Source organism: Triticum aestivum, chromosome 1A (assembly GCF_018294505.1).
Source record: "Triticum aestivum cultivar Chinese Spring chromosome 1A, IWGSC CS RefSeq v2.1, whole genome shotgun sequence".
Classification (NCBI taxonomy): domain Eukaryota; kingdom Viridiplantae; phylum Streptophyta; class Magnoliopsida; order Poales; family Poaceae; genus Triticum; species Triticum aestivum.
In genome coordinates this window covers 580,774,030-580,843,559 of record NC_057794.1, presented here as the reverse complement: position 1 = coordinate 580,843,559, position 69,530 = coordinate 580,774,030, and the positions used below count along the sequence as shown (strand labels likewise).

Here is a 69,530-nt window from a genome sequence, read left to right as displayed (position 1 = left end):
ATAGTGAAATCATTAACTCTTAGTGCGACTACACAAAATAAACGCATGTGAGCAATAATCATTAAGATCAGAAATAGTTAATGTTAAGAACTTTCAATGGCATACCTCCAAAATCTGTAGCCCGTGAACAAAAAATATGTTGTAAAATCACTAAATAACCGTCCTCATAGGTGAGTCGATATATTCTATTATTTTGACCATAAGCCTAGTATAATGATATCTTAGAGATAGGTGCTCTCTGCCATCTTAGTACAACGCACGCAGAAGGGTGCTTTCATGGATTGTACCCAGATGCCAATTAGGGTAGATATTACAATTAGCTCGCTTAAGAAGTCCATCCTGTGAATTCTCATCCACTTCTTTATACCACTTATAATATTCCTCAACAAACATTACCCATTTCTCTAGTTCTATAAAAAACAGATGTATTTTTAGAACCTGCGGGATGATTAATCAATCATGTTCAGTTTCACCCGGGGGTTGATGCACTTTATCAATAAATTCTAAAAAAATATGGAGGAATCATTACATTTTCAATGTACCTATAGGAGATACAACTTGTGATATGAAGGAGATACAAATATTGGATATCAATTGTTGTTATCTCCATCGATACTTTGACAATGGTGACAAAGCACCCGTCCTCAGACACAAATTAATCATTCTTGAGAAAAGAAATAGCCCAACTAAGATTCAGGCCATGTGCCTCAAATATCTCGCTCATAAACCATAGACAATTAAATTACCCCATTTCGTATTCTTGCATTGGGATATCACCACCTTCATTGTCATGGAATACAAAAAGGATGTTGAATTGTTTGTACCTTGAAACATACGACAAGGGTATAAAATCTATATGCATGGTTAGCGTAGTCTCTACCACCGCTCCTGCTCTTGCCCCTACTCCTCCTGTGACCACTTATGTTGTTGTTGCCATTGCTGTTGGGCCTATTGGCACTGCCCAAACTATTGATGCCACTGAGGTAGCCACTCTTGAAACTATAGCTATAGCTACCAAGGCTCTTGCCCCTGCTTCAACTGCCACGACTACTGCCACTACCACCACTTCCACTCCCCTTGTCATTTCCATTGTTGGCATTGCTGCTTCCACTACTCCTGCGACCACTGCCACGGTTGCTGATGTTGTTGCCCCTAATACTCCTATTGCCACTCCTCACACTGTTGCTACCATTGCAAATGCCGGTGCTCCTACTACTACTACTACGACAATTACAACTATTGCGACTACAACCACAACTCCTGGCATTTCCTCTACCACTACAACCACTTGTGCTACCACTCATGCTACTCCGACCATGACTCTTGACATTCATGTTTCCCCTGCAGCTGCCACTTCTGCAACTCCTGCAATGACAACAGCTCCTCTTATTACCCTGATGTTGCAACTCATGCGGATCCTACCCCTCATGTCGCCCCTATCGTTTCCTCTCCATGGTGGTCATATTAGGGATCAGCGATGGAACTAGGGGAAAATCACATTACCAAAAACTTGTGAGATGTGTAATTTCTATATTGCCCTAGAATCTATATGCATGGCATTGTTATTAAAAATATGCTCACTGTTATATCATTCAGTTAGTTAACATACATTTACACAATTAGTTATAGATCCAGTACAATTATCTATGTATGAAATCAGATTTGTACTATCATGCAAAATTTATCATGGATCCACTACAACTAATAAGTCATTTGGGGCCATCCCCATCCACATAAGAAGAAATCATGTACAAACGCTATCAATTTCTCACAAAATGTTGTCTTGATGGCTTGACAGCAAGGTCACCGCGGGCTTGGGAGGAGCTTCTCGTCGCGGGAAAGATGCAGATCACCGACAGAGCTCCTAGACGGGGTAGTTCATGAGATCGAAATTGACTAGATCATAAGGAGCTACTGGTCCTGGACCAAGTTTCTAGGTGAGTAGATCGTCAGAGGCGGAGGTGGGCAGGAGCCATCGACTGGCAGGATTCCAGGTAGCGGGCGGCTTTATGCGGTCGACGGCGGGTGATTCTTGGTGGACGGGCCAGCGCGGGGGGGGGGGGGGAGGCAGTGCTCATGGAGGAGGGGGAAACGGGGGCAGGGAACTAGGGGCTGACGGTAAGGTGTGGTGAAACTGGCCTGTGACAGCAGCAAAGTAACCATAGGAAAAATGGCAAGAGGAGCATATGGGGGTCGGGTTGGGGTAGGAAGATCTACAAATGACTATATATTTATGTAGAAATCTAGCCTTGAGTATATAACGTCTGTGTTGAGTTAATTTTTTGCTCTGTGGTGGCCCACACACCATTAGGATGTGAACAAGCAAAGAGATATAGATATATAGTCACAACAAATCATGTACTAGTAAGTAAAATTAAGGCACTCAATATTATCTAGGCAAGGAGTTTTGGTAGTAAATTCAAAATAAATAGAAATGAAATTTAAAAAATCTAAAAATGTGTGTACTTGTTTTTGTTACTATGGTGTGCACTCCTGCCATATATGTTTACCCAATAAAAAGGACAAAGTTCAGTGCTTAAAACAAGCAAAAATTTTGGCGACCAACTCATCTTTTTAACATAGAACACAATACTTGAGTTTTCACCATACCGGTAAGTGTGTACGTGCAACATCTGTCTGACTAGAGACCTAAAGAATTATAACCGAAATAGCACAAATTTCTTGATTTTATTTTTAAAAATCACAAGAACAATTTTTGGTCAAATTTAAACTTGCACACTTGTTTTGAATTTCAAAAAGTCCAAAATAGATTTTTGCCATTTTCCTCTCCATATTGCATCAGAGGCCAATAATTATTGGTCAAATATTATTTCAAATAAGAACAGAATCACAAGTTATCAATACATGCATGATACGCCAAAATTATCTCACCTCCCTGACTGCCATTGACGCCGTCGATGTTGTCCGTCCTCTTGCCTCCCTGATCTGTCCGACTCGGCCGCAACGAACGGTAAGGTGAGGAGTCGCCTCTGCCCTCTTCTGCCTGCTTGCTGCTGCTGTTCGTTGCTGGCTTGCTTTGCTGCTTGCTGTTGTTGCCGCTGCTGGCTCTCCATTTTCCTCTCCATATTGGATTAGAGGCCAATAATTATTGGTCAAATATTATTTCAAATGAGAATGGAATCACAAGTTACCAACACATGCATGATATGCCAAAATTATCTATGAAAATGGTTTGCGTAGCAATAAGCAACTGAAACCAATCTTTATGCTAACTCGTGTACAAGAAATGGTTCCTGACAAGCCAATCTCAACCAAACTTTGCAAATGTCGTCTAACTTCTTCTATAGCCTCCTCGAAGTCTAGCATCATTAAATTTCACAAATTGAAGTACATGTCTTGAAATAATTGTTTTAATAATTTTTACATGATGAAACACCATGTCTTCGTAAATAAAACATCTCACTATGGGGCACTCAAATGGTAGGGTGATCTCTAGCCTTCTTCGAATGATACATGCATCATTTATAAATCTTTGTCAATTCTGACGGAAAAAAAAATCCCATAGGGCATAGGCTGGCTACATATATCAATAGGAGAATAGAGATGTACCCTGTAAAGAAGCATCATCATAGTGGATGGTGCGTGCGGTATGGCCCCATCTCTTTGGGGTAGTCGGGGAGCGGGGGGGGCGATGGGCAACCCCCGTCTCCAGTAATTTGGCTCTTCGACTCGACTCTAACCAAGGGGATATCGAGACAACGATGCACATATGCACATGAGATCAAACTTCACACTGTTATTAGTTGCATGGGGTGATCTTTGAGAGGGTTCGCCGCACCCACACCTCTTGGGAACATTTCACCTCCTACATGTATTGCATGTGTGATTCTATTTCAAACTTCGGCCCAACATGACAGATTGATATTTCTAGTACAAAGTTAGGTTTGTGCAGAGCAAAGAAGGTACCCCCCCCCACACACACAACCATGGCGCATGGGGAGCGCAACACCCTCACACACATACATAACCAGGGTCGTGGGGAGCCCCTCCCCCCCCCCCACGCACACACATACACAACCAGGCCACACTTGGCCATGTGGAATATTGATACTTACTTGCACCGGGTTGGGTCTTTTTTTCTTACAAGAATCTTCAAAAATAAAGATGACTAATGGAGTGTGCTATAGAGCTTTTTTATAATATCACGGCCATGCATATTTGAGGGCGAGGGAAAATTTTCATGGATCAGTTAGAAATGCATGCACATTTGAGGGCCAACGCAAAATGTTTGAGGCTGAACAGTAGGGCTTCCTATTACATAGTTTTTGTAATCACATAATAAATTCATTTACAAGAAGAAAATTTCAGGGTCAGGTACTAGAAGACAACTTCAATAGCAAAATTAATTTATTTAGGCTGAAAAGTAGGCATCCCTACTGCATATTTTTGTAATTTCATTATAAGTTTTTGTACAAGAGGAAAATATCAGGCTAGGTTAATTTTATGAGGCTGGACAGTAGGCCTCCCTACAACATTTTGTTTGTAAACTTTTGTACAACAAGAAGATTTCAAGGTCATGTTAATGTTTTCGAGTCCGAGGTACTACAAATTTCTTTTTTATTTCATTATAAACTTTGCAAGGTCGGTTTTTTAAGGTTGAATAGATATGTACTTGCTTTTTTAGTTCGTAATAAATTTTTGTACAAATAGAAAATTTGAGTGCTCGTTAATTTTTTTAGGCTGAACAGTAGGCCTTGCTATTGCATTTTTTGCAACTCCATTAAAAACATTTGTACAAGAAGAAATTTTCAAGCTAGGTATCTTTTTAGACAAACAATAGGCCTTCCGGTTGCATATTATTGGTTTCTTTCATTATAAAAAATATATGAATAAAATTCAAGGCCAGGGTATTTTTTAGTGCTAAACAGTAGGCATCCCCATTGCTTACCTTTTTCTGTAATTTTGTAACAAAATTTTGTGCAAGAAGATCATTTTAGGGCCATGTAGTTTTTTAGGCTTAACAGTAGGCCTCCCTATTGCATATAAATTTCATACAAGAAGAAAATATTAGGGCCATGCATATTTGAGGGCAAGGAGAATTTATGTGGATCAGTTAGCCTTGCATGCACATTTGAGGGTCAGTGTAATTTTTTTGAGGCTGGACAGTTTGCCTTCCTACTACATATTTTTTCTAATTTCATAATAAATTTTTGTACAAGAAGGCGAAATCAGGATCAAGTTATTTTTTTAGTCTAAATAATAGGCTTCACTAATGAATATATATTGTAAAGTCATAATAAAAGTTAAAGAAGAAGAAAGTTGCAGGGCCAAATTAATTTATTTATTACAAGTATTTGTAATTTCATTACAAGTTTCTGTACAAGATAAAATTCCAACACAAGTTAACTTTGTCATGCTAGACACAAGGCCTCCCTACAGCATTTTGTTTGTAAATTCCTGATAAAATTTTGCACAAGAAATGTTTTTCAAGGCCATGTAAATTTTCTTAGTACACCCTACTGCAAATTTATTTTATTATTTATTATAAAAATTGTAAGGTTAATTTTGTAAGGCTGAACAAATACGTACTTGCATATTCATATTTTCATAATAAAATTTTGTACAAAGAGGAAATTTGAGGGCCACCTAATTTTTTAAGGCTAAACAGTATGTCTTCCTAGTGCATAGTTTTTTGCAACTCCATTATAAATTTGTACAAGAAGAAGATTTTCGGGCTAGGATAACCTTTTTGGCTGAACAATAGGCCATCCTATTGCATATTATTTGGTAATTTCATTTTAAAATTTTGTATATGACCACAATTTCAAGGCCAAATTAATTATTATTCTTATGCTGAAGAGTATGCCTCCATACTGCATACCTTTTCGTAATTTCGTAATAGTATGTTGTGCAAGAAGAAGTTTTAGGGCGATGTTATTTTTTTAGGCTGAATATATAGACCTCCCTATTGCATATAAAATTTTGTACAAGAAGAAAATTTCAGGGCTACGTTAATCTTTTCTAGGCAGAACATTAGGGCTCCCAAATGCATGTGTTTTATAATTTCATTATAAATTTTGTACAAGAACAAAATTGCAGGGCCAGATTAATTTTTGTAATTTGACATAACTTTTTAACAAGAAAACAATTGTTGGTTATTTAATCTAGTAGCTGATGTTTTTTCTAAAATGCTTCATAAAGCTACTAGTAGTGGTTTAATTGGTGGGTTGCTACCCCATGTCTTTCCAGGTGGGGTAGTCAGCCTGCAATATGCTGATGATACCATATTGTTCCTGGATAACTCTTTAGAGTATGCCAAGAACTTGGAGTGGATTTTATCCTGCTTTGAAAATTTATCTGGTTTGAAAATTAATTTCCATAAAAGTGATCTTCATGCTATTAATATTTCTGATCAATTGTCTAAGGATTTTGCCTAGGTTTTCTGTTGCCAACTTGGGGATTTCCCCTTTAAGTATCTTGGGGTTCCCCTTCACTTTAAAAAACTTAGAAGGGAGGACCTCCAACCCATTATTGATAGAATTATCAAAAATATCTCTGGATGGTTGGGGAGATTGCTCTCTTATAGAGGGAAACTGATTTTACTTACCACTTGCATTGCCAGCATTCCTGCTTACCTAATGTCTATTATGAAATTTCCCAGATGGGCTATTGACATGATTACATCTCAAATGTCACACTTCTTTTGGGGGAATATGGGTGATAATCATAAATACCACCTTGCAAATTGGGGGTTGATTTCCAGAAGGAAAGAGTTTGGGGGTATGGGGGTTCCAAATCTTAGAGAATTCAACATGGCCCTTCTGGCCTCTTGGGGAAAAAGATTCTATGATGACAGGGATAGTGACTGGAAGAAGATGTTAAACTACAAGTATAACACTTCCAGCCCTAATCTCTTTAATACTAGGGTGACCCTGGGGTCCCCTTTTATGAAAAGTTTATCCTGGGCTCTTGCAGCCTCTAAAAATTTCTATAGATGTATTCCTAGAGATGGTAAGAGTATTGCCTTCTGGCATGACACCTGGGTTGGGAACTGTTCTCTTAAAACTTCATTTTGGGACTTATTTACTATCTGTCAACAACAAAATTCTACTCTTGCACAGGTTTGGGTGAATGGGGAACTGCACTTAACTTTTAGAAGGTGTGTGATGGAAAACACTTTAAAAAGATGGGAGGAGCTCATCAAAGTGATTGAGCCAATATGTCTGTTTGATTCCCCAGACCAGCCAGTTTGGTTGCTAGAACCATCTAACAATTATTCTGTCAAATCATTCTATAAAATGATTAACTTTGGTGGGATAGTTTCTACTATCAAGGATGATATTTGGAAAATTAGAGTTCCACCCAATATTCATGTTTTTCTCTGGTTGATCTACTATAATAAGAGCTTAACTAGAGATAATCTGGCCAAGCGTAGGCATGTGAATGACATGTCGTGTGTCTTCTGTAGTGAACCTGAAACCATCCAGCATTAATTTTTTTATTGCATTGTTGCCAGACATGTTTGGGAGGTGGTTGCTGATAGCTTTAATATTTCTGCACCTGAATCTTTTGAACTGCTGTCTTCTTTCTGGAAGAGGAGAAAATACTGTGAAGCTTTAAATATTGTTACTGCTGCTACCTTGTGGAGCTTATGGTGATTTCGGAATGATTTTGTTTTCCAGGGGAGAAGATGGCGAAGTATACGCTGTGTCCTAGACATGTTGGGGGCAACGATCAGGCGGTGGAAAATCTTATGCTCAGAGGCTCAGGGTGCGCTTCTTCTCCAGTGTTTAAGACTTTTGGATCATCGAAGGAAGGAATTGCTTAGGATCGCGTGGCGGTGATGCTGCTACCAGGGGCACCGCTGGGTGATGTACTCTAACCTATCTTAGCCTTCTCTCAGCTCGCATGTTCTATCACCTGGTTATGTACCCTCCTAGTTGGACCCTCTTGAAATTTGTAATAGGGTAGTTTCAGATCTTTGCTTTTCTCTGTCTGTGGCAGCTACTCTCTGGTTGCCGCCAAGCGTTGTTAACAGTATTATGTTGGTTGCCGTTTGCCTTGGCTTAATAAAGTTGGGGCGGGGGGAAACCCCTTTCTTTTCAAAAAAGGAAAACAATTGTTGGCCGGCTAATGCATATTTTTTTAATTTCATTAGAATGTTTTTACTTGAAACAAGTAAATGTTTTTGAGCCTGGACAATAAACTTTTTGTATAAAACTTTACACAAGAAGAAAATTTCAGGGCCAGTTTTATTCTTTGCTGAAATTTCGTACAGGAAGGAAATTTCTGTGCGAGGCTAATTAGAAGATCCAGCACTTCAATCTGCAGCCCTGAATTCTCCAAAGTTTTTCATCACCGCCGAGCCATGAACCTAAACTGAAACTCTGAAAGTGCGTAGACAGAGGCACTTACAACGACTAGTATTACTGCATACACACGGTTACACGTGTTGAACTAAATACCAGCATGGAGTGATGTTCGTCCAGTAGAAACCGGAATGGCACGCACGTTCTTCCAGTAGCCGGCGCCTAGCCGTGGACCTATAATGGAGACAACATCAACCGAGCAAATCAGGGGGACAAAAAGCAAATCTCTGGGTTTTCTCTATGATATGTGCAGCTGCCCGAGAAGATGAAAAGAAAGGTCTCCCAAAAGCAGATGCAAAGGTTGGGGATTAGATGGACGAAGCATCACGTTGATCGAGCTTCCGTTTATACCACCCTTCTCCTTTCCCAGTGATCAACTAGTTCAGTGGGCACAGTTAAAAGAAGACGAGATTCTGAACTTTACCACCAACTCGAGTACCCGATGATGATCGGACCAGTTAAAGAACAACTGCGTGCAATCAAAGGAACAGCGTGTGGTTTCTTTGACAAGGATTGTGTGTCATCTCTGATGAACAGAAGAGAACCGGTGAGCTGAGAATGGTAACAGAGCAGTGGTGCAGACGCTCACAACACAACACGTACGTCGATCAATCATCGACGGTACATATTCTCCCGGCAGTGCGTCTAACTGTAGGTAGCATCTTTGTCACAAAGAGAAAGGAAATACTTCACCAGACGAATAAGAATTGTGCGCCTAACTGCACGAGACGAAAAACAATCCATTTTCCTATCACAAAATCTCATCATGGGCAAGGCTAATTATAAGCCATCATGAAGGCGCCCCACACGAAGAATTCCTCGAGCTCCTTTGCATCTCTCACCTCCCTACTCACCCTGCCTTTCCTCTCACTTTTGCCGCCACCTTTGGCTTAATCTATTGCTCCTTGTCTCGTTTCCCTGACCCTGCATTGCAAAGCTCCAACGCTGGTTTCCCCGATGGTGCTTATCGGCGGATGCAGATGCTTTGCACTGACTGAACTGTACTTGAGCTACTGAGGCAGCAGCAGAGCAGCTAAGCTAGCTCACTCCACACTTGATAAGCTGCTTTTTTCTCTCTGTCTCCAAGTGGTGTGGCTGTGCAAGGTTGTGCCGGCGGCATGGGTATTGGGCCAGTTCATCATTGCTTGGCCTCTCTTCTTGTCCTGCTTCCTCTCCTCTGCTGCCACGGTGAGCTTCTCAGCTCGACTACTCTCTCAAGTCTCCATTTATACATGCGTTCGTCTGTCAGTTGGTTATGTTTGGTTGTTGGAGCTCACCAAGAGTGCCAGTAGTTGGAGCTGACGAACAAACCACCAGAGTGTCGGGTCATAGCAACAGACAAACGGATGCTTTCTGTCGAGAAATCTAGTTGAACTCTCAGAACAAAACTCTGCTTTTGCTCGCTTAATGATGTAATAATGATGATCGGACCAAGAATTTCGTGCGGCTGCTCGTGCTGATTTCAGTTTGTTTGATTGGTTCGTGCAGCGGTGAGAGGCGTCGAGCAGAGAGCGCACACCGGCGCCGCGTCGCGCCCCCAGGCCGCCACGGTGAGGCTGGAGCGCGCGCGTGACATGCCGGAGCTGGACGTGACGACGCCGCTGGCGACGGTCCCGCTGGCGAACCCGACGCCGATGCCGGAGGCGACCGCCGCGCCGACGCTGGCGCACCCAACGGCCGCGGCTGGCGCGGGGAGCTGGTGCGTGGCGAGCCCGAGCGCGGGCGCGGCGGCGCTGCAGGTGGCGCTGGACTACGCGTGCGGGCAGGGCGCGGACTGCTCGCCAATCCAGCCCGGCGGGAGCTGCGCCGACCCGGACACCGTCCGCGACCACGCCTCCTACGCCTTCAACTCCTACTACCAGAAGAACCCCGTCCAGACCAGCTGCGACTTCGCCGGCGCCGCCATCCTCACCAGCACCGATCCCAGCACCACCTCTTGCAAGTACCCATCCACTAGGTTGGTAACCATCAATTCCTAACTAAGCATGGTGCATGCAAACCCATAATTTCTTCCGTTTTCTTCGGCTGATCGATGCAACGAACGGCGTGCAGCACCGGTGCTTCCGTCCTGAACACGACGTCTCCGGTGACCCCGGTGAACCCGACGTACGGATCCCCTCCCGGCGGCTCCTACAACTCTCCTCCTGGTCCTGGCGGCTACTACAACTCCCCTCCTATCTACGGGTCCATGTCGCCTCCGGACTACGGCGGCAGCATCAGCGCCGCCACGGCGGTGATGCCCGGCAGCAAGAGCACGACGGCCGCCACGTCGCTGACGTGCCTCCTCGTCGTCGCAACGGTGTCTCTCAACCTGTGCAAGTAAGAAGCGAAGTACGCAGGCTTGTAATTCGCGCGCAAATGCACTTGGAGGCTGAAGTGGGCCGAAGAGGATTCAGATGAACAGGCACCAAATGCATCTAGAAAACAGAGGAGGCGCCATGACAGAAGCAGAGTAGCAATGGGCACCGGGCAGGCTGGCCCCTAGTCAGTCAGTGTTGCAAATGTTTGTAGTTGCAGTCAGTGTCAGCGAGTTTTGGCGTGTGCTTGAGGTGGGATGTTTGTACTTGCATGCCATATTTCTCCGTTGTGGTCTGGAGGAGAAAATATAATACCATCTTGTACAAGGGCATCTTCATGCTGACCTCAAAATGCAGAAACCGGTCATCCAATGCTCCCCACATACATTTCAAATAAGGTTTAAATAAAAAGACGTAATTCATACACACCCAATGGATTTTCATGTAAACCAAAACACATTCATTACCATTCGGACATTTTATTATGAAAAGGAGCAGCCGGACCTAAACCTATCCTACGACGGCACCCGTAGTCCACTTTCTTGGTATTCTGCATCAGTAACCACGTCATGCATCTATTGTCTTCATGAGTGCCGGATGGGGTTAAGACCCGTGAAGTGAAGGTACAGTTTCCGGCAAGGAAGAATAGGACGTGAGAGACAGACCAGCCCACTTGGCACACAAGGCCCTGCCACCTCCCATGCCCTACTCATCCTCAAAGGAGTCAGCGACAGGTCCGTCGTTGGTGTCATTGGATGTAAGGTCGACGATGAACGTGGACGGTCCGTCACCGTCTACCTGCCACATGCACCCCCAAAAGTTGGACAGCGACACGTAGGACGCGCAACTTCTGGCATTCTCGTCCTTGACTGCCTGTACCGCCAGCGTGTGTGCTGCCACATCCATGTCCGGCTTTGCCGCCTTTGCGCTGCGAGCGGCGTGTTGAGCATGCGCGACCTCGTAGAACGTCCGCTCAATTTGGGTTCGCCGCGATCATGGCGGCCACGGCCTCCTTGCTTGCGCGATCGCCTTAAATTTGGTCCTCCGCCAATCGGTGCTGCTTGAGAAGGAATATGTTGTACCATTGCTCCTCTTGTGCCTTCTGAAACGCCGACACAGGAGCCGGCAGGCTGCTCGTCCTCTGCCATGGCGGCGAAGAAGTACAGACACCAAGGACACAGCGAGAGCTGCGCTCTCGGCCGGCGCGTCGCTTCAATGCCGGCACCAGTAAGATGTCGCGTCCGCTCTAGGTCAACGTCAATGCGGCATCGGGCGGGAATGCGTGCAAGGGAGATGGATATTTGGTGGATCAGGTGGGTCAGGAGCGAGCATGGCAGCGGTTCAGATGACGGCAAAGCCCTCCTCCAACATCAGGGCCGCCACGGCGATGCTGCTGGGCAGCAAGAGCACGACGGCCGCCACATGACTGACGTGCGTCCTCGTCGTCGCAACGGTGTCTCCTAGCATGTGCAAGTAGGAAGCCAAGTTTGCAGGGATGTAATTCGCGCGCAAGTACATTCGGGGTCTCAAGTGACTGAAAATGATTCAGATAAACAAGCACCAAATGCATCTAGAAATCAGAGGAGGCGCCTTGGCAAAAGCAGAGTGGCAATGGCCACCGGGCAGGCTGTGGCTGGTACTGTCAGTCAGTGTTGCAAATATTTATAGTCGTATAGTCGGTGTCAGCGAGTGTTGGTGTATGTTTCAGGTGGAATATTTGCACTGGCATGAAATATTTCTCCATTCTGGAGGAGAAAAATGTATCTAGTATAAACCCTTTTTTGCATGGACATGTCTCATTTATTTATATAATAAAGATCATAGTACAAGTCACGTAGGCATGGACATGGCAAAAGTGAAAAAGAACATTAGCCTTCGCATAAAGGAACACCAGATAAGCATGAGAAATGCAATCAAGAGTGAAAAATCCCCTGAGCTTGGCACGAACTCTCACCACCTGCATCCGGCACCACCATAGCAGTCATCAAAGGAAAAAAACGGATCACCTCCTCACCTGAGCTCGACGCCGCTCCATCGCTGATTTGCAACTTTGCGGGCCTTCAAGGTGGCTCACGAAAGGCGAAGCCATTACCGTTGAACAAATCAGACCGGAGCAACAAACTAGACAGACCATCGAACTCTAAATCTGACACCCCACACAATTAAGACATCGAAAGAGGGAACCATACAATGCATGCCATGAACCCAACACACAATCCACCATGTTCCAGATGTCACCGATGCATACCATAATCTGCATCTGCTCCTGGGCTACCTTCCAAGCTTTGCGTCGGCGCTGGAGAAAATGTCGTCGCAACGACAGAACCCAAGGACAAAGTCCACCAAGAGGATGTTGTCGCCGCCACACCATCCTTACTTGAACATATTATTTTCAAATTCAACCCCAACACGTATCGAAAGGATATGAAGATTCTTTATTCAATGCAACCGTCGCCATCACTGAAGCCAAGACGATGAACAACCCAAAAACCTAAACTACTAGTAATTCTTAAAACGATCCACACGCATGAATCCAGAGACCCCTTTCACGACCCACGACCAAGGTCGTCAACGGAGGGGAGCCGCCAGAGAATAGCGGCTGGAGGCGAGACCGCCTTTCTTTCTTCCGGAAAGAAAACGATGCTTGGTTGGCAGCCTGTATAAACCCAATTCTTTGGGCGTCTCGTGTTAGAGAAACTCTAACACAATCGCCATATCCGAAGCGTCCAACCCGAGTATGGAGTGCACTTAAGGTGACGCGCAAATCCGTTGTCATTATAGCACAATCTCCATATTTATTTCTCATTTTTCATTTTTTTTGGCTTTTGTCCGGAATTTCTAATTCTAAATGGAGGCAATCAAACAAGGACTAAAACTTAATCAAGAGCAAAGAACGTATTAATACTTAAATCATCTTAAAATAGGACCAATAGTAGCCTCATTTACATATAATTGTGACTTAAAATGTTAGTAAGCGACATTTCCAAGTTATAAAAAAAGCAGGTGATGTTGCTATTCGACGTTGCCAGCTATCTAGTAGTCGAGGTCGTCTATTCCTCGTCCTCGTCGAGGCCATCAAGGTCGCCGTTGGAGTCGAGCGGCTTGCGAGCGGTTGAGCTCACGTTGCTGCTTCTCCTCCAGCTTGTCGTCGGGGAGGGAGGAGGTGAAGCCCTGGCAGCGGGCGAAGAGCTCCAATATGAACCAAATTGGGTCCTCAGGCTCGGCATAAATGGGGACAGGGAGGATAGAGTGAGTGGGAGGGTGAAGGCATCCTCTTCATTAGAGGGGGAGTGCCAACACTCGCGTCGGAAATGTGGGCGGCATGGTGACGGGAAAGATGGCGCAAGATCTGTTGTGGGCAGAGCCATAGGAGGAGGACACGTCCGTGGCTATGGCTAGTAAAGCGCGGGAAGAGGTAGCCCCCAAGGCATCTGGGGTTGCACATTTTCATCCGCGAGTCGATTCCGCCAGCAAGCTATAGGCCGGTGCAACAACATTTCGATCACAGAGTGGAGATGGGGCGGGCAATGGGTAGGAAAGGCGGCGGTGATAGGGTTAGGGTTGAAAGGGGACACATTGTCATCAGACTTTTATACGCACAAACGGAGAATGGAATCCAAACATGGATGGGGAAGCAACCTCAATGGACAAGGGAAACAAAATATTCTAGATACGAAGAAAAATTAAATTCCACTCCGTTCACCAGACTTGGAAACATTTCTTATATGGAAGTGAACTGCATGGCCCGTAATTAGATGTATCACTAACATTATAATAATCAAGATTATAGGAAATAAATTATCACATGATTGTTTTCTAAAATACAGTGTTTTCGTTGAAAAAATATAATGTTTTTTGGTAATAAATAATATCTCATCGATAAAAAGTCCATATCGTAGCAACGGTCTCATCAGAAGAAAAAACTGAAAGCATTTGAAAGAAAACCTTTTTTAAGGCAGAAAATTATATGTCCTACAATATCAATTTTCTAGAATTATTAGTCTCCTTATCACCAAAAATTAGTTTCCTAAATATACAAAAATAGTTGATTTGATTTTCTAAATATTTATAGAAATATTAGGAAATTTCACATAATCTATTTTATCATACTCCATTTTTTGGAAACTATCCATGAAAGATGTGGGCCAGTCTCACTCATAATCAAGCGACATACGGGCTACCATGCGATGGCTTGCTACTGATTTGATAGGAACCTAGTGATCAATAATCCGATCCCTAAAGGTTCCCTTATTTATATTGAACTCTTTTATTTCATACTAACTATACTCGTCATAGTTGTATATATGTCATATATGGAAGAGTGTATCAGTAAGAATGACACTTACATAAAACTATATAAATATCTGTCACTACAAATGCATGCCGGTGTATTAGATTTGAATACATTTCAACATATTTTTGTGTAAAATAATTTGGGTGCTTAAAATTATTTTAGCTATAGTGAGGATTTCTCCAAAATCTAAGCAAAAAAATTGCTTTATTACATAAACTAATTTATGCTTCCTATAGATTGAGTTTAGCGTTGCGCTGGATTACAGTGATCCTACATGCATAAATATGTTTTGCCTTCCTTTTTTAACCTTATGTGACAAAGTTTTTGTAGAAGATTATAAAATGAGCACAACACAACACAACAAGGTTCAACAATATCAAAACTAAACATTATTGTATTGTAGTGTAATACATTATTGTGTATTTATGTGTTCTCTTGCTGATAGTATTCTTAATTACCTACTAGATTTGGTCGAGTGTTTCAACCGTATAATTTGGAAAGATAAAGGTTGGTAGATGTTTCTAGAGTACAAAGCTATCAAGTTTCGAGGTAGTTAAGTAGATATTGTAGAACGTATGAGTTGTCAGCAATACTGAACTTATGTGGTTCAAATGTGTAGTTGGTCAATCTTCAAAACCAATAGACACATGTTGCACGATTTTTGTTATGTTTATGCATAATTGGAAGGGCTAGAGTAAGCATGCCTTTTATTCGCGACAAACCAAGTTGTACGAACAAATGAATAAACATGCTAGGGGGGATTGTTGTCCTTGAAACATTGAGAAACAACCCAGAAAATAGAAGTTTACTAATGGCCCCTAGGGCTCTCCCTAATGAAAGGAGGTTTTATCTTTTGTTTTGTTTCTGTTTTACCCCAAGAAATGAACAAAATTCATGAATTTTAGAAACTTTGTTTTGAAGTTTAAAAAAATGTATTGACTAGGGTTCAAACAATCGGCTTTTGATAAGTTGGTGGATTTTTTACTACTAAAACAGGACATGTTAACTTGATCCATTGGAGCTCTAGCTTTTTTTATACAACTCTACTATCAAAGGGAAACTAGCTGAATACTCGTGCATTGCCATGAACTAATGAAAATTTATCATGGTCAAAGAATTGTTCGGCTCAGAAATATATATCGAACATGTGGACATGTTATTTCCATTCTGATAGCGAAAATCTTCCTTGACAATCATCGCGTCTCTTTAAACAAACCTCTCCTTGGAAGAAGAAATTGTTTTCCTACCTCTTTTCCATCCAGTTTCATTCTCGACGGAGAAGGCAACGCAAAAATTCTTCCTACCCCTCTTTTCCATCCCTTTTATTCTTGATACTGTGTTCGAGCTCTCTTTTCAAAGTGTACTTTCCTTCCCATTTCTTTGGCCCAATGAGACAAATAAGAGCTCCCTTCTTTACCACTTTAGGGAATGGCGGTGAAGGGGGTTTGCGTACAAAAAAACAAAGTTCATCATTGCTTGGCCTCTCTTCTTGCCCTGCTTATTCTCCTTTGCTGCCACGGTGAGTTTCTCAGCTTGAGCACTCTCTCAAACTCTATACATGTGTTCTCTTGTCCGTCAGCTGGTTGATTTTATCTTGGTTAGAGCATCTACAAGTGCATTTGGCAAATCCGACCCCTTATACGTCCGCGGGCGCATCCGAATGGATTCTCATATTTCTCTCCCGGCTTCCATATATCTCAAATCTGGACTCTCAAAATCATGCAAATCCATGCATGTCGATCATACAAGACAATGTCGCATGCAAATAACAAATGTTGGTGCAGAGCATAGTTAGTGTTTACATAAAATTTATTTGAAGTACACAACTCAAGCATTAACACCTTGGTTGCCATTGTGGGTCCACACGTGATCCACAAGATAATTGAGTAGCTGCGTGTGCACCTGATGATCTCGAAGATTCTGATGCATCTGCAAAAATTTCATAAGCTGAGCCACATCTTGATCTTCCAGAATTCTCTAGGTGCTTCAAAATCATGGGTTTGGGCTACGCCATCACCCTCATCCTCGATTCCTCGACAATCATATTGTGCAGAATAACACAACATGTCATCAGCTACCACAAAGTTTCTGACTCCCACATCATTGCAACGATTCACACAATTCCCCAACGAGCATGAAGCACACCAAATGCCCTCTCCACATCCTTCCTAGCCGCTTCTTGCATTGTTGAAAAGTGGATCTGTTTATTGCCATGCGGTTCGGATATGGTCTTTACAAACACCGCCCACCGACGATAGATACCATCGGTAAGATAATATCACATGTTGTACTCTTGGCCGTTGACGGTGTAGTTGCACGGTGGTGTTTCCCCATTGCAAAGCCTCCGGAACACCAGAGATCGTTGAAGCACGTTGATGTCGTTGTGAGAACCCGGCATTCCAAAGAAAGCATGGCAAATTCATAAGTCATGTGATGCCACTGCTTCTAGTATGATGATGGTCTCTCTGGTGTGACCTTGATACATTCCCTGCAAACCCTTGGGCGGTTCTTCCATTGCCAATGCATGCAATCAATTGATCGGAGGAAGAAGAGAGGAGATAGCAAATGGATCCGACAGGTCTTGGGGTGGATTTGGTGCAATTTGCGGTTGGGTCGGGTTGTCGGGTTCGACGTGACGCACTTGCCCGGACGCCCCCATATCCACTTCATATTTGAACTGGATATGAAGGGTGGCGGTCAGCCCGGATGTTTTGAGGCCCATTTAAGGAGCCCGTCTGAGTTTAAAAAATCATGTCCGGACAGTGATCGGGCGGCCCGTCCAGGCATATGAAGCGGGTTTGAGGCGCAACGGTGTAGATGTTGTTATGTTTGGTTGTTGGAGCGGACGTACTAACCACCAGAGTGTCTAGTCATAGCAACAGACAAACCAATGCTTTTTCATCGAAATCGATACAGATTCTAAGCTCCCAAGAAATGAGAGCCGCTGGTGCATCGTGGTATGTTGGCAGTAATTTTTTTTCTTATGGCAATATGTTGGTGGTAAGTTGGCCCGGTTTGGGGATCGTTTTTCCTTGGTTGGTTCAAAATGGGCCTTTTCAGGTGACTCATGCCGTGTGTGAGGCCTTTTTAACGATGTGTCACTGGGTGCCTCTGTTCTATCATTCTCTGGAGATAATAGAGGCGTCGACGGCTGTGGGGGACCTTTTCTTCGGTACGGAGAGGATGGGCGACCGTGTTCTTGCTGGCTGCGGGGGTGAGCTGCTTCTGTCGCCGGAGTCTTCACCTTCGCATCGGCTTCTATGACCTGCTGGGTGGGTGGAGGTGTGGATTGATTTCCATGGCGGGGGGATTTGCATCAGCCAGGTCGCCTTCCTTCGTTCCCGGTTCAGGATCAGTTTCCTCTTCTTTTCTTTTTTGTTGGTGGTGATTTGATTTGTTGTCTCACCTATGTATTGGGTTGCAGTTTGGGTGCTTTATCATTAGAGTTGTTTGGGGGGGGGGGTGAGGTTCGTACCGTAGAATATTCGTTCATGCTGTGTTTTTTTAGTTTCGGTTTGATGAGGTAGAAGATGTGCTTCATTTGCTTCGATACGTCTCGTGTGTCGGCCACGGATGTATATATGGAGTGATTAGGCATGGTTAATCCAGATAATTTCAGGGTGTACACTCTTTCTTGCCAAATTAATGTGTCAGTCTGTTTTTCTATCTATATGAGGGTGTTCATTGTATCGATTTTTTCTTCTTATGACTGAAAAATAGATGATTAATTCTTCAGATAAATGTGTTTGTCCTCTTCAGTTTTGACAGCAGCCTTCACTGACGTTTAGAGGTATAGTTCTGGTCTTCTAGACCAGGAAATTATTTTGCTAAACAAGCAAAAAAAGGGGTTATCCAGGTTGTGTGTTGATTGCAATAGTTTTTAGTTTTACCCTTATGCTAGTTCAGTCATTTGTGGATGTGGATGGCCATGCTTGCGTGAGGAAAGGTCTGAGCACTAATGGTTATTGCATTGCAGATATGGGTTGGTTATGCTTTAGGCCGTGTGTGGCAGATGTGTGAAGTGGGTATGTGTGCGCTTCTGGGAGCGTTCAGTTAGGTACATTCTTATTGTTCTTTATACTGTTTTACTTACTTATGTCGTTCTAACCTGTTAGCTTTGGTCAAAGGTGTATAAAAGCATGTTAGTAACTGGTAATCTCTTTCTATTGCTTGTATGCATCATCACATTGATTCTGAAAGGGAGGGTCATTTAACTGGGTAAATATAATTTTATTTGTATGTTGTGGCTGCACTTTCTGGAAAGGAAGATCATCTAACTAGGGAAATAGAATTTTATTTTATGTTCTGACTACATTGCGAGTTCGTAGAGGAAGCTATCCTGATCTTTTTATTCAGATCTTTGTGTGTGTTGCGGTTTTCCTTGAAAGTGTTGGGCCTATGTTATTTTGTATGGGGCTAAGGTAACTCCAGTGGGAGAGCCGTGTTATGGGTGACCTCATTGCACGGTTCAGAGAACACTTTGTTGGTTGTTTCTGGAGACTGATGAAGGATCAAATTTGTTTGTCGTTGTGGAGGGCGAAGACCGCTACCCGGCTTGTTGCTACACGACAACACGCATCGGTCGTATCATAGTTTGTATTAATCTCAGAGCTATATGCTTACTTGTTTTGTTGTTTTTGGAGACTAATGAAGGATCAAATTTGTTCGTGATTCTGGAAGGGAGGATCATTTAACTGGGTAAATAGAATTTTATTTGTATGTTGTGCCTGCACTTTCTGGAAAGGAAGATCGTCTAACTAGGGAAATAGAATTTTATTTTATGTTCTGACTGCATTGCCAGTTCATAGAGGAAGCTATCCTGATCTTTTTATTCAGATCTTTGTGTGTGTTGTGGTTTTCCTTGAAAGTGTTGGGCCTATGTTATTTTGTACAGGGCTACGGTAACTCCAGTGGGAGAGCCGTGTTATGGATGACCTTATTGCACGGTTCAGAGAGCACTTTGTTGGTTGTTTCTAGAGATCATGAAGGATCAAATTTGTTCGTCGTTGTGGAGGGCAAAGACCGCTACCCTGCTTGTTGCTACACGACAACACGCATCAGTCATTTCATATTTTGTATTGATCTCAGAGCTACATGCTTACTTGTTTTGTTGTTTTTGGAGACTAATGAAGGATCAAATTTGTTCGTCGCTGTGGAGGGCGAACACCGCTACCGTGCTTGTGGCCACACGACAACACACATCGGTAGTGTCAATCAACCACATGATGTTTCTTGGGCATTTTCCCCTCTGCCTACATCTCTTTTACCTCAACAAATTCAAGAAATCAAGATCTCTAACCCTGCTTTTCTCCTTGATTTTTTAACTAACATATTTTATATGATGCCCAATTCTTTATTTGATGAATTATCTAGCTTATACTCAAGGATATTTTAAGATTGAGGCCACCGAGCATTTTTTTAACTAACATAATTCTTTATTTGATGAATTATATGAGTAGATTTTAAGACTGAGGCCACCGAGCATTGATTCTCAAGGAATTATCCATGCAGAATTGTAGGACTTATTTGTTGCTGATGCCTGATAATGAGTGAAAGCAGTTCCATTCTAGCTCTTAATTTGAAATCGGTGGGCCAAGATTATTTGCTGGTGGAGATCCAATAATCCAGATAATTTATCAAGGGCATCTCTCTGATTAGGTTAGTATTGTTTTCTTGATGAAAAATTCACATGCCAGATGATAGTGTCAAAAGATGATTGATTACCTTTTGACCAGTTATGATATTATTCTTCACTAAAAGAACATTTTTATAATATCATTAGAAAGTACTCCCTCCTTTCCTAAATATTTGTCTTTCTAGAGATTTGAACAAGTGACTACATACAGAGCAAAATGAGTGAATCTACACTCTAAAATATGTCTATATACATCCGTATGAGGTACTCCATTTGTAATATCTAAAAAGACAAATATTTAGGAACGGAGGAAGTATAAGTGTATATACTTGATATTTCAGTGATGAGCTCAGTGGTAAAGTTTTGCCAGCACACAACCTGGACATCCCCTTTTCTTGTATGGAAGTAAAATGGAGGCGCGTGAGGGGACTTCATTTTGACATTTTATATTTATGTATCCTTATGGATAGGTGAACCCTTGGTATAACAATGATGACTTCTACAAACTGATTGGGCATGGTTAATCCAGATATTTTCATGAGTACAATATTTTTTTCACCAAATCAATGTGTTAGTGTGTGTTCCTATCCAAAATAATACATAACTATAAAGTGTTACTCCTTAAATTTTCTCCTCACTTATATCCTTGATTTGTAGTGTGCCGCAGTCAGTTTCAGCCTTTTTTACTTTTCAGCTATATAGGAAAGAGCAGGTAGGATGATACTGCAATGTGAAGAAATAAATGTAAGCATCGGGCTTCACGATACTCCATAATAGGCTAATAGCTGAATGGCAAATCGTTCAATAGCATATATGTTTCTTACATGGCTGCATTATTTTGCTGTTTATTTTTTGGGTTTGCTATTTAACAGTCAAGTGTTTTTCAATTCGTCAACATTCAAATATGTGTCCGTCCGTTCTCGCGCGGAGATTCGTGCTGGTTTTCTTTTTTTCTTCGTGTTAGTGCCCTGTTTGATCCGGTTTGTTTTCTTTTACCGGGTTCGGTTTTTCTTTGTCTCAACCCGTAACCGTGCCCGTCCTATTGGTTTTTGTATTGTTTGAATTTTGGAGTGGGTGTCGTTCCCCTTTTGTTTGGTCATTCTGTTTCGATAAGGCCGAGGAGAGAGCTCGAGTGGCGGCGGATAGGAGGCGAGGAATAGCTCGAGCGGCGGTGAAGAGGAGGCGATTCATGGTGATTCTGAGCTATTCCATCGTTGGATTTTGATCTCTCCTCCCTTTTCTCTTCGTTCCCTGGCTGCCGAGGTTGGTTCCCCTTGTCTCTCACGTTCCCCGTCTTGTAGTTCCAGATCTAGGTGAGTTTCGTGGTCGTGGTTCGTGGATCGTCTGATTGCTGTTGTTCGTGGATCTGTGGTAGGTGCTGCCATGTTGTTCTAGTCCGCCCTTCGTAGTCCGCCCAATTTCTCCACTCCATTCTGCTCGCCTGAGTTGTGTAGGAGCTTGTAGTTGCGGGTTCTAGGTCTGTAGTTGTGTAGGAGCTTGTAGTTGTGGGTTCTAGGAGCTTTGTGGTTGGTTTGATTTAGTTTTGTTTTATTTTGTGTTGTAGATGGTGGAGGTACACATACTGGTAGTTGCAGCGGTTGATTTGCCTGGTAGTTGCAGTGATGTCTGTCCCCTTGCTGTTAGATGATAGTTGTAGTTGGCTGGTCATGATTCCCCCCTCCCCCCGGCAGCTGAGGTGTGTCTGAATGTGTTTCAGGAATCCCCCTCCCCCCGACTGGTGTTTTCCACTGAAATTTCTAGTCGAATTTCAGTTTCATTTATCTGTATTTTTAGTGTATTTTGTAGTCTATTATCAGTGTACTTACCTTGTAACTATGTAATTATTCTGTAATATCAGTGTATTTACAGTCTAATATCAGTGCATTTACTTTGTTACTTGCACTGTAATATCAATGTACTAACTATGTAAATACACTGTAAATCACAGTGTAATTTCAGTTTAATTTTACTCTGCAATCCTAGTGATTTCAACATGTGGTTAGTTAGTCATGTAAGTGGATCTCTCTGTATTGTAACTCAAAATTACCGTGGATCTTACCCATTTCAGTGTATAACTACTGTAATATGTTTCCAGAACCTTACTGTCCCCGCTTTCACAGTGTAATACTCCCATTTTACAATGCAATTCTCCCATATTTTTTTGTAGTTACTGTGTAATATGTTCTAGTAGTATGACTGTGTAATTTACAGTGTTATACTCCCATATTACAGTGTAATTCTCATAATTCTCCCATATTTGTAATTACTGTGTAATCTGTCCTAGTAGTACTGTGTAATTTACAGTGTAGTACTTCCAAATACTGCCAGAATTACAATGTAACTTTCCTATCAGAATTACTGTGTAATTTATCATCCAATTACAGTGTAATTTGTCGTATCAGCGTTGTGTAATTTTCCTTCTGATTCCAGTGTAAATCCTGATTACAGTGTGCTGAGATATGCAAGTTTTTTCAGTGTATTCATGCCATGGAATCACTGTGTAATTTGTCCTAGCGGTTACACATTAATTTAGCCCAACTACTCATGTATTTTACAATGTATATGCTCAGATTTACAGTGCATTATGCACTAGAATCATTGTCTAGTATGCCCAGATTTACAGTGTATTATGTCCATATTTACCTATTTTTTGTAGTGTAATGTTCATGCTTTAGCTCTGTAATTTTCCGGTTTAGATTTATGGGAAAGCTTCGGAAAGTCTCTCATCAGGATGTTTCGTTAGTGTCATCTTTTGAGAGTGCAGATCCTATCCGTGAACCATTCGTGCCTAATGACTTTGCGGAAGATGGATCATATCCAATGTATACGGTAGTTATTTTTTTCTGGTTATATTTTCTTTTTGAGTTTATGTAATCAGTTTATTTATTTTTGCTTGTTGTCTTTTTCCTTTTTAGGAACTTTCTGGTGATGAAGGAGCCTTTGACAAAGCTCTTTTCAAGTTCTATGTTAATCAAGTTGGTTATCTATTTTCTTTTTCTTGTTATTTGCTGTTTTATGTGTTGGTTATTTTCTCTTGTTGAGGTGACTTTCGGCTTTATGTTTTTTTAGAAAGTAAAATCACTGAAGAGGAAGTTATCATCTGCTGGTAGAAGAAATGTGGCTAGTCCTTTTCCTCTTGCCATGATGCTCTTGTTCAGTATTAGCTTGTTCATCTTATTATTTACTTTGTTGAGTGCACTCTTTGATATCTGTTTCCTTTTTGTTTGTTGTAGAGGCAGAAGCGGTCTACTGATTTCCCTACTTGTCCCTCCTTTTTCACTCATGCCCATCACCACTTTACAATATGTCTTTGCAATGACTGTTGTCTTTCTCATAAGGACTATGCAATCTTTGTACACTTCTTCGTCTTGCCGCACTTGTTGCACTTCATAGTTATCCTTGTCACCTCATTGTTCCTTTTTTGCTTGTTGTTCTTGATGCTGCTACTGTAGCCACCGAGAATCCAACAACTTTGGAGTAGAAATTGATATATTCCTGGCCTTCTTCCTTTTGTTTTGAACCGCATGCCTATGTGTGGCTTGAAGTTGCTGCTAGTGTTCATTAGATTGCCCTTTGATGCAGCCTCTTGCTCATTTTGCAGGAATCTCTCAATGTCTTCTTCGTCAAGGTATTCATTGCCATCTGGTTCATGTGAGTGCTCTGATTCTAGTATTTCTGTTTCTTCATTGTTCTGGCAACTGCTGTTTTCTCTTGTTGCTGCTGAACTAGGGTCATCGTCTTGAGCCACCTGCATTATTAGCAATTTGCTATTTTATTTCTTACTAGTTTTCAACTTCTATGGTATGTGTATTTGTACTGAATTTTGGTCTTTTACCTGTTCTAGATTCATGGCGCCAAAAAGGTCTGCATGCCAGGGGCTTTCTTCTGTTGCACCTTCTTCGGTTGGTGTAGTTTCAGTTTCCATTTCGTCAAATGTTTGCAGAATAGTACTAAAGCTGTAGGTAGCTCTCTTATTCTTGTCAGATCATGATAGTTTATCCAAAATTTTGTCACTTACTGTTATGAGTTTTGTTACTTGATGCACCTCCATTTGCTGAATGTACCTGTAAGAAACATGCTCATAAAATATAGTTCTTGTTGTATTATCACAACAAATGAAACCCATCTCTTTTCCAAGAAGTTGTAAAAGTAGTACTGTTTTCGTAAGAATATTTTTCTTACCTTGTATATAATGTCTGATTGTAGGAGCACAGTAAAAGAAAATGATTCCTGGAGTTTTTGTGTGTGTCAGATTTTGTTTTTCATGTACTCAGCATTCTCTTCTAAGTTTTTGACATCTAGTGGTACTTACATTTAGGATATGATCTTCCTGTGACATTGACAGTAGTTCGTCTTCTGTTATTGTCCTTGTCATGCTCCCCATCTGCATTTTTGGAAAGAAATGTCAATGTTAGTACAGCAAACATATGTATAGTCCAAAGGAATTACAGTGTAATTCCTGTAATCTCTAGTACAGTTCAAAGAATTTACACTGTGATTACTGTAATCTCTAGGGGGATTTCCCCATCTGCCGATGAATTACGGTATAATTCGGAAAGTTTCTACTAATGTAAAAATTGTGTTACATTCCATTTCCCTCTGTAATTCATTGGCATTTTTACATTGTAATTCGTTTTGAATTTTTACCCTGTACACTTTAACACTGTGAATTACTATAATTGCTATGGGATTTACATTGTAATTATTGTTGTATTGCGGTTTATTCCATAGGTAGTTTCAGTGTAAGTTGACAATTTTCACTGTAATTCATTGGCAGTTACACTATAGGTTTGTTACCATTTTAGGCAGTACCCAGTTTTTTAGTGTAAGTTGGCATGGTCTTGCTACTCGCCTGTCTATTGTCATTTTAGGCATAATGTATTGTTGCAGTGTAATTTCTTCATCTATGCAAGTTTTTTCTACTGCGATTGATCAACTATTTGCAGAGTATTAAGTTTTCTCTATTGTTGTTGTTTTTTATCCTGATATCTAGTTTCTCTGATCAGGTAGGCAGCCAACATGTTCATTTTGGCAGATATTTCCTTGTAAGAGAGGTGAAGTTGGTGAAGAAATGAAATACAAGGGGGTAGCAGTATATTTGTTCCTGACCTGTTGATCGTCCTGGGATTCCCAAAATTGTGTGGCTGTTGTACGTCCTTAGTTGCTCTTCTCCAGGTACACCTTCTTCTCCAGGTTCACACCCCTCTCCCATGGATGCCTTCCTGGCATGACTTTGATCTGCAATTTCTTATTCTCCCTTCCCTTCTTCCATGGCCGCCAGCCCTAATTTTGTTTATGTGTGTTGTGTGTTCCGTGAGATTTATGTTGTTATGCAGGAGGGGTGGAGAGGGGTTTCCCTTCCTTTTTCATACGTAGCAAGTTGATGGCAAGCAGGGAAGTTGCAGCCAGTTGTTAGCTGTGGTCCACCGAGGGTTTGGTCGGCTGGATTGTTGGAAAACCGGGTCAGGGTTTTGCCCGCCCCGTTTTTGCTTAAATACAGAAAATAAAGTAGCTGATGGGAGGGTTTTGGGACATACATGTGTCATCTGTTCATTTGCTACAAAATTTGAATATTGGCAAATTGAAAAACAGTCAAATGTCAACTAGACAATCCTTATTTTTTAAGGCGTAGATCCCGTTGGAACTTCTGTTGGTGTTAGAGGACATTAATTATGGTCGGTGGCCTCAATCTTAAAATCTACAAACAATACGACCAAATGCAACAATACATACGCTAGGATTCAGAGGACATTAATTATGGTTGGGTCTGCTGCAGATTATATAGTCTGCTCCTAAAATTTCAAGGTTATATAGTCAAGGACATTAATTCTCGCTTTTGAATTGCATTAAGAGTCCGATGGCTCATACAACTTGATTCGTCGATGCATTTCATTACGTGATAACATGTGTGAATCATGCATAGAGCTAATTAATCCCGCTGTTACTCTAGATTTATTATTCATGTTCCATCAGGTAAGCAATATGCAAGAATTGAGCCGAATTATACCGAGATGAAGTTTACATTCAACACCTGCTTTTGGATTTTCCTTCGTATATATTTTTAGGGAGATGATTAAGCATGGTCGGCAGGATAATAATGAGCTAACCGACAGTAATAGATCGCAGCCGAAATTTAAAAAGTAGACTTAACTCGTGACTGAAGAACCGCAGCAACGCGTCCGTCACACTCTCGTATCTACTCCCTTCGTCCCATAATATAAAAGCGTTTTTAACACTATACTAGTGTAAAAACGCTCTTATATTATGGGAGAGAGGGAGTAGTTGAACTCTACAACAAAACTCTGCTTTTGCTCGCTTAGTGATGTAATAACAAAGATCTGAGCAAGAATTTCGTGCAGCTACTCATGCTGATTTCAGTTTGATTGATTGGTTCGCGCTGCAGTGGGAGGCGTCGAGCAGAGAGCGCACGGCGCCGCGTCGTGGCTCCAGGCCGCCGCGGTGAAACTGGAGCGCGCGTGTGACATGCCGGGGCTGGACGTGACCACGCCGCTGGCGACCGTGCCGCTGGCAAACCCGACGCCGATGCCGGAGGCGACCGTGGCGCCGACGCTGGCGCATCCGGCGGCCGCGGCTGGCGCGGGGAGTTGGTGCGTGGCGAGCCCGAGCGCGGGCGCGGCGGCGCTGGACTACGCGTGCGGGCAGGGCGCGGACTGCTCACCCATCCAGCCCGGCGGGAGCTGCGCCGACCCGGACACCGTGCGCGACCACGCCTCCTACGCCTTCAACTCTTTTTTTTCGAAAAGGACCGCTTTATTACTTAAAGGATTTAAGAATTATACCCGGCCTCTGCATAACTAAGATGCACACAGCCAAATAAGATCCTCTCACATAAAATAAAAATAAAGAGGCGAATTACAACGAAACATGTAGAGTCTGTATAACGCCTAATGTGGAGGGGGGCCAATCCTTAGATCATGCTGTCACCCATGTTGGGTAAAAGTATCCCTCGCCGTAGCCTCCAATCGTGTACACACCTCCGTAAACAAGTCTCGATTCTCCACACGTTGTAAAGAGGACCATAAATGAAGAGTCTCGGTACATCTATAGATAACCTGCAACAGAGAAGTACTTTTATCGTTAAAAACCTTATCATTTCTACATAGCCAAAGCGACCAAATAATGGCAAGCGCTCCCACCCTGAGAAGAGTTCTAAACATGTGGTCAATCCCATGTAACCAGTTGCCAAATACATTAGCAACACTACAGGGAGAATACAAGCCAGAAGCTATTTGGATGACTGACCATATAGAACGAGTCAATTTGCATTGGAAGAATAAATGTTTTATTGTCTCCCCATGGTGACAAAATACACATTGCGGGCTTCTATGCCAATTCCTCTTAATAAGGTTATCTTTAGTAAGAATGACTCCGCGACGAAGATACCATGCAAAGATTTTATTCTTAAGAGGTATCTTCATCTTTCAGATCTTCTTATTATAAACAACTGGCACATCGGACTGGATTAACACTCTATACATAGAATCCACTGAGAATTGTCCATTTCCATGGAGGTTCCATCGGAATACATCAGACCCATGTGACAATTGCACCGTGGACAACCGTTGGAGCAGGATATTCCACGAATGGAGTCTGGGTCCAATTAAGTCTCTTCTGAACGTCACATTTGGCGAAAATGATTCCATTACCGTGGCGATAGTACCACCTTTGTGGCGCACAATGTTGTATAGAGCTGGATATTGTTCCCGGAGTGTGGCATTTCCTAGCCACTTGTTCTCCCAGAATCTAATTTCCGAGCCGTCCTTAATCGAGAAGAATCCATAGCAGAAGAAATATTTCTTCGTAGCCATTAGACCTGCCCAAAAGTGGGAATCCCCAGGCTTCCAATATACTTGGGATACCGCCTTGAAACCCACATATTTCCTCCTTAGGAGGGTTTGCCATACACCATCTTCCGTTACTAATTTAAACAACCATTTGCCGAGGAGGGCCCTATTCTTAACCTCAAGGTCATGAATGCCCAACCCGCCTTGGTCTTTGGGACGGCAAACCACACTCCATTTAGCCAGTCGATATTTCTTTCTCTCGCTATCTCCTTGCCAAAAAAATCTTGATCGGAAGTAATCCAATCTATATAAAACTCCTTTCGGTAACTGGAAGAAGGAAATCATATATAGTACCATATTACTAAGTACTGAATTTATGAGGACCAATCTTCCACCCAGAGACAGCAGTTTACCTTTCCAACTGCTAAGTCTTTTTTGCAGTCTCTCCTCAACGTGTTTCCATTCAGCATTTGTGAGTCTCCGATAATGTATCGGTATCCCCAAATATGTGATCGGAAACTGACCCAACCCGCATCCGAACAGTTCAGCGTACAGGTGGGCCTCGTCTTGAGCCTCGCCGAAGCAAAACAATTCACTTTTATGAAAATTGATCTTTAGACCCGAGAGTTGCTCGAATGCTGATAAAATCAGTTTCAGATTTCTTGCTTTCTCGAGGTCATGATCCATGAAGAGAATCGTATCATCAGCATATTGAAGTATAGAGAGACCACCATCAACTAGATGATTTACTACCCCATCAATTTGGCCATCAACCTTGGCACGCTCAATCATGACCACTAGCATATCCGCCACTATATTGAATAGCATGGGCGATATCGAGTCACCCTGTCGCAATCCCTTCTTCGTTTGGAAATAGTGTCCAACGTCATCATTGACCTTAATGGCAACACTACCTCCAGAAACGAAGCTATGGATCATCGCGCGCCACTCTGCAGAAAATCCTTTCATTCTGAGAGTTTGTTGAAGAAAATGCCACTTGACTTTGTCATAAGCCTTTTCAAAGTCTATTTTGAGTACCACCCCATTTAACTTTTTCCGGTGTAATTCATGGACTGTTTCATGAAGGATAACAACTCCATCTAGGATGTGTCTGCCTTGCATAAAAGCTGTCTGTGAAGGCCGAACCACATGTTCAGCAACGAAATTCAGCCTAATAGTCGCAACCTTCGTGAATATTTTAAAACTAACATTAAGGAGGCAAATAGGTCTATATTGTTGTATCCTTTCAGCCTCATTAACCTTAGGTAATAAAATAATCTCACCGAAGTTTAAGCGAAACAATTCTAGTTGGCCAGCATGTAGCTCGGTAAACAAAAGTAGGAGATCCGGTTTGATGACTTCCCAGAATTTCTGATAGAACTCAGCGGGAAAACCATCCGGACCCGGGGCTTTGTTATACTCCATTAGGAAAACCGCCTTTCTAACTTCCTCCTCGGAGTATGGGGCTGTTAGAAGGTTGTTTTCCTCATCAGAGACCTGAGGGATGTCATCTGTTCGGGTCTCATCCATCGAGAAGTTTCCTTCCTCTGGGCTCCGAACAGATTTTTATAATAATTAGTGATATAAGATTTAAGTTGCTCATGCCCCTCAATCACTCCCTCATCCTGTTGTAGGGAATGAATAATTTTCTTCCGGTGTCTGCCATTGGCGACTCCATGGAAATATCTAGTATTCGAATCACCTTTCAGGATAAATTGAGAGTTAGAATATTGGTACCATTTGAGTTCCTCTTCACGCAGCATATTAGCTATCTGTGCATTCGAATGATTCTTGAGTTCGATTTCATGCTCAGATAGAGGTCTAACCTCTGCTAAAGCTTCTAATTCATCAATGATAGATGAAAGACGAAGCTTCTCCTTTTTGAGGATACCCACTGTATGCCTGGCCCAACCACCAAGGAATTTACGTAATGCACGCATTTTGTTATTCCATCTGTGTATTGGGGTAGGCCCGACGACTGGTTTCTCGCACACCTCCTTGACCATGTCATGGAAGCCATCCTGAAGCAACCACCCAAGTTCGAACTTGAACTTGCGTCTATATTATGGTCGTGGCAACCCAGTAGTTAGAAGAATGGGTGCGTGGTCTGGTATAGCCTCGATACGAGGTAGAGCACGAACAGAAACCATAGGAAATTTTGATTCCCAGTCGGTATCCATTAAAACACGATCTAGTTTCTCATATGTCGGTTTCGGAAAACTGTTCGCCCACATGAATTGTCTTCCAATCATAGAAACCTCTCGCAAATCTAGACTGTCGATGACAACATTGAAAAGGAAAGGCCAATGATTATCGAACCTACCACGGCTTTTCTCATTTGGAAATCGAAGCAAGTTGAAATCCCCACCTATAAGAATAGGATAGGGATTATCTTTCGCCAGATTAACCAATTCACGAAGAAAATCGGCCTTGAACTCATCCTGGGCTGCCCCATACACGGCGACGAGGGTCCATGTGAAGTTGTCGGCCTTGCTGCGAATATGGAGTTTAACGTGAAACTCACCATTCGAACTAGCCAAAACATCCATAGTTCCTGTATTTACGCCAAGTAAAATGCCCCCAGAATGACCTCTAGGCGGTCGCGAAACCCAAGTAAAGTCTATCCCGCCAGAAAGACGGTTAAGCAGACTTACTGAGAAATCACGTCTCCCCGTTTCAGAGATAGCCAAAAATCAAAATTGTATTCCCTATTACATTCTGCAATGAATAAATGTTTAGCCAAGTCACGAAGACCTCTGCTATTAAAAAACATTTCATTCATGAGGAAACAATGGGAGATTTAGAACACTTTGCCCTCTTATGGGACTTACTATCTTTTTTGAACGTGCGGTCTTTGATTTACGTCCGGATGATGTAAGCTCAATCAATGAACTAAGCCCGGGTTCATCTAGACCCACGTCCGAAACCGCCCCTACTAAATGAGAGAGTAGCTGACCATCTGATGTGGCATGCAACTCCTCCTCATCAGTACGGGAGACATAAGACTTGCTAGAAATACGTGGAGTAACTTTTAATCGATCATATTCCAAATGTTTCAAAGCGTTAGTCGAAATAGAAATCTCCTTCTGATTCTTTCCAATACTAACACCCACATTATTCAACTTAGAAATGATGGTGGTATTGGAAAAGGCTAAAAAGGATTTGGATGACGACATAATACCTCGATTGTCAAGGTTGTGTGCTGCTTTACGCCGCATAGCCTTGGTTAAGGAGTCCTCATACGTGTCCATAGAACCATCTTCGGCAACCGTATGCCGACAACTTCGGCGTGTAGGAGTCAACCCCAATTGTGGTCGTGGCGCTGGCTCTACTGCTGAAGGAGGGGATGATGGTGAAGTAGCAACCCCCTCCCCGAGAGTCTCAACCGCCGGCTCTAGCGACGAGGCCGCCGTTAGAAGCGTGTTAGGGACCGGCGTTACCTCGGGCGATGGTTGTTGCGAGTGCGTGGCTGCCGACGGAGGGGATGATGGTGGTGTAGAAATCCCATCTCCAACAGCAAGCGTCGAAGACGTGAATGTTGGTGTCGTAATGGTCGGTGTAGAAGAGGTCATCGTTGTTGATGATGAAGCGGCTCTGCACGGCTCCACCAGCTCCTGAACAGGGACGGTCGGGTCGGGGACGCAGCCTCCCAGGACCGGACCTTCCAAACCAACTATCGTGTCCGCCACCTGGACGCTTGTCGGCTGGGCGGGTGCAACCCGCGTGCTGCCCAGGTGCTCGGTTGGCTGGAGTGGCATCAGCCCGAGCGCATGCATGTGGGACGGCTGGGTGTTTCCCAGCTGCTCGGTCGACTGGAATGGCACCGGACGTAGTGCATGCATATGAGAAGGCTGGACATGCACGTCCTTTGTATTACCCATCAGCTTGTACTGCATGGTTGGCATCTGTCCAGTTGCATGTATGTGTGACCGATCCTTCGTGTCCTCTCACGGCCGAGACGCCATTGGATAGTCCGACCACAAGACCTTCATACGCCGACGTAGATAAGCCCATGTAAAATCATGCAACGTGGTCCCACCCCTTGACTCAACAGGATTTTGAATCGGCGCCGATCGCGTCTCCGTTAATCCCGCTGATCTGGGCGGGGTCGCTACTGGGCGTGGCGGAGACGCCGCAACAGCCACGAAGGAGCGGACTACGCCGGCAGCAGGAGTTGAAGACATCGTTGGCAGGGGGGACGTTGACGATGAGGTCGCTGTCGACTTGGACGAAACTGGCGGCCGAGACGCCATTGGGTAGCCCGACCACAAGGCCTTCATACGCCGATGTAGATATGCCCATGTAAAATTATGCAATATGGGTCCACCCGTTGACTCAGCAGCATTTTGAATAGGCGTTGATCGTGTCTCCGTCAATCCCGCCGATCTGGGCGACAGAGCCAACGCTGGAGAGCCACCGCGAACCACTGCGGGCACGTGCTTGGCCGCAGCCAAGAACTGGCCCAACACGGGCGGCGGCGTGATCCGGCGCGGCGGCAGGGGGCCTCTCCATGCGCCCATCTGAGGAGCGCGTGACACCCTCAAGCCAGACGCCGAGGATGGAGTTCTCCTGCGTGGCGATGTAGTCGTCGTTGATCCAATTGGTGGTGTATCCCTTGACTGATCCTTCGTCCCATCTTCCATGGCATCGATCTGAATCCTGCAAGACATCAACTCCATACCTGCGTGGCCTGAGGTAGTCTCCGACGGTGAGGACGATTGTCTCTCCCAGAACCGCGACGCCGGGGTTGGAAACCCGGCATCCTTCCAAAATTCCTGCACGATCTCAGCCTCCGTCTTCCTTCTCCGGCGAACCACTTGGGTCCACTCTGTAGATATCTCATCATCAGCTAGCACATCCATCGCCATCCTGATCCCAACGGCCGGCCCGCCCTTCTCATCGGAAGATCCATAATCCGAGCCGAGGCATGAGAACCGAGATCCACTGGAACCCCCTGGCTTGTAGGACGACGCCGGTGAGGGCACGGTAGGCCGGATCGCCAGCGTTAGGCGGCGCCCGCGAGTCTCCATCCCACCCCGAGCAGCGTGGGTTAGCGATCTGGAGGACCTGGCTGTAGTGTTCGTACGGAGGCAGGGAGCGAGCGGAAGGGTTGGGATCGGGTGCTCAGGAGATCGGGAGGGTTGGGATCGGGGTGCAGTTCGATCTGGAGGGAGCGAGCGGGAGGATAGGCTGCGGAGGCGGCGCCGGCCACAACGATCGCTTTCGCCTGGCTTTCGATCTCTCAAAACCTAAAAAAATCTTCGAAGAACCCCGTCCAGACCAGCTGCGACTTCGCCGGCGCCGCCATCCTCACCAGCACCGATCCCAGCACCACCTCCTGCAAGTACCCATCCACCAGGTTGGTAACCATCAATTCCTAACTAAGCCGCCGTCTTCCCTTTTCTTTGTCTGATCGGAGCGACGACTGGCATGCATGCAGCACCGGTGCATCCATCCTGAACACGACGAATCCGGTGACCCCGGTGGCCCCGATGTTCGGATCCCCTCCCGGGGGCTCCTACAACTCCCCTCCTGGTCCTGGCGGCTACTACAACTCCCCTCCTCTCTACGGGTCCATGTCGCCTCCGGACTACGGCGGCAGCATCAGCTCCGCCACGGCGATGATGCCGGGCAGCAAGAGCACGACGGCCGTCACAACGTCGCTGACGTGCCTCCTCGTCACGACGATGTCCCTCGGCCTGCACAAGTAAGAAGCGAAGTTCACATGCTTTTTACTCGCGCGCAAGTGCACTTGGAGGCCAGAATGAACCGAAGAGGATTCAGATGAACAGGCACCAATTACATCCAGAAAACAGGGGAGGCGCCATGACAGAAGCAGAGTAGCAAATGGGCAATGGCCGCCGGGCAGGCTGGTAGTAGTCAGTCAGTGTTGCAAATATTTGTAGCTGTAGTCAGTGTCAGCGAGTTTTGGCGTATGTTTCAGATGGAATGTTTGTACTTGCATGACATATTTCTCCATTGTGGAGGAGAAAATTATATCTTGTATAAACCATGTTTTGGCTTGCCAAGTATTGGCAATGCCAAATATTACCATCGAACCAATTATCCTCATAGAATGTATGAGATGTCAACAATATTTATTTTGTGTGGTTAAGATTTGTACTTGATCGAGCTTCAAGCCAATCACACACATGTTATATGGCTTTATTTTTATTTTTAGGGTTTTTATCAGTTTTGCCACCGGCTGTCTAACGCTACTCAGTTTTGGCACTAAACATTTTCACTACTCAAAAATGCCACTATTCTATTAGATCAAGCTCAAAAAGACCATTTTTCACCGTTACCGTTTGGTCAATAAACGTTGACTGAAGTTAGATGACGAAACTACCCCTATCCCATTTGTAAGGAGCGCATGAGAAAAAGAGAACAAAACTTGGGAGGCTGGGGATTTGAACCCAAGACCACAGGGCACCAAGCGCGCGAGCTAACCAACTAAGCTAAGGAGATGTTCTAATGTAGAAGCAGATATATCCCTTATATGTTCATATGCAATAATATTCCAACACAGCAATGTCTCGTATATTTTCTTGTTGCTAGCTAATTGGACTTGGGTTTGAAAGTTAGTATGGACAACACATCTGCATGAGCGGCTGGCCGGCTGGAAGAATCTGTCTGGTACCAGTAGACATAAACAAATGAGGCAGACCGCCATGTCCAATTTTTTTGACGGTCACGTACTAATTGACAGAAACAACACATATGACAGCACGATCACATGGTATTCTAATTTTCTCTGAAAATTTCAGCATGATTGCTGCCCATTTTTCTGAAAACGACACAAACACAAAGTGGTTCACAGACATAAATAAGGTTCGAAATATCAACTTGTTGTTTTTTCAGCACACACAAATCAGGTTCACAAACATAAATAAGGTTCAGTAACATCCACTCGTTGGTCGAAATATAAAGGTCCAAGTTCTCAAACATGCATAAGGTTGAAAGGAAATATGTCCAGGTTCTCAAGCAAAAGGTCACGATCACACAAACTTCACATATGTAGCTTCTTTTTGTTTCTTGTGTTTTTAGCAGGACTGTCTAGTAGTTCCGCATTTGCAATCCGAATATGCATGGGAGACGAAACAAATCCACTTGCAGGTCCATCGGTTGTGGTACAAACTTCATTTTGCATGTCCTTCCTTTTCCTAGCACTTGTTTTCTTCACACTTGTTTTCTTCACAATTTTCTTTGAGTTGTACAGAAGTTAGTCATGTAGCAAAAAGGAATGAAAATAGATGTTGAAAATACATATAGAAAAGCACATGTTCTTTTGATGTTACCTAGCAGAACTTGCAACCATTGATAGTTCAGGGTCGCCTTCTCCTGCCACAAAAGGGGCTTCCCTAGCTTGGAGGTCAGCCTCATCTTCTCCAAATGCTGGGTCAACTGGATTTGTGCACAATCTGGCAATGTGCCCAAAGCCTCCGCATCGCTTGCACTTCCTTTTCCTAGCGCCCACGCCAGCACCTTCAGCACTAGATCTAATTCTAGTCTTCCTTGGTCGGCCTTTTGGCCTCCTCAACACTGGAGCATGTAGTTTGAAGCCAGGGTCAACAATGTCCCATTGTTGCTTGCCTACCATTGCAGGTATCTTGTCCGCATACGCAGCCTTAAATTTTGCAACGGAGTAGAACTCATGTACATATGGTTCAATTTCTGATACTGGACCTCGTAGTGAAGTAATAAAGTACAAGGCATGGATACATGGCAAACCCTTGACCTGCCATTGCCTGCAGCTACATGTTTCCTTTGCGATGTCAACAGGGTACCTCCATTCCCTATTCTCTTTGTCCACTGCAGTAATTTCTGCCTCAACATCACTGCGTCTAATTACCATCATCTTCAGCCCTGAAAAGAACACAAAACATTAATTATTGAATTGAGTTGTTATGAAATTAATCAATTGAAAGAGTACAAGATATTTACCTTTGGATTTGGCATGCAGTGCCTTTATCACACTTGGTATTATGAGATGGCCAAGCCATTTTTCTAATGCTATCCTCATCCGCAGATCAAACTTCTCCATTATCATCTGCCTAATCTTGTCCAACATGTCGACAATAAGAAGAGACTTAACTTTTCTGACTTTGCTATTAAATGACTCTGCGAGGTTGTTATTGACGTAGTCAACCTTGCATATTTCATTGAACTTGCTTCTATACCATATCTTTGTGTGGTGTTCAGCCATATATTTTTGGACACTCTTCTTAGCAAGGATCTGTTTCATATGCCAGTTGTGCTTTCTAGAGCTGAAAGTTAAGCTTGCAGCCCAAAGATTATCATCATAGACCTTGCCCTTGAATTTTTTTTGAAAATTTGCAGCAAGATGCCTCATACACTCCCTATGCTCCACTCCAGGCCACACTTGTTCTACTGCTGTCTCTAAACCTTTGCAAGCGTCAGTGTGTATGACTAGTCCTTCAGGATGCCCAATAAGCCCACGCAGATTTTGAAGAAACCAAGCCCAACTTTCAGATGATTCTGTCTCTAGCACCCCATATGCAACTGGGTAAAGCCAATTACGGCCATCAATGGCACAAGCAAAAGCTAGTTGCCCTTTGAATCTCCCATTTAGTGCAGTTGAGTCTACGGCCAAGTATGGTCGACATCCATTTAAAAAGCCTTGCCAACATGCCTTGAATGAAACAAACACCCTCCTAAAGCATTCCTTCTCCCTCACTTTTCCTTTGATCTTGTACTGCACAGTTTCTTTGTCTATTTCCACTACACTACCAGGAGAACACTTCTCCACCTCAGCCTTGAAACTATAGAGACGATGGAAGCTATCTTCCCATTTTCCACTAATCATATCCATTGCTTTGTCCTTACCACGAGATACACGCATGTATGGCACCGTGAAGTGGTACTTCTCATGGATCTTCTCTTGAAGAGCAGTAGGGCCAATATCTGGGTTCTTTCTCACCCACTCCAGCACAACATCAGCAACCCACCTGCTCTTTGCCGGCTTGAACTTCTCACTTCTCAGCTTAGTTGGGCATGTATGAGAGAAAGGACACACCTTGATCTGTAGGAAACAACAAAATCAGTTAGTATGTTGCTAGTATGTTAAACTTGCCACATTTGTATAGTTACCAGTTCCACAAAATAAAGGGTACAATAAACAAATCAATTAGATGTTAGCAAGTTATACCTGAAATATTGTGCTATTCCTCATATAAGAGCCATGAATTCTCCACTTACACCTCTTATATGCACAACTTGCTCTCAGCCTCTTAGAATCACTCTTTTCGACTGTATAGTCAAATTCATGTTTAATTGCAAACGTAGAAAGTGCATTCTTGCAGTCCAACAAAAAGGGGAATACCGAGCCTTCTGCAAATAATGGATTCTCCTTGTTATATACTACAACAGGTCTGTCCTCCTCCTCCTCTTCCTCTTCATCAACTAAACCCATGTCTCTATTCTCTTCTTCCTCTTCAGTGTCAGTGGATTCATATGCTGGAGGATTATCTTCCTCTTCCATATCTGCTGAATCATCTTCTTTGGTAGACTTCTTGACTAAGTCTGGATACTGCCGCTCATCATCATTATCCGAGAGAATAGCATCATCAGGTATAGCATCATCGGTTATGTCTCTATTAGCATCATCAACACTATTAGACTGCCTGACTCCCTGTATGTTGACTGTATCAACATCAACTGCCTGACTCCCTGTATGTTGACTCTCACTGTAACAAGGTTGTGTAGGTGGATTATGGCTAGGTGTGCTAGGAGTTTGGGATTTTTGAAGAACCTCAATTTGCATAGATATTTTCTTTGAATCTTGATGTTTTCCAAACATCAAAGCTGCATCATCATCACATACAACAACAACCCATTTATTATGCTCCCTGTCGTAGTACTTCAACTCAACGTAATCACGCCATCCCCATGGATAGGTATCACACAGTTTGTGCAGCAATGTTTTGTGTGTGATACTAGGTTCTACGAATAGATGAAAATCAAAGCCGCCAACATATTGCTTGAGACCATCGCTATTCTCACGGCTTGTTTCCATCCTAACTATCAGCATACAAGCAGTATCCGCATCCATCCTGACCATCAGGAACACAAGTACCAAATTGCACGCGATTATCAGTAAGGCAAAGTCAGCTACTACATATTATACGTACAAATTTCGACCTCTACAAGTTATGAACCACACACGCACACTGAGAATTAGTACACTCACAATGCAGGAATTTCAGAGCCTATGTCATGCTGGGCGTCCTGTGGCTGAGGCAACCCTCTATTTCGGTTGTGCTGTTCGTCGCCATTGCCGTGGAACAACTGCCCTTCAAGACTTGGGAGGAGCTACGGAGTATGGCGGGAGAAGCGCCGGAGCTGCTTGCCTCCGGTGGCGGTGCCTGGCGGGAGGAAGAGCCGAAGCTGCGGTGGGTGGCGGCACTCGGCGGGAGGCGCCGGAGCTGCGGTGAGTGGGGGCGCGCCGGAGCTGGGCGGGCAGCCCGGCGACCGGCGGTGCCAGGAGAGGAGTTTGGCAGGCGGCGGCGGTGGCTGGGGATATTTGGTTCCGATCCGGCTGGGGAAACTGCCACGAACAAATCGGTAAAAGATTAGATAAGGGTTCTGTTTAGTTAGGTTTGGATATCTGTATATGAAATATATATCTCCTAACAAAACTAAGTGCTTCCGAGGGTTAGTTGGTTAGCTCACTAGATGTGCAGCCTGTGGTCTCCGCTTCGATCCCCCATCCTCCTAATTTTTGTTTTCTTTTTCTCATGCGCTCCTTAGAAATGGGACAGGGGTAGTTTCATCATCTACCACCAGTCAACATGCATTGACCAGACGGTAACGATGAAAAATGGCATTTCTGAGTTTGTGTCTAACGAAACAGTGGCATTTTTTATTAGTGAAAACATTTAGTGGCAAAACTGAGTAGCGTTAGACAACCGGTGGCAAAACTGATAAAAACCCTTATTTTTATGCACACTTGGATGTACTAGAGTAATCACGCATCTTATTGAACTGATAAAAACCCTTATTTTTATGCATACTTGGATGTACTAGAGTAATCACGCATCTTATTGATAACAAACAATGTTACATGCAGAAACAAATACTCTCTCCGTTCCGAAATATTTGTCTTTCTAGACATTTCAAACGGATTACCACATACGGATGCATGTAGACATATTTTAGAATGTAGATTCACTCATTTTGCTTTGTATGTAGTCACTTGTTGAAATATCTAGAAAGACAAATATTTACGAACGGAGGGAGTATATGAGATAGGGAGGATAGTTGTCCTCAAAACATTGTAGATAGGACACCAAAAAATAGAAATTTACAAAACAATCCCATGGATCCCGCCAATGCCACGAGGTTTGGATTTCTTTTCTTTTTTACCCAAAGAAATCAGGACTTCACAAATCTGAAAAGAAATGTTCTGAACACAGACATGCTTTTCAAAGATACTTTGAAATTCAAACAAACAAGAAAAAATGCATCATCTGAAATTCAAACTACCACTAAACTAGAAAACATTTATTTGAACCACTGGAGTTCTAACTTTTTTTATGTAGTTAGCTTTTAAATGAGTAACTTGTTGACTATAATGGACTAAAGTGATGTTATGCCAGGATCACCGGTAATTTCCAAAACCATGGCCACCACCCAACTCCAACGTTGTTGATTCTCATGCTTGAAGAGAAGCCTGACACCCACCATTGGTGCTATACATAAAATCAACATCTACAGAGGCTTTCGTGGTAAAAAAAAGAATGTCGACCAGTGTCACCGCATGACAAGACAGACTAGTTATCAACATTATACCTGTAAGTTGCCCATACTTAAGCCCCAAAAGAACCGACACTTACTTTTCTTGCTACATGCAACACTCCAACAACTCAATTATCACTACCACTGATAAATGGTCGGCTGTGTGGTGGCCGCGGGCACATTGGTGGCTCCGATGGCTGCGGATCTGGCGTCTTGTCCAGATCCGTCTCGGTACGGCCTTGGCCGGCAGTGGCGCGAGGAAGACAGGTGAGGGGCGGCTGGAGTGTAACGCCCCGAGACCGATGTGCCAGGTGTCCTCCAGTAATTCGCTGTTGTTGCCTTGTCATTGCTTGCGTGTCATGCATGTCATATCATGTCATCATGTGCATCTCATTTGCATACATGTTCGTCTCATGCATCCGAACATTTTCCCCATTGTCCGTTTTGCAATCCGACGCTCCTATGTCATCCGGTGTCCCTTTCTACCTCTTTTCGTGTGCGGGTGTTAAACGTTTTCGGATTGGACCGAGACTTTTCATGCGGCCTTGGTTTACTATCGGTAGACCGCCTGTCAAGTTTCGTGTCATTTGGACTTCGTTTGATACTCCAACGGTTAAACGAGGGACCGAAAAGGCCTCGTGTGTTGCAGCCCAACACCCCTCCAAAGTGGCCCAAAACCCACCTAAACCCCCTCCATCATCTCGGTCGTTCGATCACGATCGCGTGACCGAAAACTGCACCTCATTTGGACTCTCCTAGCTCCCTCTACCTATATATATGTGATCCCCTCCCAAAAATCCGCGGTACAAACCCTAGCTTCTTCCCCTCGCGCCGCCGGACTAAAAATCCCGCAGCCCGGACATGTCCGCCGCCGCCTGCGTCCAATCGGGAGCCGATACGTGTCCGAGCCTGCGCCCCACTTCGCCTCCTCTGCCGTCCCACCCGCGCGGCCCGCCGAGGCCCGTCGCCGGCCCCCGTGGCCCGAGCCGCCGCGCCGCGCTGGTTCCTCGTAGCCGCCGCCAGGGAGAGGCCGCGCCTTCGCCTCCGAGCCTCGTCGCCGGCGCCGCCCATCCCTGCCATCCCGCGCGCCGCCCCTTCGCCTCCGCCGGTCGCCGGCTCCGCCCCGCCGCCGCACGAGCTCCTCCGCCGGCCTCCTCCGCCTCGGCTTCCTCTCCCTCGCAACTCCGGCCACCGCTACGTCCCTGTTCCGGTGAAGCTCCGGCGAGACCTCGAACCACGTGCAAATCCGGCCAGATCCAGATCCAGTTCATATCTCGGTTGACTTTTCTCCCCGAAACCCTAATATTTTGTTATCTTCATCAGTGCATAACTTTGCATCTGTGGCTCCGATTCGTGCGTGTAGCATATCAAAATGTTCGTCTCGACGAGTACATCATTTCATCTCATTGCATCATTTTCATTTGAGATATCTTGATGCCCGATATGCTGTTGGAAGAGGGCTATGTGAGGAATATTTCAGATCTGTTTCAGCAAATGGCCTTTTGTCATTTTTGCCATGATTAATGTGTGCATGCTATGATCCTGAGCTCTACATGTGTTTTGTAGAATGCCATGTTATCTTTACAGGGGTGTATGCCATGTATTTTTGTGATCTTTGTGGCGACTAGCACAAGCATGCAAAGTAGCTTACTCGATGATGCTGATTTCAGGGACTTAGTTTTTCACTAAGTCTTTGTCCTGCTATTGTTTTTAGGCCATATGTTCATGTTGTTTCCTAGTGATCCATGCCTCTTTTGAGGATAATCAGCAAGGATGTTTTGTTAATATTGTGGTGTTCTATCCATGCATGTCTTTGTTTGCAATTATGGGGCACCCTAGCTTGAGTCAATCGAGCTCTACTTTTGCTATAAAATGTTCCTGGCAGATTGTTAACATGTTTAGCGATTTTGCCGAGCTTGTTGTTGTTGATCCATGCATGCTATGATGTTGTTCTTGCCATGTCTAGCTTCTATGCCATGTATATTTGCTGGGTGTATGCTTAGTTTGTCATGCAATGCTTTGTAGTGAGTGCATCAAGCTCGTAAACATGCCTACTTGTTAACTGTTTTGCCATGCTCCAGTTTTTCACGAAGTCTGAATCTGTTTATGTTTTTGCTATGTTCACATGCTTGCAATTGTATTTTCTGATCCCTTTTGGCTCATGGTCACTAAGGGACTTTTGTTATGTGCTTTGAGTATCTTCATGCCACGCCTTGCTTTGCCATGATATGTTCTTGTAGCATGTATTTTTCATGCTCTAAAGATTGCTTTCTGATGATAAATTCCTGGATTGTTGTTATTTCACTAAGTCTGAAACCTGTTATCATCTGCTCTTTTGCCATGCTTGTTTGAACCTGTTAAAGGATGAATTAGCCGTAGCTCAGTGTTCATCTTTTGTCAAGCATCATGAGTGGATCCCAGACATGTATTTTGTTGTCATGTTTGAGTGTTTTAGCATATTTATCGTGATGCATTTAGATGGCTACTTGCTGATTATCGCAGACCGGTGCCATATTTGTTTTGCTTGCCATTTCCAAACCGTGCATCCGATTCCGGTGATCTTTATATCAATTTCGACCGAAATCAACTCACCTTTCCAGTGGCACTCTTGGATTTCCAAGTTGAGGCCAGGTCCAAGCATTCCTTTGCAAATCATGCATATGCATCGCATACCGCATCCCGCATATCATGTCATTTTCATGTGTTGGTTGTTTACTATGTTGTGTGCTTCTTTCCGGTGTTGCTTCTTCGGGTTGGTTCCGATAACGTCGCGTTTGTGAGGACCCGTTCGGCTACGTCCGTTTGTCTTCTTCATGGACTTGTTCTTCTTTCTTGCGGGATTTCAGGCAAGATGACCATACCCTCGAAATCAATTCTATCTTTGCTTGCTAGTTGCTCGCTCTTTTGCTATGCCTATGCTGCGATACCTACCACTTGCTTATCATGCCTCCCATATTGTTAAGTCAAGCCTCTAACCCACCTTGTTCTAGCAAACCATTGTTTGGCTATGTTACCGCTTTGCTCAGCCCTTCTTATAGCGTTGTTAGTTGCAGGTGAAGATTGGAGTTTTGTTCCTTGTTGGAACATGGATATTTGTTGGGGTATCACAATATCTCTTATTTAATTAATGCATCTATATACTTGGTAAAGGGTGGAAGGCTCAGCCTTATGCCTGGTGTTTTGTTCCACTTTTGCCGCCCTAGTTTCCGTCATATCGGTGTTATGTTCCCGGATGTTGCGTTCCTTACACGGTTGGGTTATAATAGGAACTCCTTGACAGTTCACCTTGAATAAAACTCCTCCAGCAAGGCCCAACATTGGTTTTACCATTCGCCACCTAGCCTTTTTCCCTTGGGAGTCGCGCATCCTGAGGGTCATCTTTATTTTAACCCCTCCCCCGGGCCAGTGCTTGTCTAAGTGTTGGTCCAAACTGGGCGATGTCCGGAGCTACCAGGGGCAACTCTGGGCTGGCCCACTCGATGTCTTGCTCATCCGGTGTGCCCTGAGAATGAGATATGTGCAGCTCCTATCGGGATTTGTCGGCACATCTGGGTGGTCTTGCTGGACTTGTTTTACCATTGTCGAGGATGTCTTGTAACCGGGATGCCGAGTCTGATCGGATTGTCTTGGGATAAGGAATATCCTTCGTTGACCGTGAGAGCTTGTGATGGGCTAAGTTGGGACACCCCTGTAGGGTTTTGAACTTTCAAAAGCCGTGCCCGCGATTATGGGCAGATGGGAATTAGTTAATGTCCGGTTGTAGAAAATCTAAAACTTAACTTAATTTAAAATGCATCAACCGCGTGTGTAGCCGTGATGGTTTCTTCTCGGCAGGGTCCGGGAAGTGAACACGGTGTTGGAGTTATGCTTGACGTAGGTTGTTCTAGGATCACTTCTTGATCATAGATTCTCGACCATGCTTTTGCCTTCTCTTCTCACTCTCATTTGCGTATGATAGCCACCATATATGCTAGTCGCCTGCTGCATCTCCACCTCATACCTTTTACCCTACCTATAAGCTTAAATAGTCTTGATCGCAAGGGTGTAAGATTGCTGAGTCCCCGTGACTCACAGATACTTCCAAAACCAGTTTGCAGGTGCCGATGTTACTGAGCAGGTGACGCAACCTAGCTCAAAGAGGAGCTCGATGAAGATCTTGTCCTTTGTGTTGTTTCGTTCTAGTTGATCAGTAGTGGAGCCCAGTTGGGGTCGATCGGGGATCTGTGTAGCTTTTGGGGTAGTCTTCTTTTATTTTGGTTCCGTAGTCGGACCTTGATTGTATCTGGTTGATGTAATGCTTTATTCATGTAATTGCATGAAGTGACGATTGTAAGTCAACTATGTACCTTTTCCTTATATATATATTTACAAGAGTGCTTATAATCAAGCAATGCTTGGACTGAAAAGAAACAGAGCAAAAGCTCTGATAAGAGAATACACAGCACAGGTAACACCACAGCACTACAAATACCCCGCAGGAGCTTCACGGCTGAGTCACAAAGATGCAGCGAGCCGCACGCTAGGCCTGGACGTTCTCTGTAATGAGGTCGAGGACGTGCTCGGTACCAGCAGCAGTTTCATCAAAGATCCTGCGTTCCGCTCCTTCCAAATTCTCCAGTGAATTAGGATGGTAACCGTGTCAATCAGTTTGCAAAGGCATGTTCGAGCTGTATCTCCCCAGACCAGAGTGCCAGCTCTGCCTCGGATCAACCCCTAAGTAGTCTTTTTTCATGGAAATCATCATTTTAGATGTCTGGGCTGTTTGAATCGTCAGACATCATTCAATTATCCTCAAAGGAATTCAACCAAGTGTTTATGGATGGAGGACCAAATTTAAGGAGGAGATGAACTTGGTCTGCCTTAGATTCCTCAAAAAGAAATATTCAGGCATCAAACCGTGGATAGACAATGTTTGGTGGCTTTATTCTCATGTACTTCTAGCATAGCCTAGATTAGCTGCAGACTGGTAATACTCCCTCAGTAAAGAAATATAAGAGCGTTTAAATCACTATTTTAGAGAAAAAGAAGTTAACGAAATAAACGAAAGGAAAAACAGGATAGGTAACGCGCGAAGTTGATGCGGTACCACACGGCAGAGAAAATCAACGGAAGCAGCTGCCTGCCGGCTTACTGGAGAGGGAAAAAGAAGTTGACGAAAGGAAAAACAGGATAGGTAACGCGCGAACTTGATGCTGTAGCACAGGGCAGAGAAAATCACCGGAAGCAACTAACCTGCCGGCTTTCTGGGGAGGGAGAGGGGGGGGGGGTTACCTGGACTCAGCCGAAGAACTGCTCGCCGGAGAACGTAAACGTACACAGAACGGATCTCGCCGGAGAGCGAGATGGATGACGTGGCTCGCTGGCTGACGGCAAGGGATCTGGCCGGAGAGCGAGATAAAAGACGCGGCTCGCTGGCTGACGGGAAGGGGTCTGGCCGGAGAGCGAGCTTAGATAGACGACGCGGCTTGCTGGTTGACGGAAAGGACGTGTTCGGAGTTGGAAAGGACGCGGCACGCTGGCCGGAGAGCGAGATTTTCCCAACCTACCCCACTATCTTTGACTCCAAGATAAATACAGAAAACTGTAAAAAGAAATCATAAATGATAAGTGCCACACAATTAGCGCGTGACACTCCGCCCTGTTTCCATCGCAATTTCAATCGCGTAAAAATAGCAAATTTCAGTGACACACGATAAATTTCTATTAAAAATAAACTGAAACATGAAGTTGCTATGCTTGTCAAATAAAATTGTCATTCTTGCGTAACTAAGGGTGTGTTTAGTTGCTGTCACCGGGTAGAATGTCACAGGTCCGACCCGTTCCCACAGCCCATTCTCACGTTCGGTTAGTCGAAGGAACCAGAACCCACCCGTCCCAAGAAACGGAATATTCGCTCATTATGCGGAACGGAGGCATACCTCCAAATCTAGCGGACGACAGGGAACGAGCCCTCTTCCCCTCTCGCACGCGCCTCTTCATGACTCCCCTGTCTCAGCGCCGCCACCCTCCCGCATCTCCCTCCCTCTCGATCCGCCACCACCGTTCCTCTCCGGCGCCGGCTTCACTCTCCTCCCCTCCGTCTCTCCACCGTGATGGCGCGCAGCAGCAACTTGGCGGCGACCTAGCGGCGGGTGGAGATCAGGCAGCGGCGGGGCGGGAACGACGCAACGGTGCGGTGAGAAGCCATGGCGCGGGGACCTGCCGACGGTGGCGCGGCGCACAGGGCAGCGCGGGTGCGCGCGCAGGCGCCGGCGCGGTGGAGCGACTGGAGGCAGTGCCCTCCGTGGCACGCCAACTCGCTGGAGAACGTCATGCCGGAGAACCTGCCCCAGCCGTCCGCGCGGCGTAGGGGCCACCGATAAGGCGTATGCTCCAGCGCCTGCGGCGTCGCCCGACGCCGTGCTCCCCTTCGTGGCGCTCCACTCCGGCTCTGGCATGGGCTGCTTCTCCCTGTAAAGCTATGTGGTGTAAATTGTTATTAAGTGGGTGATTAGACTAGCTAATTAATTAGCTTAGCTTCTAGAAGAAATAAGCTCTCATATTGGTAAGAGCTGGGAGTACATACGACCAACATATTGTTTTATCTGTGATGATATTCTTCTATGTATTTCAATTCATTGCTCGAAAAGAGCTACTAGTAGTTAATCATTATTTCTCTGGCTTATTATTGGCCACATGAACGACGCAACAAAGAAGTCAATATTTCGATATTGTTGTATGACTGAGTATGATAACTTGGCATGTATAGATATAGTGCACTTGGTTGCTTTTGGGTGTGATGGATGAAGTTGGTACCTTCTGTTGAAATTTGTGTTTGGTTGATGTCATATATGTGTGATTCTTGTCAATATATATACTGTTATGTTGTTTTTCTTCAAAATACAAATGAAATGCTGCCAAAATTTTGAATTTTATGTGGTTTCATTTTTCAATCCATCTCTCTAACCAAACACAAGAACGGAATCGGCCCGTTTCACTTTTCTGTTTGTACTAAACACAAACACAGGAATGGAACGGACCTGTTCCAGTGGAATGGAACCATTCCATTCCGTTCCACTTGGTTCCTCAACCAAACACACCATAAATTTGCAATAAAAATATTCAAAGTTGTCATGTACTCGTATCTAACGTGTAGCATTTATAAGGATTCAAAAGGTTCAACTGTCTTCCTTCATCACCAGTAAATATACAAAACTATCGGCTCAAACCGCCAACAACCGTCTAACCGTGCTGTACGGACGTGTTTTGCCATCCAACACGGTCCAATATCGATCCGTCAACTGATTCGGATCTATATTTCCCCGAAAACTGAAAACAAAGTGGGAGGACTTTGCGGGCGTCAGGACCACTGTCACGCCCGTTTCCAACAAATCTGGCCCATCCAAAACCCTCTCCCTCGCCCGTGCGCGTTCCCACCCGACGTCAGGTGCCCACATTCATGCCGCTCTAGAGCAGTCGTCCTGCATTGACATCGGCCCTGAGCGGACGTGACCTCTCACTGGCGATGGCATTGAAGCCTCATCGGCTGAGGGCGCCGTCCGCGGTGTGTCCCGGGTGTCTGCACCTGACGCCTGCTCAATGTCGGAGATACTTTTATCGGACATGACAGGACAGATATCTACCACACCTGTTCAATGCCCGTCCATCCTTCTGCCACCATTAAACAGGCTCGCCGGCCGAGGAACCAACTCCACCGCTCGCGCATTGACGCACCTGGACGCTTGGCCTCACCGGAAAGAACTATTTAAGGGAAGCCACACCAAGATCACAACACATCTGCTCGACATCCGCCATGACCGTGGCCGGGAACGGGTTGTAGGAGAGCCTATCGACGGAGCAGAAGCACGAGGTGGCTGCCTTTGCAGTGTCCTCGCAGAACCGCCATGCCAAGCGGATCGACATCGGCATTCCGGCTAGCTCGCATGAGGTGTTCAACGACGAACCCACGATGGAGACATGCTCCGACGACGACTCCATGCCGGAGCTTGCACCTGTGCATGTTGGCTTCACCATGGAGTAGGCGCAGACACACTTCACTGTGCCATGAAAGAGAAGCATCCTGCCCGCGCCTATGTCGGTGTTTCGATAGGCACATGAGGAGCAACTGTAACATTTTCCTCCTCGAGCAACATCGGCTAGCTGAGGGCCAAATCTACATAGAGAGGGGGTCATGGCTACGGCGAGCGCACGAGCGAGGAGCCGTGGCTGCCATGGACAAGGTGAACCCCAACTTCACCGCGGAGCAGCGGGAGCTCTACGAGGCTTGATACGTCTCCAACGTATCTATAATTTTTGATTGCTCCATGATATTATATTATCTATTTTGGATGTTAATGGGCTTTATTTTACACTTATATTATTTTTGGGACTAACCTACCAACCGAAGGCTTAGCCCAAATTGTTGTTTTTTTGCCTATTTCAGTGTTCCGCAGAAAAGGAATATCAAATGGAGTCCAAACGGAATGAAACCTTCGGGAACGTGATTTTCTCAATGAATGTGATCCAAGAGACTTGGAGTGGGCGTCAAGAAACAATCGAGGAGGCCACGAGGCAGGGGGTGAGGGAGTCCTAGATTAGGGGGTGTCCGGATAGCCGGACTATACCTTCAGCCAGACTCCTGGACTATGAAGATACAAGATTGAAGACTTTGTCCCGTGTCCGGAAGGGACTTTCCTTGGCGTGGAAGGCAAGCTTGGCGATACAGATATGCAGATCTCCTACCATTGTAACCGACTCTGTGTAACCCTAGCCCTCTCCGGTGTCTATATAAACCGGAGGGTTTTAGTCCGTAGGACGAAGAACAATCATACCATAGGCTAGCTTCTAGGGTTTAGCCTCCTTGATCTCGTGGTAGATCTACTCTTGTACTACCCATATCATCAATATTAATCAAGCAGGACGTAGGGTTTTACCTCCATCAAGAGGGCCCGAACCTAGGTAAAACATTGTGTCCCCTGCCTCCTGTTACCATCCGCCTAGACGCATAGTTCGGGACCCCCTACCCGAGATCTGCTGGTTTTGACACCAACATTGGTGCTTTCATTGAGAGTTCCTCTGTGTCGTCACTTCTAGGCCCGATGGCTCCTCCGATCATCAACGATGATGCGATCCAGGGTGAGACTTTTCTCCCCAGACAGATCTTCGTATTTGGTGGCTTTGCACTGCGGGCCATTTCGCCGGACTCCTCTCCAGACTCCGAGCCCTCTGCGCCCCTACCGATCGAACCCGATTGGGCGCCGATCATGGAGTTCACCGCCGCGAACATCTTTCAGCACTCGCCCTTTGGCGATATTCTGAATTCACTAAAGTCTCTCTCTTTATCAGGAGAGCCCTGGCCGGACTATGGTCAGCGAGGTTGGGATGCGGATGATGAAGAAATTCAAAGCCCACCCACCACCCACTTCGTAGCCACTGTCGATGATTTAACCGACATGCTCAACTTCGACTCTGGAGACATCGATGGTATGGACGCCGATGCAGGAGACGATCAAGAACCAGCGCCTATAGGGCACTTGAAAGCCACCTCGTCGTATGATATATACATGGTGGACACCCGAAAAGAAGGCAATGGCGATGAAACAGCGGAGGATGACCCCTCCAAGAAGCAGCCTAAGCGCCGGCGTCAGCAGCGCTGCTCTAAATCCCGCCAAAGCAAAAATGGTGATTCCGGCATGGGAGATAATAACACCCCGGACAGTGCAGAAGACAACCACCTCCAGCAAGATTCAGCACAGGAGGATGGAGAAGCCAGCCCTCATGAGAGAGCGGCAGACAGAGAGGTCGAGGACGATAATTATATACCTCCCTCCGAAGACGAGGCAAGCCTCGACGACGATGAATTTGTCATGCCGGAGGATTCCGTCGAACAAGAGCGTTTCAAACGCAGGCTTATGGCCATGGCGAGCAGCCTCAAGAAAAAACAGCAACAACTTAGAGCTGATCAAGATTTGCTAGCCGACAGATGGACTGAAGTCCTTGCGGCCGAAGAGTATGAACTCGAACGCCCCTCCAAGAGCTACCCAAAGTGCAGGTTGCTACCCCGACTAGAGGAGGAAGCACCTAAACCTACATCACCAGCGCATGATGCGGCCGATCGGCCACCCCGTGGCCACGACAGAGAAGCCTCTGGGCCCTCCACTCAAGCCGCACCCCGGCGCCGCTCAAAAAATACCAAGGCATGGGAAAATGCGCCAGACCTGCGAGATATATCGGAGGACAAGGCAAGGCAAACAAGATCGATCTACGGATCGCGTGGGCACCCCACGGCATGAGACGGTAATCGTCACTCCGGATAGAGTCAATCCAGCCGGGCCGAACACAGTAGACAAAGCTCGTTTGAGCTGCGTCGTGATATAGCCCAATACAGAGGCGCCGCACACCCACTATGCTTCATAGATGAAGTAATGGATCATCAAATCCCTGAGGGTTTCAAACCCATGAACATCGAATCATATGACGGCACAACAGATCCTGTGGTATGGATCGAGGACTATCTCCTTCATATCCACATGGCCCGTGGTGATGACCTACATGCCATCAAATACCTCCCACTCAAGCTTAAAGGACCAGCTCGGCATTGGCTCAACAGCTTGCCAGCAGAATCAATTGGTTGTTGGGAGGACCTAGAAGCCGCATTCCTCGACAATTTCCATGGCACTTATGTGCGACTACCAGATGCCGATGACCTTAGCCACATAATTCAGCAGCCAGACGAATCGTCCAGATAATTCTGGACACGGTTCCTAACCAAGAAAAATCAAATCGTCAACTGTCCGGACGCAGAGGCCCTAGCAGCCTTCAAGCATAACATCCGTGACGAGTAGCTTGCACGGCACCTAGGACAGGAAAAGACGAAATCTATGGCAGCCCTCACGACACTTATGACCCGCTTTTGCGCGGGAGAAGACAGCTGGCTAGCTCACAGCAATAACATGACCAAGAGCCCTAGTAATCCGGATACCAAGGACAGTAGTGGCAGGTCGCGTCGCAACAAGCAAAAGCGCCGCATTAACGGCGACAATGCTGAGGATACGGTAGTTAATGATGGATTCAAAGGCTCTAAACCCGGTCAGCGGAAAAAGCCATTCAAAAGAAATACTCCAGGCCCGTCCAGTTTGGACCGAATACTCGACCGCTCATGCCAGATACATGGCACCCCCGAAAAACCAGCCAATCACACCAACAGGGATTGTTGGGTGTTCAAGCAGGCAGGCAAGTTAAATGCCGAAAACAGAGACAAGGGGCTGCATAGCGATGACGAGGAGGAGCCCCGGCCGCCGAACAATAGTGGACAGAAAGGTTTTCCCCCACATGTGCGGACGGTGAACATGATATACACAACCCACGTCCCCAAGAGGGAGCGGAAGCGTGAGCTAAGGGACGTATACGCGATGGAGCCAGTCGCCCCAAAGTTCAACCCATGGTCTTCCTGCCCGATCACTTTTGATCGAAGGGACCACCCCACTAGCATCCGTCATGGCGGATTCGTTACATTGGTTCTAGACCCAATTATTGACGGATTTCACCTCACTAGAGTCCTTATGGACGGCGGCAGCAGCCTGAACCTGCTTTACCAGGATACAGTGCGGAAAATGGGCATCGATCCCTCGAGGATTAAACCCACTAAAACGACCTTTAAAGGCGTCATACCAGGTGTAGAGGCCAACTGTACAGGCTCAGTTACAATTGAAGTGGTCTTCGGATCTCTGGATAATTTCCGAAGCAAGGAGTTAATCTTCGACATAGTCCCGTTCCGCAGTGGCTATCACGCACTGCTCGGGCGAACAACATTTGCCAAGTTCAATGCGGTGCCGCACTACGCATACCTCAAGCTCAAGATGCCAGGCCCTCGAGGCGTCATCATGGTCAATGGAAACACCGAACGCTCTCTCCGAATGGAGAAGCATACGGCGGCTATCGCAGCGGAAGTACAAAGCAGCCTCTCAAGGCAATTCTCCAGTCCGGCCATTAAACGTTTGGACACCGTCAAGCGCGCCCGGAGTAACCTACAACAAGACCGCCTGGCACGTTCCGAGCAAGCGTAGCAATGCGGCCCCAACCCCAGCCCTCGTGAACTTGCGGAACCAGTGTTGCGCGTACATAACTACGCGCTGAAAATACCATGGGCACAGGGGTAGGGGCACCATCACGGCACGCCCGAAACGCGTCTTGAACCGCACTAGGGGCTGCTGATTTCTTAATTTTCTCTTATTTTCAAGACTCCATTCTTCGGAAGGCTTGTCCGGCAGTACAATTGCCGCACAAATGATACAACCAGGGAAGCAGAAAGCTACGCCACACTAGGGAACTCTAAGGTGGTCTCTATAACGAGCAGTATACCTGTTTCACATAACATTCCGCGGCTTGCCCCTGGAAAGGACATGTTAAATAGTCCCATCTTTTGCTTATTGCAGTATTTGTATCGTTCTGCTTTGATCGCAGCTTTTTTTAACAATGCATAGCTTCCGTCTATTATTGCATTACTCTTTTTTTATGAATATATGTTCATTAATGACATGTTGCACCCGTACACTTTGGTACGGCCAATACGCCAGGGGCTTAAGTACCCCACAATACGGTGTGAGAAGTCCGAACACTTTCACAAGTGTGGCACCCCGAACTTATAGCATTATATGCATCGACTCCGAATCATGTCTTGGGTCAATAGTTGGGTTTGCCCGGCTCCTATGTTTTGGTACCTTACGTTCCGTTATATCGGCTAAGGTAGCACTAGGAGAACTACTGCGATTGTGCCCCAATTGAGCTGGGCTAAGCACCTCAGTAGAGAAAGCTAAAACTGACCGTCATGATGAGGCGAGAGCTGGTCGCTGTTCGAGAGGTTTTCAAGTCCCTAAAGACTTATGCCGCTTAGAGCGAGGAGTCAGCTTTGTCCGGCCTAGGCGTGGATAGAGCCCCGAACTTGGTCTTCCGAACACTAGGGGCTTCGCCGAAATTAAAATTTTAGAATTCTATGGCTAAGTGAGAGTGTTCAAGCATTATAGTCCGATTGCCTTGTTCGTTGTGTTGAGCGCCTCCCTCGAAGGACCCAAGAATGGGAAAAAGAGCGCTCATGTTTACCCGAACACCCCAGCACTCGTGGCATGGGAGGAGAAGCCGACGACTCGCCATCTCTCAAATTTGATAAACGGCCACACAGAAGGTAATATTTTAAATTCAAAAGCGTTGCTTAGCGCATATGAACAAGTTTTCAACGTACATGATCACAAATGCAAGTTTACTCAAATATTACATCTTCAGAGCATTCATCCGCTATAAGGCGGGCACCCTTCAGGACGCCCTCATAATACGCTTCCGGGACGTGATGCTCCTTGCCCGGTGGCGGCCCGTCCTTCACCAGCTTCTCCGCATCCATCTTGCCCTAGTGCACTTTAGCACGGGCAAGCGCCCTACGGGTACCTTCGATGCAGACGGAGCGCTTGATTACTTCAAGCCGTGGACATGCATTCACCAGCCGCCTCACCAGCCCGAAGTAGCTCCCAGGCAGAGCCTCTCCAGGCCAAAGCTGAACTATGAGGCCCTTTATGGCCTATTCGGCCACCTTGTGGAGCTCGACCATTTGCTTCAGCTGGTCGCTCAAAGGCACCAGGTGTCCGGCCTCAGCATACTGAGACCAGAACACCTTCTCCGTCGAGCTCCCCTCCTCGGCTCGGTAGTAGGCGGCGGCATCAGACGCACTACAGGGCAAATCTGCGAATGCTCCTGGAGAGCTCCGGACTCGGGTAAGTAACAAGTAATTCACTTTCACGTGCTTGCTTTGCATAATGAATGCCTTACCCGCCGCTATCTTCTTCATATCTCCAATTTCTTGGAGGGCTTTCTAGGCTTCAGCCTTGGCAGACCTCGCGCTTTCGAGGGCTGCTGCAAGCTCGGACGCTTGCGTCTTCGAGTCAAGCTCCAAACTCTCGTGTTTTTTCATGAGAGCCTGGAGCTCTTTCTGCACCTCCTCCACCCGTGCCTCCTGCTTCCCTCTCTCTGTGCGCTCCGCGGCCGCTCTGCTTTCGGCCTCGGATAGTGCTTTCTTAAGGGTTGCCACCTCGGTCGTGGCCCCTATAATAGCACGTTGATCCTGTCATTTTTTGCAACCACATCTTCTCTATATACTTGCGCAAGGCATTACTTACCTTCCTTCTCCTCGAGTTGCCTCTTGGCATGGCCGAGCTCGTTCTTGGACCGCGCGAGGTTTTGCTTCAGTGTATCCACCTCCGCAGTCAGTGCGGCGGAGGCCAGCAGTGAAGCCTGCATACGCATATTGACTTGATTATGTTAGACTCCTGCGAATGTTATTAGATCCTCTATTCGGCTTTTCTTTCTGAACGCCAAACAGAGCATCAGGGGCTACTGTCTATGCGGTAATATTTTTACATATTCTTTACTTACCTCAAAGCCTGTTAGAAGGCTGGCACAGGCTTCAGTCAGTCCGCTCTTGGCGGACTAAACCTTCTAGATCACCGCACTCATAATAGTGCGGTGCTCCTCGTTGATGGAGGCGCTGTTAAGCACCTCCAACAAATTGTCTGGTGCCTCCGGTTGGACGGAGGTCGCCGGCTCGGTAGGCTTGCTCCTCTTGGAAGGAGGCTGCCCACCGAAGTCCGGAACCGTTGAAGGTTCCGGCGCGGTTTCCGGCTCAAGGCCGGACTTGGAGCCCTTGGGGGTTCTATCCCCTTTACGCCTGGAGTCCGGGAGGTCGCCTTGCGGCGCCTCCAGGACCACCTCCTCCTGGCTTGGAACCTGTTGGGACGCCACCATGGCGTCGTCCGTAGGATAGGGGGAGGTAGCCGTCGGAAGCGAATTCACATCCGACGAATCCAGGGAACCGCTCGACGACACGTCAAGCCGGTCTTTGGGTGGACTGCATAAACATGTTCGACGTAAGGAAAAGTTGTGCAATGGGGGAATCCTATGAATCACTCTGGTATCCGGATACTTATGATCTCGCCAGGGGCTTGGCCCTGTGTGGCCACTCCTCTTCACCGTCGTCGGCGTTGGTGGAGTAGTCCGGAGGAGGGGTCTTCCCCTTCTTGGACCCTTCAGCCTCCCTAGTTGGGGCGGCCTTCCTTTTCTTCCCTCCCCCCGCTGGAGGGGGAGAGGTCTCTTCTTCCTCCTCCTCGTCTTCATGGGAGGAGTGCGCCTTGGAGTCGTCGGATGATGAATCTGATGTTGGGGAACGTTCCAGAAAACAAAAAATTTTCCTACGGTTTCACCAAGATCCATCTATGAGTTCATCTAGCAACGAGTGATTGGATTGCATCTACATACCTTTGTAGATCACGCGCGGAAGCGTTCAAAGAACGGGGATGAGGAAGGCGTACTCGACGTGATCCAAATCACCGGAGATCCTAGCGCTGAACGGATGGCACCTCCGCGTTCAACACACATATGGTCAGCGTAACGTCTCCTCCTTCTTAATCGAGCAATGGGGAAGGAGAGGTTGAGGAAGATGGCTCCGGCAGCAGCACGACGGCGTGGTGGTGATGGAGCTGCAATACTCCGGCAGGGCTTCGCTAAGCTCTATGGAGGAGGAGGAGGTGTTGGAGAGGGAGAGGGAGGCACCAAAGGCGTGGCTTGAGAGGCCCTCCTTTCCCCACTATATATAGGGAGTCCAAGGGGGGGGGAGGGCACCGGCCCTAGGAGATCCAATCTCCTAGGGGAGGTGCGGCCAAGGGAGGAATCCCTCCTCCCCAAAGCACCTAGGAGGTGCCTTCCCCCTTTGGGACTCTTCCCTTCTTGAAACCCTAGGCGCATGGGCCTCTTGGGGCTGGTGCCCTTGGCCCATATAGGCCAAGGCGCACCCCCTACAGCCCATGTGGCCCCCCGGGGCAGGTGGCCCCACCCGGTGGACCCCCAGGACCCTTCCGGTGGTCCCGGTACAATACCGGTGACCCCAAAACTTGTCCCGATGCCCGAAATAGCACTTCCTATATATAATTCTTTACCTCCGGACCATTCTGGAACTCCTCGTGACGTCCGAGATCTCATCCGGGACTCTGAACAACATTCGGGTTACTGCATATACATATCCCTACAACCCTAGCGTCACCGAACCTTAAGTGTGTAGACCCTACGGGTTCGGGAGACATGTAGACATGACCGAGATCGCTCTCCGGTCAATAACCAACAGCGGGATCTGGATACCCATGTTGGCTCCCACATGCTCCTCGATGATCTCATCGGATGAACCACGATGTCGAGGATTCAAGCAACCCCGTATACAATTCCCTTCGTCAATTGATATGTTACTTGCCCGAGATTCGATCGTCGGTATCCCAATACCTCGTTCAATCTCGTTACCGGCAAGTCACTTTAATCGTACCGTAATGCATGATCCCGTGACCAGACACTTGGTCACTTTGAGCTCATTATGATGATGCATTACCGAGTGGGCCCAGTGATACCTCTCCGTTATACGGAGTGACAAATCCCAGTCTTGATCCGTGTCAACCCAACAGACACTTTCGGAGATACCCGTAGTATACCTTTATAGTCACCCAATTACATTGTGACGTTTGGCACACCCAAAGCACTCCTACGGTATCCGGGAGTTACACGATCTCATGGTCTAAGGAAAAAATACTTGACATTGGAAAACTCTAGCAAACGAACTATACGATCTTATGGTATGTTTAGGATTGGGTCTTGTCCATCACATCATTCTCCTAATGATGTGATCTCGTTATCAATGACATCCAATGTCCATAGTCAGGAAACCATGACTATCTGTTGATCAACGAGCTAGTCAACTAGAGGCTTACTAGGGACATGTTGGTGTCTATTATTCACACATGTATTACGATTTCCGTATGACACAATTATAGCATGAATAAAGACAATTATCAAGAACAAGGAAATATAATAATAATGCTTTTATTATTGCCTCTAGGGCATATTTCCAACAGTCTCCCACTTGCACTCGAGTCAACAATCTAGTTACATTGTGATGAATCGAACACCCATGGAATTCTGGTGTTGATCATGTTTTGCTCTAGGGAGAGGTTTAGTCAACGGATCTGCTACATCCAGGTCCGTATGTACTTTACAAATATCTATGTCTCCATCTTGAACATTTTCATGAATGGAGTTGAAGCGACGCTTGTTGTGCCTGGTCTTCTTGTGAAACCTGGGCTCCTTGGCAAGTGCAATAGCTCCAGTGTTGTCACAGAAGAGTTTGATTGGCCCCGACGCATTGGGTATGACTCCTAGGTCGGTGATGAACTCCTTCACCCAAATTGCTTCATGCGCTGCCTCCGAGGCTGCCATGTACTCCGCTTCACATGTAGATCCCGCCACGACGCTCTGCTTGCAACTGCACCAGCTTACTGCCCACCATTCAAAATATACACGTATCCGGTTTGTGACTTTGAGTCATCCAGATCTGTATCGAAGCTAGCGTCGACGTAACCCTTTACGACGAGCTCTTCGTCACCTCCATAGACGAGAAACATTTCCTTAGTCCTTTTCAGGTACTTCAGGATATTCTTGACTGTTGTCCAGTGTTCCTTGCCGGGATTACTTTGGTACCTACCTACCAAACTTACGGCAAGGTTTACATCAGGTCTTGTACACAACATGGCATACATAATAGAACCTATGGCTGAGGCATAGGGGATGACACTCATCTCTTCTATATCTTCTGCCATGGTCGGACATTGAGCTGAGCTCAATTTCACACCTTGCAACCCAGGCAAGAACCCCTTCTTAGACTGATCCATATTGAATTTCTTCAATATCTTATCAAGGTATGTGCTTTGTGAAAGACCTATGTGGCGTCTTGATCTATCTCTATAGATCTTGATGCCTAATATATATGCAGCTTCTCCAAGGTCCTTCATTGAAAAACTCTTATTCAAGTAGGCCTTAATGCTGTCCAAGAGTTCTATATCATTTCCCATCAAACGTATGTCATCTACATAAAATATGAGAAATGCTACAGAGCTCCCACTCACTTTCTTGTAAACACAGGCTTCTCCATAAGTCTGCGTAAACCCAAACGCTTTGATCATCTCATCAAAGAGAATGTTCCAACTCCGAGATGCTTGCACCAGCCCATAAATCGAGCGTTGGAGCTTGCACACCTTGTCAGCATTCTTAGGATCGACAAAACATTCCGGCTGCATCGTATACAATTCTTCCTTAAGGAAACCATTAAGGAATTCCGTTTTGACGTCCATTTGCCATATTTCATAATCATAGAATGCGGCAATTGCTAACATGATTTGGACGGACTTTAGCTTCGCTACCGGTGAGAAAGTCTCATCATAGTCAACCCCTTAAACTTGTCGATAACCCTTAGCGACAAGGCGAGCTTTATAGATGGTTACATTACCATCCGCGTCTGTCTTCTTCTTAAAGATCCATTTATTTTCTATGGCTCGCTGCTCAACGGGCAAGTCAGTCAAAGTCCATACTTCATTTTCATACATGGATCCTATCTCGGATTTCATGGCTTCTAGCCATTTGTCGGAATCCAGGCCTGCCATCGCTTCTTCATAGTTCGAAGGTTCACCGTTGTCTAACAACATGATTTCCAAGACAGGGTTGCCGTACCACTCTGGTGCAGAACGTGTCCTTGTGGACCTTCGAATTTCAATAGGAGCTTGATCAGAAGTATCTTGATCATCATCATTAACTTCCTCTCTAGTCGGTGCAGGCACCTCAGGAACATTTTCTTGAGCTGCGCCATTTTCCGGTTCAAGAGGTAATACTTCATCAAGTTCTACTTTCCTCCCACTTACTTCTTTCGAGAGAAACTCCTTCTCTAGAAAGGATCCATTCTTGGCAACAAAGATCTTGCCTTCGGATCTGAGGTAGAAGGTATACCCAATAGTTTCTTTAGGGTATCCTATGAAGATGCATTTTTCCGACTTGGGTTCGAGCTTTTGAAGTTTCTTGACATAAGCATCGCATCCCCAAACTTTTAGAAACGACAGCTTAGGTTTCTTCCCAAACCATAATTCATACGGTGTCATCTCAACGGATTTCGACGGAGCCCTATTTAAAGTGAATGCGGCAGTCTCTAAAGCATACCCCCAAAAAGATAGCGGTAAATCGGCAAGAGACATCATAGATCGCACCATATCTAATAGAGTGCGATTACGATGTTCGGACACACCATTACGCTGAGGTGTTCCAGGCGGCGTCAGTTGTGAAACTATTCCACATTTTCTTAAGTGTGTGCCAAACTCATGACTCAAGTATTCTCCTCCACGATCTGATCGCAGGAACTTGATTTTCCTGTTACGTTGATTCTCAACCTCACTCTGAAATTCCTTGAACTTTTCAAAGGTCTCATACTTGTGTTTCATTAAGTAGACATACCCATATCTACTCAAGTCATAAGTGAGGGTGAGAACATAATGATAGCCACCGCGAGCCTCAACACTCATTGGACCGCACACATCAGTATGTATGATTTCCAATAAGTTGGTTGCTCGCTCCATTGTTCCTGAGAACGGAGTCTTGGTCATTTTACCCATGAGGCATGGTTCGCACGTGTCAAATGATTCATAATCAAGAGACTCTAAAAGTCCATCAGCATGGAGCTTCTTCATGCGTTTGACACCTATGTGACCAAGGCGGCAGTGCCACAAGTATGTGGGACTATCATTATCAATCTTACATCTTTTGGTATTCACACTATGAATATGTGTAGCATTACGCTCGAGATTCATTAAGAATAAACCATTCACCATCGGAGCATGACCATAAAACATATCTCTCATATAAATAGAACAACCATTATTCTCGGATTTAAATGAGTAGCCATCTCGAATTAAACGAGATCCTGATACAATGTTCATGCTCAAAGCTGGCACTAAATAACAATTATTAAGGTTTAAAACTAATCCCGAAGGTAAATGTAGAGGTAGCGTGCTGACGGCGATCACATTGACCTTGGAACCATTCCCGACGCGCATCATCACCTCGTCCTTCGCCAGTCTCCGCTTATTCCGCAGCTCCTGCTTGGAGTTACAAATGTGAGCAACAGCACCGGTATCAAATACCCAGGAGCTACTACGAGTACTGGTAAGGTACACATCAATTACATGTATATCACATATACCTTTTGTTTTGCCGGCCTTCTTGTCCGCTAAGTATTTGGGGCAGTTCCGCTTCCAGTGACCACTTTCCTTGTAATAAAAGCACTCAGTCTCGGGCTTGGGTCCATTCTTTGGCTTCTTCCCGGCAGCTTGCTTGCCGGGCGCGGCAACTCCCTTGCCGTCCTTCTTGAAGGCTTTCTTACCCTTGCCCTTCTTGAACTTAGTGGTTTTATTCACCATCAACACTTGATGTTCCTTTTTGACTTCTACCTCTGCTGATTTCAGCATTGCAAATACTTCAGCAATGGTCTTTTCCATCCCCTGCATATTGAAGTTCATCACAAAGCTCTTGTTGCTCGGTGGAAGCGACTAAAGAATTCTGTCAATGACCGCGTCATCCGGGAGATTAACTCCCAGCTGAGTCAAGCGGTTATGCAACCCAGACATAGTGAGTATGTGCTCACTGACAGAACTGTTTTCCTCCATCTTATAGCTGAAGAACTTGTCGGAGACTTGATATCTCTCGACCCGGGCATGAGCTTGGAAAACCATTTTCAGCTCTTCGAACATCTCATATGCTCCGTGTCTCTCAAAACGCTTTTGGAGCCCCGGCTCTAAGCTGTAAAGCATGCCGCACTGAACGAGGGAGTAGTCATCGGTACGTGCCTGCCAAGCGTTCATAACGTCTTGTTCTGCAGGGAGAACAGGTGCGTCACCTAGCGGTGCTTGTAGGACATAATCTTTCTTGGCAGCTATGAGGATGATCCTCAGGTTCCGGACCCAGTCCGTGTAGTTGCTGCCATCGTCTTTCAGCTTGGTTTTCTCTAGGAACGCGTTGAAGTTGAGGACTACGTTGGCCATTTGATCTACAAGACATATTGTAAAATTTTAGACTAAGTTCATGATAATTAAGTTCATCTAATCAAATTATCCAATGAACTCCCACTTAGATAGACATCCCTCCTGTAATCTAAGTATAACATGATCCGAGTTAACTAGGCCGTGTCCGATCATGACGTGAGACGGACTAGTCAACATCGGTGAACATCTTCATGTTGATCGTATCTTCTATATGACTCATGCTCGACCTTTCGGTCTTCTGTGTTCCGAGGCCATGTCTGTACATGCTAGGCTCGTCAAGTCAACCTAAGTGTTTGCATGTGTAAATCTGTCTTACACCCGTTGTATGTGAACGTTAGAATCTAACACCCGATCATCACGTGGTGCTTCGAAACAACGAACTGTCGCAACGGTGCACAGTTAGGGGGAACACTTCCTTGAAATTATTATGAGGGATCATCTTATTTACTACCGACGTTCTAAGTAAACAAGATGCAAAACATGATAAACATCACATGCAATCAAATAATAATAGTGACATGATATGGCCAATATCACATAGCTCCTTTGATCTCCATCTTGGGGCTCCATGATCATCTTGTCACCGGCATGACACCATGATCTCCATCATCATGATCTCCATCATCGTGTCTCCATGAAGTTGCTCGCCAACTATTACTTCTACTACTATGGCTAATGCGTTTAGCAATAAAGTAAAGTAATTTACATGGCGTTTCTCAATGACACGCAGGTCATATAAAAAATAAAGACAACTCCTATGGCTCCTGCCGGTTGTCATACTCATCGACATGCAAGTCGTGATTCCTATTACAATAGCATGAACATCTCATACATCACATATATATCATTCATCATTCATCACAACTTTGGCCATATCATATCACAAAGCACTTGCTGCAAAAACAAGTTAGACGTCCTCTAATTGTTGTTGCAAGTTTTACGTGGCTTAAAAAAGGGTTCTAGCAAGAACGTTTTCTTACCTACGTTTAAAGCCACAACGTGATTTGTCAACTTCTATTTACCCTTCATAAGGACCCTTTTCATCGAATCCGCTCCAACTAAAGTGGGAGAGACAGACACCCGCCAGTCACCTTATGCAACTAGTGCATGTTAGTCGGTGGAACCGGTCTCACGTAAGCGTACGTGTAAGGTTGGTCCGGGCCGCTTCATCCCACAATACCGTTGAAGCAAGATAAGACTAGTAGCGGCAAGAAAGTTGACAACATCAACGCCCACAACAAATTGTGTTCTACTCGTGCAAGAGAACTACGCATAGACCTAGCTCATGATGCCACTGTTGGGGAACGTTGCAGAAAACAAAAAAAATTCCTACGGTTTCACCAAGATCCATCTATGAGTTCATCTAGCAACGAGTGATTGGATTGCATCTACATACCTTTGTAGATCACGCAGGGAAGCGTTCAAAGAACGGGGATGAGGAACGTGTACTCGACGTGATCCAAATCACCGGAGATCCTAGCGCCGAACGGACGGCACCTCCGCGTTCAACACACGTACGGTTAGCGTAATGTCTCCTCCTTGATCCAGCAATGGGGAAGGAGAGGTTGAGGAAGATGGCTCCGGCAGTAGCACGACGGCGTGGTGGTGATGGAGCTGCAGTACTCCAGCAGGGCTTCGCTAAGCTCTATGGAGGAGGAGGAGGTGTTGGAGAGGGAGAGGGAGGCACCAAAGGCGTGGCTTGAGAGGCCCTCCTTTCCCGACTATATATAGGGAGTCCACGGGGGGGGGGGGGGGGGGGCGCCGGCCCTAGGAGATCCAATCTCCTAGGGGGGTGCGGCCAAGGGAGGAATCCCTCCTCCCCAAGGCACCTAGGAGGTGCCTTCCCCCTTTGGGACTCTTCCCTTCTTGAAACCCTAGGCGCATGGGCCTCTTGGGGCTGGTTCCCTTGGCCCATATAGGCCAAGGCGCACCCCCTACAGCCCATGTGGCCCCCCGGGGCAGGTGGCCCCACCCGGTGGACCCCCGGGACCCTTCTGGTGGTCCTAGTACAATACCGGTGACCCCGAAACTTGTCCCGATGCCCGAAATAGCACTTCCTATACATAATTCTTTACCTCCGGTCCATTCCGGAACTCCTCGTGACGTTCGGGATCTCATCCGGGACTCCGAACAACATTCGGGTTACTGCATATACATATCCCTACAACCCTAGCGTCACCGAACCTTAAGTGTGTAGACCCTACGGGTTCGGGAGACATGTAGACATGACCGAGATCGCTCTCCGGTCAATAACCAATAGCTGGATCTGGATACCCATGTTGGCTCCCACATGCTCCTCGATGATCTCATCGGATGAACCACGATGTCGAGGATTCAAGCAACCCCGTATACAATTCCCTTTGTCAATCGGTATGCTACTTGCCCGAGATTCGATCGTCGGTATCCCAATACCTTGTTCAATCTCGTTACCGGCAAGTCACTTTACTCGTACCATAATGCATGATCCCATGACCAGACACTTGGTCACTTTGAGCTCATAATGATGATGCATTACCGAGTGGGCCCAGTGATACCTCTCCGTTATACGGAGTGACAAATCCCAGTCTTGATCCGTGTCAACCCAACAGACACTTTCGGAGATACCCGTAGTATACCTTTATAGTCACCCAGTTACGTTGTGATGTTTGGCACACCCAAAGCACTCCTACGGTATCCGGGAGTTACATGATCTCATGGTCTAAGGAAAAAATACTTGACATTGGAAAACTCTAGCAAACGAACTATACGATCTTATGGTATGTTTAGGATTGGGTCTTGTCCATCACATCATTCTCCTAATGATGTGATCTCGTTATCAGTGACATCCAATGTCCATAGTCACGAAACCATGACTATCTGTTGATCAACGAGCTAGTCAACTAGAGGCTTACTAGGGACATGTTGGTGTCTAGTATTCACACATGTATTACGATTTCCGTATAACACAATTATAGCATGAATAAAGACAATTATCATGAACAAGGAAATATAATAATAATGCTTTTATTATTGCCTCTAGGGCATATTTCCAACATCTGACACCTCCTGGCGCCGGGCACTCTTTCGAGTCCCCGTGGCCTTCTTCTTGGCCTTCTTCTCCGGCACCACATAGGGCCTTCGGGCAAAGGAGCCGGACAGTTGATCTGTCTGGACGTCTCCTGCCAATCCTGTCGAAGGTAAGGGAGCTTAGATCCCGCATGGAGTCAAACTATGAAAAAACTAATACCCTGTAAAAGGTAAAAACAGCTTACCGCACGAGCGTGACGCTGCGTGCTGAATCCGCGATCCTCGGTAGCGGATGCGGGGGCCTCGGCGCCCTTGAAAAGCACCTTCCAGGCATCGTCGTACATCATGTCGAAGAGCCTGCTCAGAGTTTGGTGCCACGCCGGGTAAAACTCCCACAGGTTGAAAGCCCGTTGTTGACACGAGAGGATCCAGCGGATGAGCATAACCTGGACTACGTTGACAAGTTTGAGCTTCTTGTCCACCAGGGTTTGGACGCATGTTTGGAGTCCGGTCAGCTCTCCTTTTTTACCCCACGACAGGCCCGTCTCTTTCCAGGAGGCGAGCCGCGTAGGGGGTCCGGATCCGAACTCGGGGGCTGCGACCCATTTAGGGTCGCGCGGCTCGGTGATGTAAAACCATCCCGATTGCCACCCCTTTAGGGACTCCACGAAGGAGCCCTCGAGCCATAGGACGTTGGGCATCTTGCCCACCATGGCGCCTCCGTACTCCGCCTGGGTGCCGTGCACCACCTTCGGATTGACATTGAAAGTCTTGAGCCATAGGCTGAAATGGGGGCGGATGTGGAAGAAAGCCTCGCACACGACGATAAACGCCGAGATGTTGAGGACAAAGTTCAGGGCCAGATCATGGAAATCCAGGCCATAGTAGAACATGAGCCCCCAGACAAATGGGTGGAGAGGGAATCCCAGTCCGCGGAGGAAATGGGGGAGGAACACCACCCTCTCATGGGGCCTAGGGGTGGGGATGAGCTGCCCCTCTTCGGGAAGCTGGTGCGCAATGTCGTTAGACAAGTATCCAGCCTTCCTCAGTTTTTTGATGTGTCCCTCCGTAACGGAGGAGATCATCCACTTGCCTCCCGCTCCGGACATGGCTGGAGAAGGTTGAGGAGGGGTGTGCGGACTTGGGCGCTGGAGCTCGAATGCGCGGAAATGGATAGGCAAAGGAGGAAGAAGGCGCGGATGAAAAGGTGGGTCCTTATCCCCTTATATGGGCGGATAAGGAGGAAGAAGGCGTGGATGAAAAGGTGGAAGAAAGCCTGGTAAAACTCGCTTATCTCCCAAGCGCCGTAATCAATGGCGCGGTTGGGTTACCCACGCCCGTATTGATGAGTATCCCGGAATAAGGGGACACGATCTCTGCTTTGACAAGACATGCCAAGGAAACCGCCTCGCTAAACACGCTGAGGTGGAACATTAAAACGATTCGAATAAAGACTTGGCCGTGGTGTGATGTCACGCTACGGAATACGTCAGCAGATTAGATTTGTGTAAATATTATTTTCTCTATGGCAATATGTGGAAACTTATTTTGCAGAGCCGGACACTACCTTTGTGTTCAAAATCTTCTATGAAGTATTTGGAGGAGGAACCCGCCTTGCAATGCCGAAGACAATCTGCGCGTCGGACTCGTCGTCATTGAAGCCTGGTTCAGGGGCTACTGAGGGAGTCTTGGATTAGGGGGTGTCCGGATAGCCAGACTATACCTTCGGCCGGACTCCTGGACTATGAAGATACAAGATTGAAGACTTCGTCCCATGTCCGGTAGGGACTTTCCTTGGCGTGGAAGGCAAGCTTGGAGATACGGATATGTAGATCTCCTACCATTGTAACCGACTCTGTGTAACCCTAGCCCTCTCCGGTGTCTATATAAACCGGAGGGTTTTAGTCCGTAGGACGAAGAACAATCATACCATAGGCTAGCTTCTAGGGTTTAGCCTCCTTAATCTCGTGGTAGATCTACTCTTGTACTACCCATATCATCAATATTAATCAAGCAGGATGCAGGGTTTTACCTCCATCAAGAGGGCCCGAACCTGGGTAAAACATTATGTCCCCTGCCTCCTGTTACCATCCGCCTAGACGCACAGTTCGGGACCCCCTACCCGAGATCCGCCAGTTTTGACACCGACAGGGGGCGCGCCCTCCACCCTCGTGGGCCCCTTGTTGCTCCACCGACCTACTTCTTCCTCCTATATATATCCACGTACCCCCAAGCATCCAGGAGCACCAAGAAAGCCTAATTCCACTGCCGCAACCTTCTGTACCCGAGAGATCCCATCTTGGGGCCTTTTCCAGAGCTCCGCCGAAGGGGGCATTGATCACGGAGGGCCTCTACATCAACTCCATGGCCTCTCCGGTGATGTGTGAGTAGTTTACTTCGAACCTTCGGGTCCATAGTTATTAGCTAGATGGCTTCTTCTCTCTCTTTGTATCTCAATACAAAGTTCTCCTTGATCTTATTAGAGATATATTCGATGTAATCTTCTTTTGTGGTGTGTTTGTCGAGATCCGATGAATTGTGGGTTTATGATCAAGTTTATCTATGAACAATATTTGAATCTCCTCTGAATTCTTTTATGTATGATTGCTTTATCTTTGCAAGTCTCTTCTAATTATCAGTTTGGTTTGGCCTACTAGATTGATCTTTCTTGCAATGGGAGAAGTGCTTAGCTTTGGGTTCAATCTTGCAGTGCTCGATCCCAGTGACAGAAAGGGAAACGACACGTATTGTATTGTTGCCATCGAGGATAAAAAGATGGGGTTTATATCATATTGCATGAGTTTATCCCTCTACATCGTGTCATCTTACTTAAAGCATTACTCTGTTCTTATGAACACAATACTCTAGATGCATGCTGGATAGCGGTCAATGTGTAGAGTAATAGTAGTACATGCAGAATCGTTTTGGTCTACTTGTCACGGACGTGATGCCTATATACATGATCATACCTAGATATTCTCATAACTATACTCAATTCTATCAATTGCTCGACAGTAATTCGTTTACCCACCGTGATACTTATGCTCTTGAGAGAAGCCACTAGTGAAACCTATGGCCCCCGGTCTATATTCCACCATATTAATCTTCCAATACTTAGTTATTTCTATTGCCATTTATTTTACTTTGCATCTTTATTTCTCCTTATCATAAAAATACCAAAAATATTATCTTATCATATCTATCAGATCTCACTCTCGCAAGTGACCGTGAAGGGATTGACAACCCCTTTATCGCGTTGGTTGCGAGGTTCTTATTTGTTTGTATAGGTGCGTGGGACTCGAGCGTGATATCCTACTGGATTGATACCTTGGTTCTCAAAAACTGAGGGAAATACTTACGCTACTTTACTGCATCACCCTTTCCTCTTCAAGGGAAAACCAACGCAGTGCTCAAGAGGTAGCAAGGCTGCATGTGCTCAAGCCGCCGCTTGCAACGCAGAGATGGCGCAGTTGAACATGTAGGTGGTGCCGCTGGTGCAGGCGATCGATGACGAGAACGTCGTCAGTTGCGCATCCTACGCGCCGTCAGTGAACTTTCGGGGGTGCATGTGGCAGGAGGACAGTGATGAACCGTCCATGTCCACCGGCGACGGACAAGTCACGGACTCTGATGACGATGAGTAGGGCATGCGAGGCAGCGGGGGCTCTAGTACCAAATGGGTTGGTCCATCTCCCATTTTCTACTCTTCCTAGCTGGCGACCACACCTTCTCTTCACAAGTTTTGCCAACCGCTGCTCATGGAGACGATAGGTGAAGCATGTGATCACCGATGCGTAATACAAAGGAAGTGGACGATAGCCGCCGCCGTAGGCTAGGTTTAGGTCCGCCCACAATTTTTTTAATGAAAAATACCCAAAATTTAATGAATGTGCTCTTGTTTAGATGGAAATCATCTGGTTTGCATGTAATTCGTCCAGTTGAAATCCGGTTTGAAATGTATGCGGCTATGGTTGGATGACCGCTCCCGCATTAGTGTCTCTAGACTGATCCCCCTGATCCGTGGTAGGATGTGATGTCCAGTTTGCGGATCAGTGTTGGAGATGCCCTTAGTTAACATTCCCTAAAACTACTTTTCTAGGGGTTATTTAGTTTGTGACTAAGGTTGCCTTAGGTTGCCAGACCTAAGAGCATCTACAACCACATATAACTAATATGGGTTGCCAGACGCTCGCGGATGCGGCCGGGTGATGGCCTATAAGTGCACAGAGTTCAGTTGTAGCTTTTTTCAAGTAAGAATATTGAACCCTCGAGGAGCACATGAATGAGCCTTTTGTTTCTTGTAGTGTTCAAATAGCAATGCATGCAATTTAAATAGTAATATAATGGAAGTGGTGTAGCAAATAGTGAAGTAAATTGAAGCGGTAAAATAAAGTAACATGAGACGTGAGTGAAATTTATTGAAATTGATAGGACTAAGGTGTCACAAGGAGTCTGGATTTCCCACTAGTGTGCGTCTAACGAATGATACCTAAGCATAATGCTACGTCAAATCCCCAAGCCATGTTGTATGTTTCTTTTTGTGGACGGGGCCGGTACAAATACGTGCATACACGTGGCACCCATGTATCACAAGATTGAATACGCTCCAACTATTTTATTACAAATAGATGAGGATGAAATGATGGTGATGATGATGTAGCCTTCTTGATGCACTATTGTGGCGACAGAGTCCTTGGATTGATTCCCCCTCCGGAGGCAAGGGTTCTGCCTTCTGGATGTGTTTTCTGGCGGCCCTCTTAATATGACTGTCAGTGTCAAAATCGGCAGATCTTGGGTAGGGGGTCCCGAACTATGCGTCTAAGGTGGATGGTAACAGGAGGCGGCGGACACAATGTTTACCCAGGTTCGGGCCCTCTCGACGGAGGTAATACCCTACTTCCTGCTTGATTGATCTTGATGATATGAGTATTACAAGAGTAGATCTACCACGAGATCGTAGAGGCTAAACCCTAGAAGCTAGCCTATGATTATGATTGTTGTTGTCCTACGGACTAAACCCTCTGGTTTATATAGACACCGGAGGGGGCTAGGGTTACACAGAGTCGGTTAAAAGGGAGGAGATCTACATATCCGAATTGCCAAGCTTGCCTTCCACGCAAAGGAGAGTCCCACCCGGACACGGGACGAAGTCTTCAATCTTGTATTTTCATAGTCCAACAGTCCGGCCAAAGGATATAGTCCGGCTGTCCAAGGACCCCCTAATCCAAGACTCCCTCAGTAGCCCCTGAACCAGGCTTCAATGACGATAAGTCCGGCGCGTAGATTGTCTTCGGCATTGCAAGGCGGGTTCTTCCTCCGAATACTCCATAGAAGATTTCAAACACACGAATAGTGTACGGCTCTGCAAAAACAAATTCCACATACCACCGTAGAGAGTATAATATTTCCACAAATCTAATCTGCTGACAACTTTTCATAACGTGACATCATGCCATGGCCCGGTCATTATTCGAACCGTTTTTCTCAACCA

At 45.7% G+C, this 69,530-nt stretch overlaps 3 protein-coding genes across 3 annotated transcripts; 2 read left to right on the top strand and 1 right to left on the bottom strand.

Annotated features, from left to right (window-relative positions):
- The first annotated feature begins 9,169 nt into the window (after positions 1 to 9,169).
- Positions 9,170 to 10,954, top strand: LOC123182404 (PLASMODESMATA CALLOSE-BINDING PROTEIN 2). Its single transcript, XM_044594952.1, has 3 exons — positions 9,170 to 9,518; positions 9,819 to 10,287; positions 10,383 to 10,954. Exons 1-3 carry the CDS (start codon positions 9,449 to 9,451, stop codon positions 10,651 to 10,653), a joined length of 810 nt encoding a protein of 269 aa, XP_044450887.1. The 5' UTR covers positions 9,170 to 9,448; the 3' UTR covers positions 10,654 to 10,954.
- Positions 10,955 to 26,625: 15,671 nt separating this feature from the next.
- Positions 26,626 to 34,217, top strand: LOC123055361 (PLASMODESMATA CALLOSE-BINDING PROTEIN 2-like). Its single transcript, XM_044479387.1, has 4 exons — positions 26,626 to 26,668; positions 26,960 to 27,324; positions 33,629 to 33,720; positions 33,802 to 34,217. Exons 1-4 carry the CDS (start codon positions 26,626 to 26,628, stop codon positions 34,070 to 34,072), a joined length of 771 nt encoding a protein of 256 aa, XP_044335322.1. The 3' UTR covers positions 34,073 to 34,217.
- LOC123182399 (leucine-rich repeat extensin-like protein 5) lies at positions 27,218 to 32,295 on the bottom strand. The gene is made up of 2 exons (XM_044594947.1): positions 31,543 to 32,295; positions 27,218 to 27,629 (listed from the first exon to the last, which is right to left on the bottom strand). The coding sequence occupies exons 1-2, from the start codon at positions 32,264 to 32,266 to the stop codon at positions 27,619 to 27,621; spliced, it is 735 nt and encodes a 244-aa protein (XP_044450882.1). The 5' UTR covers positions 32,267 to 32,295; the 3' UTR covers positions 27,218 to 27,618.
- Positions 34,218 to 69,530: the final 35,313 nt, after the last annotated feature.

Excerpts from the sequence above, each read along its gene's own strand:
- LOC123182404 (XM_044594952.1), top strand. The coding sequence starts at position 9,449 with ATGGGTATTGGGCCAGTTCATCATTGCTTGGCCTCTCTTCTTGTCCTG. Across the intron at positions 9,519-9,818 it reads TCCTCTCCTCTGCTGCCACG|CGGTGAGAGGCGTCGAGCAG; the intron begins GTGAGCTTCTCA and ends TGGTTCGTGCAG. Across the intron at positions 10,288-10,382 it reads TGCAAGTACCCATCCACTAG|CACCGGTGCTTCCGTCCTGA; the intron begins GTTGGTAACCAT and ends AACGGCGTGCAG.
- LOC123055361 (XM_044479387.1), top strand. The coding sequence starts at position 26,626 with ATGATTAAGCATGGTCGGCAGGATAATAATGAGCTAACCGACA. Across the intron at positions 26,669-26,959 it reads TAATAATGAGCTAACCGACA|TGGGAGGCGTCGAGCAGAGA; the intron begins GTAATAGATCGC and ends TTCGCGCTGCAG. Across the intron at positions 33,721-33,801 it reads TGCAAGTACCCATCCACCAG|CACCGGTGCATCCATCCTGA; the intron begins GTTGGTAACCAT and ends GCATGCATGCAG.
- LOC123182399 (XM_044594947.1), bottom strand. The coding sequence starts at position 32,266 with ATGCCAACCATGCAGTACAAGCTGATGGGTAATACAAAGGACGTGCAT.